Here is a 72,089-nt window from a genome sequence, read left to right as displayed (position 1 = left end):
TGGGCGTGGTCGCATCAAAAAAGGGGGCGGTTACGTCAAATTTGGCGCGTCAAAAAGGCGTAGCCGACAAAAAAAAAGATGTAGGCAACCAAAAAAGACACGGGCGACAAAAAAAATTGTGTGACAAATGCGTTTCGCACATTTTTTACCGTTTTGCAAATTTTATGGCGAAGTGAAAAGGTACAGATTCGCTCATCACTAATGATGAGCAAAAATTGGGAAAACTGCTAAAGGTGCAATAGTGGTTCACCTTCAGTATGTTATAGAATGGACTATTAGCAACTTTTCAACTGATTTTTTTTTATTTTTATTTTGTGACCATTTCTCTGTCACTCTCCTGGTATCTTCTCTGCCTGTTCCCTTTCTTCCGCCCACCTCGTTATCATCATGTGTTGCCCATCATGACCCTTTATAAGCCTGTCCCTGACCATTGCCCCTTGCTTGGTCATTGAGCTGTTCATGTGACCCTGCCTCTGATTCCCATGTTCCTTGTTTGTTATTGATCTGGTGACCCCCTTCTGGTTCCAAGCTCCAGATTCCGTGTCCTGTTCCTGCTCTCTACCTTGTTCTAGTTCTCCGGTGCCCTTCCTTGTCCTGTTCTCAGATTCCCTGTGTTCTGACTAGTGATGGGCAAAATGTTTCGCTAGGCATGGATTTGCGGCGAATTTCCGCGTTTCGCCATTGACGGATTGTTTCGCGAAACGGATGGAAAAATTCACCGCATAAAAATTTGCTGCACGTCCAAAAATTGTCTCCGGTGTCAAAAAAGAATAGCCGCGCGATGAAATAATAGCCGCGGGCGACAAAAGAATAGCCGTGCGACAAAATAATAGCCGTGGGCGACAAAATAATAGCCGCGGGCGACAAAAGAATAGTCGTGCGACAAAATAGTAGCCGCGGGTGACAAAAGAAAAGCCTTGCGACAAAATAATAGCCATGGGTGACAAAATAACAGCCGTGCGACAAAATAATAGCTGTGGGCGACAAAAGAATAGCCGTGCGACAAAATAGTAGCCGCGGGTGACAAAAGAAAAGCCTTGCGACAAAATAGTAGCCGCGGGTGACAAAAGAAAAGCCTTGCGACAAAATAGTAGCCGCGGGTGACAAAATAATAGCTGCGGGCGACAAAAGAATAGTCACGGGCGACAATTTTTTTTGCCGCACAACATTTTCAACAGATTCGCTCATCACTAGTTCTGACCCTTGGCCTGTCCTTTGTTTGCTGCCAGCCCTGACTTTCAGCCTGATTTAGGATTGTGTCTCTGCCTGCCTCCATCTAAAAGCATGCAACTTTCTTAAGAAGTCAATGGCAGCTGTCGTAGGCAAAGTCAAGCCTTATTGTCAAACTCTAATTTTTCGAGATTGTAAACTCGAAAATTCGAGATATTTGAGTTTTAAATAAGCGACCATTCGATATGTAAGTTTATTCAATTGAGAAAAACAAACTCGACAACTAATAAATAAGCCCATTAGGCCCTTCTCTATTCATATTCCTGTCTCTTTGTCAAACCGCTGCCTCTTTGCTGGGTTAAACTGGACCCTAGCAACCAGATAGCTGCTGAGATTCCAAACTGGAGAGCTGTGGGACAAAAATGAAGACCAAAACTCTTTTTTTTTTACATTTCTCAGGTTTCCCATCTCAGACATCTCTCACGAAACCACAAGAAATCGCCGAAGGAACCCTCGCGGATGTTACTTGCAGCGTAAAACATACATGTGCCTCTAGGCCCCCAAAGTTCAAGTGGAACAAGGAGACGTATTTTATCGATCCAAAGTCAACCCCACAGAGTACCGAGAATCCGGAGATAACCGCTTCTTCAGAAATCAAAATGTTTCCTAAAGATTGGGACGACGGAACGCAAATTCAGTGTCAGGTTACTTTCCCCAATGGGCAAATAAGCTGGCGCTTCCTTCCAATCCGAGTGAAATGTACGTATGGGATTAGAAATGTGCTCCGCATTCTTGGGGTATATATTTTCTTTTATTACTGAGGCACAATAAAACTGTTTATTACATAAACATAATGTAAAGGGGTGCATCCCCTTTAAAGGGGAACTAAAGCCTAACTAAAGAAGTAGGGTAGAAATGTACATGTTTTGTGCTTCTGTACCAGCCCAAGGCACCCCCAGCCCTTTAGCAGGGAAGATCTGTGCCCCCAAAGATGCCCCAGTAGCCCCCCATCTTCTTTTCTGCTGATTCCCTGCCCATTCTCTGTGCTGCTGGCACTTACCTGAGCTTAGGGGCCCACTCCCAGCCCACAATATACTGTATATATAGAATATAAATGGCCCAATATACTGTATATATAGAGTATAAATGGCACAATATACTGTATATATAGAATATAAATGGCACACTATACTGTATATATAGAGTATAAATGGCACACTATACTGTATATATAGAGTATAAATGGCACACTATACTGTATATATAGAGTATAAATGGCACACTATCCTGTATATATAGAGTATAAATGTCACACTATAAACTGTATATATAGAATATAAATGGCACACTATACTGTATATATAGAGTATAAATGTCACACTATAAACTGTATATATATAATATAAATGGCACACTATACTGTATATATAGAGTATAAATGGCACACTATACTGTATATATAGAGTATAAATGTCACACTATAAACTGTATATATAGAGTATTAATGTCACACTATAAACTGTATATATAGAATATAAATGGCACACTATACTGTATATATAGAATATAAATGGCACACTATACTGTATATATAGAATATAAATGGCACACTATACTGTATATATAGAGTATAAATGGCACACTATACTGTATATATAGAATATAAATGGCACACTATACTGTATATATAGAATATAAATGGCATACTATACTGTATATATAGAATATAAATGGCACACTATACTGTATATATAGAATATAAATGATACACTATACTGTATATATGCAATATAAATGGCACACTATACTGTATATATACAATATAAATGGCACACTATACTGTATATATACAATATAAATGGCACACTATAAACTGTATATATAGAGTATAAATGGCACACTATACTGTATATATACAATATAAATGGCACACTATAAACTGTATATATAGAATATAAATGGCACACTATACTGTATATATAGAATATAAATGGCACACTATACTGTATATATAGAATATAAATGGCACACAATACTGTATATATAGAATATAAATGGCACACTATACTTTATATATAGAGTATAAATGGCACACTATACTGTATATATAGAATATAAATGGCACACTATACTGTATATATAGAATATAAATGGCACACTATACTTTATATATAGAGTATAAATGGCACACTATAAACTGTATATATAGAGTATAAATGGCACACTATACTGTATATATATATTATAAATGTCACACTATAAACTGTATATATAGAGTATAAATGGCACACTATACTGTATATATAGAGTATAAACGGCACACTATAAACTGTATATATAGAATATAAATGGCACACTATACTGTATATATAGAGTATAAACGGCACACTATAAACTGTATATATAGAATATAAATGGCACACTATACTTTATATATAGAATATAAATGGCACACTATACTGTATATATAGAATATAAATGCCACACTATACTGTATATATAGAATATAAATTGCACACTATACTTTATATATAGAGTATAAATGGCACACTATACTGTATATATAGAATATAAATGGCACACTATACTGTATATATACAATATAAATGGCACACTATACTGTATATATAGAGTATAAATAGCACACTATACTGTATATATAGAGTATAAATGGCACACTATACTGTATATATAGAGTATAAATCGCACACTATACTGTATATATAGAATATAAATGGCATACTATACTGTATATATAGAGTATAAATGGCACACTATACTGTATATATAAAGTATAAATGGCACACTATACTGTATATATAGAGTATAAATGGCGCACTATAAACTGTATATATAGAGTATAAATGGCACACTATACTGTATATATAGAGTATAAATGGCGCACTATACTGTATATATAGAATATAAATGGCATACTATACTGTATATATAGAATATAAATGGCATACTATACTGTATATATAGAGAATAAATGTCACACTATAAACTGTATATATAGGGTATAAATGGCACACTATACTGTATATATAGAGTATAAATGGCACACTATACTGTATATATAGAGTATAAATGGCATACTATACTGTATATATAGAATATAAATGGCACACTATACTGTATATATAGAATATAAATGGCACACAATACTGTATATATAGAATATAAATGGCACACTATACTGTATATATAGAGTATAAATGGCACAATATAGAGTTGATTAGTAAATAATACAGGTGCAAGGCAGCAGAAATTAATAATCAGCCTTGTAGCATCACCCTCTATGACAGACAAACCTCATTTAATTTGCAACGACCCCTAAGCTTGATAATTTGCAACGACCCCTAAGCTCAGCTTCCCAACAACTGCTCAAAACCCACTGACCATAGAGATTCCGGTATGGTGACTCTGTTATGAACAAATTTGAAGTACTGGATCATTACTACTATAGAGATGCTGATCTTCTAGTCTGGCTCAATACATCACAATTCGGCATTTCCTGCCGTATTATTTATTAGGGTTTAGTTCTCCTTTACACTAACTCTTAGTATATTATTGAGTGGCCGATTCTATGCAACTTCTCAATTGGGGTTCATTATTTATTTTCTAAAGTTTTTAAATATTTGCCTTCTTCTTCTGACTAGTGATGAGGGAATCTGTCCCTTTTCGCTTCACCGAAAAAATTCGCCGGAAACGGAAAACGCAAAAAACCTTTTCTTTACTTCATACAGATCCACCAAAGAACACAACAGTTGCTATCGTCGGAGATCCTGATATACAAGAGGGAGATAATGTTACGCTGTCATGTATTAGCAAGGCCTACCCAGATATACGTACCTACCTTTGGTTCAAGGGAATGGGGCCTGGGGGGCCGGCAGGGGAAGGGCTGGAGATTACACTGAGGAATGTGACGTGGCCAACGGAACCCTATTTCTGCACCGCAGAGAATCCTCAAGGGAAAGGAAAATCTCCTCCTATGGACATTCCAGTAAAATGTATGTACCACAATCTAGGGTACTTTAGATGCTTATAATTTGCATCAAGGCAGTTTCTGTTGGTCTCCATTATTATTCTCTGTTCTCCACATTGAAATATTTATATATTATAGACCGGCACAAGTTATTAAATGGAATCCATGCATTTATAGCAAAAACTAAATTGTTTCCAATAAGAAGAGCCAATTAGTTGGCTCAACACCAGGAAGCAAAACCAGGAGATAAGAAGGTCCAAAAAGAAGAGCAATGGAGCAGTTATACACATAGGGGATGAGTAGCTCACCCAACTAATCTACCTATTATATAGGTCCATATATAAGGACCTAATCTACCTATTATATAGTCCATATATAAGGACTAGACCAGTGGTTCTCAACCGTCCTAATGCCCCAACCCTTTAATACAGTTCCCCATGTTGTGGTGACCCCCAAACATAAAATTATTCCCAAGACCATCGGAAATATGTGTTTCCTGATGGTCTTAGGCGACCCCTGTGAAAGGGTTCGACCCCCAAAGGGGTCCCGACCCACAGGTTGAGAACAGTTAGACTAAAGGAAGGGGTGATAGGTCCTATGCCTCCTCAGCTTTTTTGGATTGTTGAGCATGAACAAATTCTGTACATCATCCCTTTATCCATTTGGCTAGTATAAATGTCTGATGGGACCAGTTGCACTTCAATGACTGCGGATTATTGATTGAAAATGGCCACCAACAACTGGTGATGAACTACAAGACTCTCAAAATCATTTCATGTGTAGTGATAAGCAAAATTTTTCACTAAGCATGGATTTGCGGCAAAATTCCATGTTTCACCATTGGCAAAAACCATGGCAAAATTGATGTCAATTAATTTTGCATGGAAAAAAAATCTCCCCAAAGAGGCCCATTGACTTCAGTGTATGTTGTGTCAAAGAAACACCCATTGACTTTGACGCGTTTCGCAGTTTTTTTTCTCATCGCTATTCACATGGCATTGTCCTAACCTGCCATGACGTTCAGTGGAGTGTAGCATCACATACATCTCTCTGAAGATTAAAGAGAGTAGAGTGGAGGAGACCTAAAACAGGCCAACCAGCACACAAATCCAATAAACAGGGCTGGGGACAATAGGTAAGGACAATCCAGCAAAGTGTTAGGGTTAGAAGTCAGAAACAGGAGAACAAGTAGAGAATCATACTGGGACCACAGCAACCAAGTTGCCAAGTCTATTGCAAATGTTATTCATGCCAGAGTGCCATAGTGGCAAAACAAATGCAAAAACTCTTCATTATATTTTGGGCTTCTGTACCAGCCCAAGGCAATCCCAGCCATTTAGCAATCCCAGCCAAAGATGCCCCCAGTTGCCCCCATCTTCTTTTCTGCTGATTCCCAGCATATGCCTAATACCCAATATTCATACCCAAGACCTTCTTTTTAAAGACCATTATAATGTGGGCGCCACAGTTCAGTGGGCTTCATGGGAGAACATTTTGTCCGATTGTGCCAATGTGTGTGTGTTTAAAAAGACCATAAAAGATCAGAAGTGATCCTGGCTGACAATGTCCTCTGATATGTTTCTCTCACTCGTGCTCTTTTCTTTAGATGCTGCAAAGGGAGTGAAGATAATTAAATATGAAAACAGAGATGGGTCTACTGAACTCCAATGCCAAGTGTCTAGCAGCAATCCTGCAGTGACGCACTTCACATGGTTGAGGGATCAGATTCCTTTAATAACTCAGAATAACCCAAGTCTGTTGCTGAATAACTCGGAAATAAACTCTGGGGAATATGAATGTATTGCTCACAACCTGATTGGGAATGCTTCCTCCGATGGAAAGATTTCCATTGTAATGAAAGGTTTGTATGTGTCCCTCAACAGTTCTTTCTTCTTCTTTTCCTTCTTCTTTTCCTTCTTTCTTCTTCTTCCTTTTTTCTCTCCTTCTTTCTTCTTCTGCGTCTTCTTCTTTTCCTTTCTTTTTCTTCTTCTTTCCCTTCCTTGTTCTTCTTCTTCTTCATTTACTTTTTTTCTGTAATTATATATCTGTACCTTGTACTTGATCCAACTAAGATATAATTACCCCTTATTGGGGGCAGAACAGCCCTATTGGGTTTATTTCATGGTTAAATGATTCCCTTTTCTCTGTAATAATAAAACAGTACCTGTACTTGATCCCAACTAAGATATAATTACCCCTTATTGGGGGCAGAACAGCCCTATTGGGTTTATTTCATGGTTAAATGATTCCCTTTTCTCTGTAATAATAAAACTGTACCTGTACTTGATCCCAACTAAGATATAATTACCCCTTATTGGGGCAGAACAGCCCTATTGGGTTTATTTAATGGTTAAATGATTCCCTTTTCTCTGTAATAATAAAACAGTACCTGTACTTGATCCCAACTAAGATATAATTACCCCTTATTGGGGGCAGAACAGCCCTATTGGGTTTATTTAATAGTTAAATGATTCCCTTTTCTCTGTAATAATAAAACAGTACCTGTACTTGATCCCAACTAAGATATAATTACCCCTTATTGGGGGCAGAACAGCCCTATTGGGTTTATTTAATGGTTAAATGATTCCCTTTTCTCTGTAATAATAAAACAGTACCTGTACTTGATCCCAACTAAGATATAATTACCCCTTATTGGGGGCAGAACAGCCCTATTGGGTTTATTTCATGGTTAAATGATTCCCTTTTCTCTGTAATAATAAAACAGTACCTGTACTTGATCCCAACTAAGATATAATTACCCCTTATTGGGGGCAGAACAGCCCTATTGGGTTTATTTAATGGTTAAATGATTCCCTTTTCTCTGTAATAATAAAACAGTACCTGTACTTGATCCCAACTAAGATATAATTACTCCTTATTGGGGGCAAAATAATCCTTTTGGGTTTAATTAACGTTAAATTACTTTTTAGCAGACTTTAGGTATAGAGATCCAAATTAAGGAAAGACCCCTTATCTGGAAAACCCCAGGTCCAGAGCATTCTGGATCACTGGTCCTATGCCTGTAGTACAGTAGGTGTGAGCTAAAGTTTTCTGTATTCATATAGGAGAAGCAAAAAATAAATCTATGTACACTTTCTCAGCCCGGCAACTATAGACCGGTAAGCTTGACTTTTTTAAGGAGCAAAATATTTGAAGGTTTCATGAGGAAAATATTCAGGAAATTATGTTCCTTTTAGCACAAACATAGACTCATGGCAGGAGTATCTGTTTTAGGGCCTGATTATCAAATCATCCCCAGTAATTTCAGAGTGTCTTGTAAGTGGTACTCGGCTAGTACTGTCTGCAGCACCCTCAGGTAAGTGTTTATGGTGCCATTTGCATCTGCTTGGGAGAAACCTATCAGTAACTGTTATAGAGGAGCGATTGGGGAATCTCAGCACCCTCATACAAATAGACATAGGCGCCAAGTGAGTATATTGCACCCTCATACAAATACACATAGGCGCCAAGTGAGTATATTGCACCCTCATACAAATACACATAGGCGCCAAGTGAGTATATTGCACCCTCATACAAATACACATAGGCGCCAAGTGAGTATATTGCATTATATAAGGATGCAGATGGCCTATCTTTAAAATTAGGGAAATCCTCATAACTGTTGGTTTCCTTTTGCCTCCCACTAAACGGAAAAGATTAAGATTGGACGTGGGCCATGGGTCGGGCTTTATCGTCAGAAACGGTATCACTGTGTTGTTTTTTTTTTTTTTTTTTACAGTGGAGATCCCAAATGACACAGAAGGCGACTCAGAACTCCCATCGGCCACATCCTCCCTGTATGGAATCATTGCTCTCCTCCCTATTCTGCTCATTCTGTTCTTTATTTTGAGGTATAGCATTTACTTACACTTAAATACACACAAATATCTGTCTGTCTGTCTGTCTGTCTGTCTAGCCAGCTATCGACACACAAATACGCACTCACCACATTTCATGGCTGGTTCGATTCCAGCTAGGGCACTGTCTGCCTCTATGCCTTCCACATTCTGGAGAATGAATCCTCTACTTGAATATATGTTTGTAGGTGTTTAATAGTGGTGGGCAAAATGTTTTGCCAGGCATGGATTTACGGCGAATTTCCGCGCTTCACCATTGGCGGATTTCGCGAAACGGATGAAAAAATTTGCCGCGTGTCCAAAAATTGTTGCCCGCGTCAAAAGAATAGTCGCACGACAAACAAATAGCCGCCGGAGACAAAATAATAGCCACACGCCAAAATAATAGCCGCAGGTGACAAAAGAATAGCTGCACAACAAAATAATAGCCGTGGGCGACAAAAGAATAGCCGGGGGCGACGAAAGAATAGCCGCGGCCCACAAAAGAATAGCCGTGGGCGACAAAAGAATAGCCGCGGGCGACAAAAGAATAGCCGCGGGCCACAAAAGAATAGCCATGTGACAAAAGAATAGCCATGCGTCAAAAGAATAGCCATGCGACGAAAGAATAGCCGCGGGCGACGAAAGAATAGCCATGCAACGAAGGAATAGCTGCGGGTGTCAAAAGAATAGCTGCGGGCGACAAAAGAATAGCGGCGGGCGACAAAAGAATAGCCGCGAGTGACAAAAGAATAGCCGTGAGTGACAAAAGAATAGCTGCGGGCCACAAAAGAATAGCCATGCGACAAAAGAATAGCCATGCGTCGAAAGAATAGCCGTGGGCGACGAAAGAATAGCCATGCAACGAAGGAATAGCTGCGGGCGACAAAAGAATAGCTGCGGGCGACAAAAGAATAGCGGCGGGCGACAAAAGAATAGCGGCGAGCTACAAAAGAATAGCCGTGAGTGACAAAAGAATAGCCGCGAGTGACAAAAGAATAGCCGCGAGGGACAAAAGAATAGCCGCGAGTGACAAAAGAATAGCCACGGGTGACAAAAGAATAGCTGTGCGACAATTTAGACGCGCAACATTTTCGCCATTTCGCAAATTTTCTGCCGAATCTTTTTGCGAAATGGGACAGATTTGCTCATCACTAGTGTTTAATTGACATGATGGTTCTTCATTATATTTTTCAGAAATTTTATAAACTATTTCCTGTTTTTATTTTTCTGCAGAAGACTTAAAATCAAATGGTGCCCATTTAACCAAGGAAGAACCAATGAGGTAAGGAAGCCTCTCTTTCATTCAGGCATATGGACCTCAACTTCATTCATTCACTTTCTCCAGCCCCTCTGTCTAACAAGTCCCCAGTTATGCTATTAGGGGTAAATAAATGAACTATAGGGCTGTGGTATAGGTTGGAGAAATGTAATAGGAGCCAGGGCCTATGCTTTTCCATGTTGGTCCATGTTTTCAGTCTGCATTAAAGACTGCGTGACCAAACATGATGGGAGGCTGAATTATTTGCTGATCTTCAAAGAAAAGTCCCATCTTGTCTGTACCCATCATGCACCTGGTTCCGCATAGGACAAACTACAATAGGTGCAATAATGATGATTTTTTTTTTAGGGAACACAATGCTCTGAACCCATATACCTCGAGATTAAAGAGAAAGGCACCACTGCGGAATATTCCGACTTCAAGGTAATGCCAACGAGCTAAACTTTCAAAATATACATTGGGAGAGGGGCAATATTTTCAAGTGTTAGTAAGTGACCAGGAGAGATGGCCTGGGAGGCCCATTCACTATTAGGTTTAGGGAGTCTGGGCTGAAGGGGAAATATCTTTGTTTGATAGATTCCCAGTCCAATATATTAGAAGTCACTGAGGGGTTCTGTATTATAAGGGATAATGTACCCCCTACTGTAAATGATAAGGATATTAGCAGTCACTGAGGGGTTCTGTGCCCATATAAAGGCACAAGGCTGCAGGCTGAGTTATACAGGGAACTCTGAGTATCACTCATGTATTATAAGGGATAATGTACCCCCTACTGTAAATGATAAGGATATTAGCAGTCACTGAGGGGTTCTGTGCCCATATAAAGGCACAAGGCTGCAGGCTGAGTTATACAGGGAACTCTGAGTATCACTCATGTATTATAAGGGATAATGTACCCCCTACTGTAAATGATAAGGATATTAGCAGTCACTGAGGGGTTCTGTGCCCATATAAAGGCACAAGGCTGCAGGCTGAGTTATACAGGGAACTCTGAGTATCACTCATGTATTATAAGGGATAATGTACCCCCTACTGTAAATGATAAGGATATTAGCAGTCACTGAGGGGTTCTGTGCCCATATAAAGGCACAAGGCTGCAGGCTGAGTTATACAGGGAACTCTGAGTATCACTCATGTATTATAAGGGATAATGTACCCCCTACTGTAAATGATAAGGATATTAGCAGTCACTGAGGGGTTCTGTGCCCATATAAAGGCACAAGGCTGCAGGCTGAGTTATACAGGGAACTCTGAGTATCACTCATGTATTATAAGGGATCATGTACCCCCTACTGTAAATAATAAGGATATTAGCAGTCACTGAGGGGTTCTGTGCCCATATAAAGGCACAAGGCTGCAGGCTGAGTTATACAGGGAACTCTGAGTATCACTCATGTATTATAAGGGATAATGTACCCCCTACTGTAAATGATAAGGATATTAGCAGTCACTGAGGGGTTCTGTGCCCATATAAAGGCACAAGGCTGCAGGCTGAGTTATACAGGGAACTCTGAGTATCACTCATGTATTATAAGGGATCATGTACCCCCTACTGTAAATGATAAGGATGTTAAAAGTCAGGGAGAAGATGTGTTGCAGGGCTCCTTGCATCATTGACTCATTATTTTGCACTTTACACTTTATTTAGCAAGCTGTGAATAAGCTACAGGTTGGTACGTGGAACAAATATAGTGGAACTTGCACTCACACAAGTACCTTTGTGAACATTATTTCGACAGTGAATTTTTGTGCTTTGCGCTGGTGATAATATTGAGACAAAATAAAAGGGGATATAGATTTGTCAGATTTTCCACTGTATTCACAAACCTCTGTAACACTTGTTTGGCTTAGAAGGGGTTAATCCAGATTAGTTTATGGTAGAGCATGTATTACATGCGACCCCCTTTCTTAGGAGTGGGCCTTCGCTAAGTGGAAGGAGCCTGCACGATGTAGTTGTACTACAACTCCCACTGGTACTGTGTAAGGTGTTAAGTAATAGGACGCCAGGAGCTCTTGCAGATGAACTAGTTAACTCTTTATTGTCTGAGACAGATGTGGCAAATACAGGGATCAGTAAATAGAACAGCATACAGATGTACAATTGATATTATAGATGATCAATAGGTAGAATATGATACTTCCCTAGTAATCCCTTCTCATCAAGAGGTTGGGTAGGTAAAGCACCAACAGAAGGATAGGTAGAGGCAGCTCACCGGCGTAGTCCCTTCTCCTTAAGAGGTATGGCAAGGCATATTTGCTAACCTGATTCCCTAGCACTTCTGTGTCCCTACAATAAGGCAATAAAGGCCTAGTAGGAAGACTACTCCTTTCCTATTATCCTAGATGGGGCTAAAGACTGCCCTTGCTAGATAAGTCTGACTGATCTCACACCTCCTAGAGGGTGCTATTACAAATACTGCTATGCTGTCTTTTCCTCATTCACGGGGCCCTGTCCCCGACTTATCAGATGAAATGCTACTGGGGCCTTAGTGCTCCAGGCTCAGTGGACTGATGCCTGAAAGCAGAGGCAGCCAAAGAGGAAGCCACTCCCTCCTACTAGGCACTTTATCAGCCTGCAGGGGGCGTGGTCAACCTGTATAGAACTATAGGGAATAGTGTTAGAACTGTAACCTGAGTACAGGGGCTATTACCCAATAACAGTAAAGGTGAGAAGAGGTAGGGGATAAAGCCATAAGGAGCTTAACCCAATTGGTCCTTACACCTCTATCTCCACTTTTGTGAATTTGTCTTTTAAACAGTTTTCAGATTTTGCCATTTTCCCAACATTTTTTTTATGAATTTGCCTTTAGCTGTTAGCAAATCTGTTGGTGCCACAAACCCAGTCCCACAGCGACAGGAGCCTCGGGGGGAGGATTTTACCAACAGGATTTTGCATTCCATATGCCATTTGTCATTTCACTTTGGGGGCATTTCCTGAGGGGTAATTTTAGTTTGCCCAGGGAAATTATACATTATTTTTTTCAGGACAATCTGGGCTTTCTAATGTTTTCTATATTTCTGTGTAATTCCCCTTCTGTAATGAGATTTAAGGGTCTAAATACAGTCTTCTCCTACTCCCCTACTCATGACTGGGCAGCAGCAATCCGGCCCCCACACCAACATGCCCGGTGAATAGAGGTCCAACAGGACTAGGGCCCACTGGGTTTTTATCCACTGCCCTGTTGGGCCAGTCCAACCCTGTACCCCAATATCACAGTTTGGGTGCCAATGTGTATGTGCTGTTTGCTGATCCCCAAGATGGCTGCTGGGAACAGGTGGGGGTGATGCTGTCAGGCAGCTCTGTAGTTCTGGACATGCTATGGGGGCACAGATAAGTTGGGGCAAATGTCAGTGAAGTGATTAAAGAGGGGGCACTGCTGCTAAAACTAAACATTTGCCTGGGAGGCTTTACTTTTCCTTTTAATAAAAATGTTTACAATATATTCGCACAGAATATTGTTTATAAAATGTTAATGAGGCTTTTTCCACCTGTTGTTCTAGGGTGAGACAGAAACTTGTCCCCTAATAATAGTCTGCTAATCCCCATTAATATGTTACTGATCCCCAAATGGGGCCCCTACATTAGGTGTGAAATGGAGACTGGGTGAAACCAAACAAAACAGCAGAGCTTAGAATTGATCTAACAGAGAAAAAATGTTGGGGAAAAATGTCGTTAAAATGTCGTATAAATGTCGTTTAAACGACAAATTTACAAAAGTGTCTGTAAACTGTCTTTCTTCACAAAAGTGGAGGTAGCCCTTCTTTGGAGTAAAAGTGGTGGAAAAGGGGGTGGAAAACACTTTCTCCAGATTCACAGACAGAAATCCGCCTAAATTCCGAATCAACCGCCACTTTTCCATTTTTGGTGAAAGAAAGACAGTTTACAGACACTTTTGTGAATTTGTCGTTTAAACGACATTTATACGACGTTTTAACGTCATTTTTTCCCGACATTTTCAAAATGAAGTAAAGCTCAGTGTAACTCTGTTAGATCAATTCTAAGCTCTTATGTTTTGTTTCCCCCAGTCTTCATTTCACACCTAAACCTAGGGGCCCCATTGGGGGATCAGTAACATATTAATGGGGATTAGCAGCCTATTAGGGGACAAGTTTCTGTCTCACCCTAGAACAATAGGTGCAAAAAGCCTCATTAACATTTTATAAACAAGTAAAACACTGATTTAAAAAAGTTCAATTTATATCTTATATATAAAAAGTTTTTACCTCACATTTGCATTGCTATGCTAGTTTTAGCTTAATCAATGAGGCAATAACAACATTTTGAGTGAATATATTGGAAACATTTTTATTAAAAGGAAAAGTAAAGCCTCCCAGGCAAATGTTTAGTTTTAGCAGAAGTGCCCCCTATTTAATCACTTCACTGACATTTGCCCCAACTTATCTGTGCCCCCATAGCATGTCCAGAACTACAGAGCTGCTTGACAGCATCACCCCCACCTGTTCCCAGCAGCCATCTTGGGGATCAGCAAACAGCACATACACACTGGACCCAAACTGGGATATTGGGGTACAGGGTTGGACTGGCCCAACAGGGCACTGGATAAAGACCCGGGGGCCCTAGTCCTGTTGGACCTCTATTCACCGGGCATGTTGGGGTGGGGGCCGGATTGCTGCTGCCCAGTAATGAGTAGGGGCTAGAGAAGACTGTAAATCTTGTTATAGAAGGGGAATTACACAGAAATATAGAAAACATTAGAAAGCCCAGATTGTCCTGAAAAAAAATGATATATAGTTTCCCTGGGCAAACTGAAATTACCCCTCAGGAAATGCCCCAAAGTGAAATGGCAAATGAAATACAAAATCCTGCGGGTAAAATCCTCCCCCCGAGGCTCCTGTAGCTGTGGGACTGGGTTTGTGGCACCGACAGATTTACTAAGAGCTAAAGGCAAATTCATAAAAACAATGTCGGGAAAATGACAAAATCTAAAAACTGTCTGTTTAAAAGACAAATTCACAAAAGTGGAGACAGAGGTTTGTGAATACAGTGGAAAATCCGACAAATCTATCTCCACTTTTATTTTGTCTCAATATCAGCACTTTTGTGAATTCCCCCCTTAGAGTGCGGGCAGGATATTACTTGAAAGTTATTTTTCGTTTGCTAATAAAAATAAATATTCATTTCTATTCATTTTCTCAGGGTTCCCAATCCACTGACAATCCCTACACACCCCTTCACTTACAAGACAAGCAGCCGTATGGTGAAATCAAGGTAAAGCAACTGGGCCTCTGTCATATTCTCTATTACAGGTATGGGACCCGTTATCCAGAATGCTTGGGACCTGGGGTTTTATGGATAAGGGATCTTTCCGTAATTTGGATCTCCTACAAGTCTACTTAAAAAATTTAATTAAACCAAATAGGATTGTTTTGGTTCCAATAAGGGGTAATTATATCTTAGTTGGGATCAAGTACAGGTACTGTTTTATTATTACAGAGAAAAGGGAATCATTTAACCATTAAATAAACCCAATAGGGCTGTTCTGCCCCAATAAGGGGTAATTATATCTTAGTTGGGATCAAGTACAGGTACTGTTTTATTATTACAGAGAAAAGGGAATCATTTAACCATTAAATAAACCCAATAGGGCTGTTCTGCCCCAATAAGGGGTAATTATATCTTAGTTGGGATCAAGTACAGGTACTGTTTTATTATTACAGAGAAAAGGGAATCATTTTTAAAAATGTGAACTATTTTAATAAAATGGAGTATATGGGAGATGGCTTTTCTGGATAACGGGTTTCCGCATAAGGGGTCCGATGCCAGTATAATGAATATGGAAACCAATCGGCAGTGTGCGACTTCCCCCCCTAAAAAAAAACATGGCTGCATATATACCTATAGGTGCTATAGGTAACAATAAATCATATAAATGTGTGGTATAATCCCTTGCTGTTTTCAAAAAAGATTTGGTCTGATTTATTCTTCACAATGAATTCCCCTAGGATTCTAGGCCTGAAGACAACAGGAAAGAGAATCTCACATATGATGAAATCCAGGTAAAACCCATTGGGCTGATTTCATAGATAGCGTCCCAAGTGTAAATATGGATCAAGTTTGATAGATTCCAAGTCCAATAAACATTTCAAGGAGACTTTCCAATGATTTCAGGCTGATTGCTTAGCTTTATTGGGGGTATTAAACTGTATAATATGTACATTGTATACATGTAATGTCTGTTGATAGAATAATTGTGTTGAGAACCCATTAAGGTCTTTTGTGACCCATTTTATCACTCATACAATCAGAATATTGCACCCCCAAATTATAAGGATATTAGCAGTCACTGAGGGGTTCTGTGCCCATATAAAGGCACAAGGCTGCAGGCTGAGTTATACAGGGAACTCTGAGTATCACTCATGTATTATAAGGGATAATGTACCCCCTACTGTAAATGATAAGGATATTAGCAGTCACTGAGGGGTTCTGTGCCCCCCATATAAAGGCACAAGGCTGCAGGCTGAGTTATACAGGGAACTCTGAGTATCACTCATGTATTATAAGAGATAATGTACCCCCTACTGTAAATGATAAGGATATTAGCAGTCACTGAGGGGTTCTGTGCCCCCCATATAAAGGCACAAGGCTGCAGGCTGAGTTATACAGGGAACTCTGAGTATCACTCATGTATTATAAGGGATAATGTACCCCCTACTGTAAATGATAAGGATATTAGCAGTCACTGAGGGGTTCTGTGCCCATATAAAGGCACAAGGCTGCAGGCTGAGTTATACAGGGAACTCTGAGTATCACTCATGTATTATAAGGGATAATGTACCCCCTACTGTAAATGATAAGGATATTAGCAGTCACTGAGGAGATGTGGTGCAGGGCTCCTTGCATCATTAACTCATTATTTTGCACCTTACACTTTATTTATAAACCATGTATAAGCCACAGGTTGGTGTGTGGAACAAATAAGTACCTTTGTGAATAGAATTTGGACAGATGAATGTTTGTGCTTTGCGCTGTGATAGTAAATTAGTACTTACGTCACTTAGAGTCCGGGCAGGATGTTAATTTAAAGTTACTTTTCGTTGCTAATAAAAATATTCATTTCTATTCATTTTCTCAGGGTTCCCAATCCACTGACAATCCCTACACACCCCTTCACTTACAAGACAAGCAGCCGTATGGTGAAATCAAGGTAAAGCAACTGGGCCTCTGTCATATTCTCTATTACAGGTATAGGACCCATTATCCAGAATGCTTGGGGTATTATGGATAAGGGATCTTTCCATAATTTGGATCTCCTACAAGTCTACTTGAAAACATTTTTAACCATTAAATAAACCCAATAGGGCTGTTCTGCCCCCAATAAGGGGTAATTATATCTTAGTTGGGATCAAGTACAGGTACTGTTTTATTATTACAGAGAAAAGGGAATCATTTAACCATTAAATAAACCCAATAGGGCTGTTCTGCCCCAATAAGGGGTAATTATATCTTAGTTGGGATCAAGTACAGGTACTGTTTTATTATTACAGAGAAAAGGGAATCATTTAACCATTAAATAAACCCAATAGGACTGTTCTGCCCCAATAAGGGGTAATTATATCTTAGTTGGGATCAAGTACAGGTACTGTTTTATTATTACAGAGAAAAGGGAATCATTTAACCATTAAATAAACCCAATAGGGCTGTTCTGCCCCAATAAGGGGTAATTATATCTTAGTTGGGATCAAGTACAGGTACTGTTTTATTATTACAGAGAAAAGGGAATCATTTAACCATGAAATAAACCCAATAGGGCTGTTCTGCCCCCAATAAGGGGTAATTATATCTTAGTTGGGATCAAGTATGTGCGACTTCCCCCCCCTAAAAAAAAACATGGCTGCATATATACCTATAGGTGCTACAGGTAACGATAAATCATATAAATGTGTGGTATAATCCCTTGCTGTTTTCAAACAAGATTTGGTCTGATTTATTCTTCACAATGAATTCCCCTAGGATTCTAGGCCTGAAGACAACAGGAAAGAGAATCTCACATATGATGAAATCCAGGTAAAACCCATTGGGCTGGTTTCATAGATAGCGTCCCAAGTGTAAATATGGATCAAGTTTGATAGATTCCAAGTCCAATAAACATTTCAAGGAGACTTTCCAATGATTTCAGGCTGATTGCTTAGCTTTATTGGGGGTATTAAACTGTATAATATGTACATTGTATACATGTAATGTCTGTTGATAGAATAATTGTGTTGAGAACCCATTAAGGTCTTTTGTGACCCATTTTATCACTCATACAATCAGAATATTGCACCCCCAAATTATAAGGATATTAGCAGTCACTGAGGGGTTCTGTGCCCATATAAAGGCACAAGGCTGCAGGCTGAGTTATACAGGGAACTCTGAGTATCACTCATGTATTATAAGGGATAATGTACCCCCTACTGTAAATGATAAGGATATTAGCAGTCACTGAGGGGTTCTGTGCCCATATAAAGGCACAAGGCTGCAGGCTGAGTTATACAGGGAACTCTGAGTATCACTCATGTATTATAAGGGATAATGTACCCCCTACTGTAAATGATAAGGATATTAGCAGTCACTGAGGGGTTCTGTGCCCATATAAAGGCACAAGGCTGCAGGCTGAGTTATACAGGGAACTCTGAGTATCACTCATGTATTATAAGGGATAATGTACCCCCTACTGTAAATGATAAGGATATTAGCAGTCACTGAGGGGTTCTGTGCCCATATAAAGGCACAAGGCTGCAGGCTGAGTTATACAGGGAACTCTGAGTATCACTCATGTATTATAAGGGATAATGTACCCCCTACTGTAAATGATAAGGATATTAGCAGTCACTGAGGGGTTCTGTGCCCATATAAAGGCACAAGGCTGCAGGCTGAGTTATACAGGGAACTCTGAGTATCACTCATGTATTATAAGGGATAATGTACCCCCTACTGTAAATGATAAGGATATTAGCAGTCACTGAGGGGTTCTGTGCCCATATAAAGGCACAAGGCTGCAGGCTGAGTTATACAGGGAACTCTGAGTATCACTCATGTATTATAAGGGATAATGTACCCCCTACTGTAAATGATAAGGATATGAGAAGTCACTGAGGAGATGTGTTGCAGGGCTTCTTGCATCATTAACTCATTATTTTGCGCTTTACACTTTATTTAGCTAACCGTGTATAAGGCTGGTACATGGAACAAATATAGTGCAACTTGCACTCACACAAGTAACAGAATTTGGACAGATGAATGTTTGTGCTTTGCGCTGTGATAGTAAATTAGTACTTACGCCACTTAGAGTCCGGGCAGGATGTTAATTTAAAGTTACTTTTCGTTGCTAATAAAAATATTCATTTCTATTCATTTTCTCAGGGTTCCCAATCCACTGACAATCCCTACACACCCCTTCACTTACAAGACAAGCAGCCGTATGGTGAAATCAAGGTAAAGCAACTGGGCCTCTGTCATATTCTCTATTTCAATGGAAACCAATCGGCTGTGTGCGACTCCCCCCCACCTCGCCCCAAAAAAACATGGCTGTAACTATTCTGCCCTTGTGCTTTCTTAAATATGCTACCGCTTGAGAATAAAAAATCACAATTGCAGGAAGAAACATGAGTTTTGCCATGTTTTTTGCCCCCGCCATTGTGGATTTTTTTTTCTCAAGCTCAAATTTTGCTAAATCTACCCTTAAATGTTACTGTATCTTGTTTGTTTCCACAGACTGGAACCCCAGAGCAAAACGACCCTAAATAGCAGCAGCGCCCGCAAATCCTGGGAGTCCCTGGACAGATAAATTAAATAGAGATCATTTTTTTTAGCTTCAGTGTTTTACAATTCATAGAATGGGGTTTTCCGGATAAGGGATCTTTCCGTAATTTGGATCTCCATACCATAAGTCTTCTAAAAATAATTTAAACATTAAATAAACCCAATAGGGCTTTTCTGCCCCCCATTAAGGGGTAATTATATCTTAGTTGGGATCAAGTACAGGTACTGTTTTATTATTACAGAGAAAAGGGAATCATTTAACCATTAAATAAACCCAATAGGGCTGTTCTGCCCCCAATAAGGGGTAATTATATCTTAGTTGGGATCAAGTACAGGTACTGTTTTATTATTACAGAGAAAAGGGAATCATTTAACCATTAAATAAACCCAATAGGGCTGTTCTGCCCCAATAAGGGGTAATTATATCTTAGTTGGGATCAAGTACAGGTACTGTTTTATTATTACAGAGAAAAGGGAATCATTTAACCATTAAATAAACCCAATAGGGCTGTTCTGCCCCCAATAAGGGGTAATTATATCTTAGTTGGGATCAAGTACAGGTACTGTTTTATTATTACAGAGAAAAGGGAATCATTTAACCATTAAATAAACCCAATAGGGCTGTTCTGCCCCAATAAGGGGTAATTATATCTTAGTTGGGATCAAGTACAGGTACTGTTTTATTATTACAGAGAAAAGGGAATCATTTAACCATTAAATAAACCCAATAGGGCTGTTCTGCCCCAATAAGGGGTAATTATATCTTAGTTGGGATCAAGTACAGGTGCTGTTTTATTATTACAGAGAAAAGGGAATCATTTAACCATTAAATAAACCCAATAGGGCTGTTCTGCCCCAATAAGGGGTAATTATATCTTAGTTGGGATCAAGTACAGGTACTGTTTTATTATTACATTTTAATATTGGAGATAGCCTTTCCGTAATTCGGAACTTTCTTGATAACGGGTTTCCGGATAAGGGATACTCGTAATCAATATATACAGTATAGGACATTAAGACATTTTGTGCATTAAGCTACCATATAAGTATGTTGTTATATGTACAAACAATATCTGTTTTGTTTAAAGGGAAGGGGATTTCTTAGAAGTTGAATAGGCAGAATGTTGTATAATGGGGGAGGGCAGAGGATCTGTATATAGATATGTTGGGGTCACAGCCACATTACACCCCCGCCTGATGGTTTCATATTTAGTTATGAGCACAACTTTCCCTTTCTTGCTATAGTTTATACAGGAGCCATGGCCAGCTCCATGTTGTAGCTCCCACCCCTCCCAGTTACAGTCAGGTGATCCCATTGGAGCCAATAAAAGGGCAACCCAGGGCCGCCATAAGGGGGGAGAGGGGGTACAGTTGTGCCGGGCCCCCGGAAAATCTTCTTCTGTAAGGGGGCCCGGGTTGTGTTGCAAAAGTTACGCAAATTACTTAAGTTACGCCAAAATTTACGTAACTACCACAAAAACTTAAGGTAACTCCACTGCCCCCAATGAACTGACTGACTTATTAGTTAATTTTAACTATTTATAAGAACTGCTTATTATAGAGTAACATCAGCTGTTTATATTGGGACCTATCTACTATTCTTCATGAATTTTCCAACAGGGGAATGACTGGTTATTGGGCCCCACAGCAATATCATTGGGCCCCACAGCAATATCATTGGGCCCCACAGCAATACCATTGGGCCCCACAGCAATATCATTGGGTCCCACAGCAATATCATTGGGCCCCACAGCAATACCATTGGGCCCCACAGCAATATCATTGGGCCCCACAGCAATATCATTGGGCCCCACAGCAATATCATTGGGCCCCACAGCAATATCATTGGGCCCCACAGCATTATCATTGGGCCCCACAGCAATATCATTGGGCCCCACAGCAATATCATTGGGCCCCACAGCAATATCATTGGGCCCCACAGCAATATCATTGAGCCCCACAGCAATACCATTGGGCCCCACAGCAATATCATTGAGCCCCACAGCAATACCATTGGGCCCCACAGCAATATCATTGGGCCCCACAGCAATACCATTGGGCCCCACATCAATACCATTGGGCCCCACAGCAATACCATTGGGCCCCACATCAATACCATTGGGCCCCACAGCAATACCATTGGGCCCCACAGCAATACCATTGGGCCCCACAGCAATATCATTGGGCCCCACAGCAATATCATTGGGCCCCACAGCATTATCATTGGGCCCCACAGCAATATCATTGGGCCCCACAGCAATATCATTGGGCCCCACAGCAATATCATTGGGCCCCACAGCAATATCATTGAGCCCCACAGCAATACCATTGGGCCCCACAGCAATATCATTGAGCCCCACAGCAATACCATTGGGCCCCACAGCAATATCATTGGGCCCCACAGCAATACCATTGGGCCCCACATCAATACCATTGGGCCCCACAGCAATACCATTGGGCCCCACATCAATACCATTGGGCCCCACAGCAATACCATTGGGCCCCACAGCAATACCATTGGGCCCCACAGCAATACCATTGGGCCCCACAGCAATATCATTGGGCCCCACAGCAATATCATTGGGCCCCACAGCATTATCATTGGGCCCCACAGCAATATCATTGGGCCCCACAGCAATATCATTGGGCCCCACATCAATACCATTGGGCCCCACAGCAATACCATTGGGCCCCACAGCAATACCATTGGGCCCCACAGCAATACCATTGGGCCCCACAGCAATACCATTGGGCCCCACAGCAATACCATTGGGCCCCACAGCAATATCATTGGGCCCCACAGCAATATCATTGGGCCCCACAGCATTATCATTGGGCCCCACAGCAATATCATTGGGCCCCACAGCAATATCATTGGGCCCCACAGCAATATCATTGGGCCCCACAGCAATATCATTGGGCCCCACAGCATTATCATTGGGCCCCACAGCAATATCATTGGGCCCCACAGCAATACCATTGGGCCCCACAGCAATACCATTGGGCCCCACAGCAATATCATTGGGCCCCTACACTTACGCAGTTTACGTAACTTGTGCAAAAACTTACGGAACTTTCATATCAAGCGATGACAGCGCAGAGCAGGGGCAGGTAGGTGGGAAGGGGTTGAACTTGGGGCAAACTCCACTGACCCCCAATAAACTGAATGACTTCTTGGAACTCTTTATATAAATAGCTGTTTATATTGCACACACAAGGGCCGTGGCCATAATGTTGGTACTGTGCGTTTGTGTTCATGGGGGACCCCATATAAATAACTTGTGTGGGGCCGTGGGGCAGCTATTGGGGGGTTTAACCTTGAACGCAAGTAAGTTGCAGGTTAAGCTCAGCCCCTGTGTAAAATAAATAATATATTTAATATATATATATATTGATAATGTATGAATTTTGTGGTCACGCCCTCATTAGAGTTCAGCACAACTTTACCTTTTTTGTTACTTTTTTTGTGTCATCCTTTGTTTTTAACACTTACCTGTCACAAAACTGAAAAAAATCTATATAGTTATAGTGTCAAGTTAAAAAAAAAAAAAATTCTTACTTTTTCTTTACTGTATTTTGTTTAGCAATTTATTAAAGCATTTGCCCTCATCATTTCTTTACCAATACAGTATGTGTTATCCTCCTATAAAATGATGTCTCAAGGGCTTCAATTTATGTTTTCATGTTATTTAGTATTGTATAAAAGTATTAATTACAATCAATTCTGAACGGTGATGGTCTACCCATAATTCGGAGCTTTCTGGATAACGTGTTTCCGGATAATGGGTCCCATACTTGCATTGCTTTGATAAAGTCAGCCATTTTCTTCTGTGCTCTTGATTTTTATTGTGTTATATAAAAATATAAAATAAACTAACAAAATATACATATATCATAAGGGATACAGTTCCTTCCGTGTCAGTCTAATACAGGTTTGATGGGCCTGGTACTACAGGTATAGGACCCGTTATCCAGAATGCTTGGGACCAAGAGTATTCCAGATAAGTGGTCTTTCCGTAATTTGGATCTCCATACCTTAAGTCTGCTAAAAAATCAATAAAACATTAATTAAACCCAATAGGGCTGTTCTTCCCCAATAAGGGGTAATTATATCTTAGTTGGGATCAAGTACAGGTACTGTTTTATTATTACAGAGAAAAGGGAATCATTTAACCATTAAATAAACCCAATAGGGCTGTTCTGCCCCAATAAGGGGTAATTATATCTTAGTTGGGATCAAGTACAGGTACTGTTTTATTATTACAGAGAAAAGGGAATCATTTAACCATTAAATAAACCCAATAGGGCTGTTCTGCCCCCAATAAGGGGTAATTATATCTTAGTTGGGATCAAGTACAGGTACTGTTTTATTATTACAGAGAAAAGGGAATCATTTAACCATTAAATAAACCCAACAGGGCTGTTCTGCCCCCAATAAGGGGTAATTATATCTTAGTTGGGATCAAGTACAGGTACTGTTTTATTATTACAGAGAAAAGGGAATCATTTAACCATTAAATAAACCCAATAGGGCTGTTCTGCCCCCAATAAGGGGTAATTATATCTTAGTTGGGATCAAGTACAGGTACTGTTTTATTATTACAGAGAAAATGGAATCATTTAACCATTAAATAAACCCAATAAAACTGTTCTGCCCCCAATAAGGGGTAATTATATCTTAGTTGGGATCAAGTACAGGTACTGTTTTATTATTACAGAGAAAAGGGAATCATTTAACCATTAAATAAACCCAATAGGGCTGTTCTGCCCCCAATAAGGGGTAATTATATCTTAGTTGGGATCAAGTACAAGGTACTGTTTTATTATTACAGAGAAAAGGGAATCATTTAACCATTAAATAAACCCAATAGGGCTGTTCTGCCCCCAATAAGGGGTAATTATATCTTAGTTGGGATCAAGTACAGGTACTGTTTTATTATTACAGAGAAAAGGGAATCATTTAACCATGAAATAAACCCAATAGGGCTGTTCTGCCCCCAATAAGGGGTAATTATATCTTAGTTGGGATCAAGTACAGGTACTGTTTTATTATTACAGAGAAAAAGGAAATCAGTTTTAAAATTCTGAATTATTTGATTAAAATGGAGTCTATGGGAGACGGGCTTTCCGTAATTCGGAGCTTTCTGGATAACGGGTTTCCGGATAAGTGGTCCAATACCTGTAATATGAAATCTTGGATAATGGTCAGTAACGTTTCCCTTCTATTGTATAGGCCAGTGGCTCTCAACCTTCCTAATACCGCGACCCTTTAATACAGTTCCTCATGTTGTGGTGACCCCCAACCATAAAATTATTCCTAAGTCCATCGGAAATATGTGTTTTCCAATGGTCTTAGGTGACACCAAAGGGGTCCCGACCCACAGGTTGAGAACTACTGGTCTATAATGAATGAAATCCAGGAGACTAAAGGTGGCCATACATTGGAAGATCTGCTTGTTTCATGAACTCGCTACCTTTCTTGGATGACATTGCTGGGATACAGGCCTTCAGGGTGAGGACCAGGAGGCCACATCGGCCTCCTGGTCCTCACCCTGAAGGCCTGCATCCCAGCAATGTCATCCGAGAAAGGAGCTCTTCATAAACCTGCCCAGTCAACTTTTGCCGGATTATTGGCTAGCTATTAGTCGTGTAGGCCTGTCTGAGCCCCGATACACAGGCCAATAACTGTCGACTCAGACCTTCATCAGCCTGGGTATGGCCACCTTAAATGTGACCTCTTTTTATTCTGCTAGGGAAAACTCTTGACATTCCATCTCCACCAACCACAAGGTCTACTACTTGATGGACTTCTACACCTCCCACCTAACATAACCCACAATCCAGCCCTGGTACTAAGGCTGTTAGGTAAATACGAACTGCTAGTAACAAGGGAACTTTGCTGCACGTACATCTTACTAACAGTTCATTTTTCAGATGACTCTTCCATTTAATGCTTGGTAGGGTCTCATTTGCTTCAAGCGTTCAACCCACAGGGGATAAGAATGCAAAATATTACATACACATTTCTTGTAAAAAGTAAGTATTTCCTCTTATTTCTGTTTAAAGCATGGCTGCCCCCAGCCTTATGTTATTTCTGATAAGCTGCTCAAGAGACGCAGCATGTTGGTAATTAATATTTTATAATCCTTCTGACAGCATAGGATCCACATGGGTTATGTGCAACAGCACCAGTGCCAACGACACACTAACAGACTATAAATAATGGGTCATTTCACTTTGCATCTGGTGGTTTAAAACAATAGATAATAGATAATTACCCAGTTTCATTTCTACACTGAACTCTTCCTTTACGCGCCTCTTCTCCAGTGTAAACAAACCCAACTTGGCCAGTCTTTCCCCATAACTGAGACTTTCCATTGCCCTTCTCTGGACCCTCTCTAACTCAATAATGTCCCGTTTGAGCACTGGAGACCAAAACTGAACAGCATATTCTAGATGGGGCCTTACCAGCGCTCTGTAAAGGGGAAGAAAATCTATGCCCCTATAAATGTATAATAGACTGGCATTGCTTGGTACAGCTAAATTTATTATCCACAAGGGCTCCAGGTCCTTCTCCATCAAGGGACTAAAGCATTAAGGGTAAGTGGGGGCATATTTTTAAATCACATTTATCCACATTGAATCCCATCTGCCACTTAGCCACCCAGACTAAAGGTCCCCTTGGACCAATTCGGCAGCTTATCTGCCCATGTAGGGGCAGAAACAAGGAGCCTGCCGACCGATATTTGCCTGAAATTGGCCAGATATCGATCGGCCAGGTTAAAAGATTCAGTCGGATCGGGGACCGTATCAGCTCGTTGGTATGGTCCCTGAACCGACTGCCCCATTGCCACCAATTTAATTCAATCATTTGGCCCCAGGGCCTACAAGTTCCCCAATATCGCCCACCCCGTAGGTGGGGATATCGGGTGAAGATCTGCTTACTTGGAGAGCTTGGGGACCTTAACTATATTGGTAAAAGCAAGAACAGGTAAGGCTCAATTGCTCAATAACAAAGGGAAAGTATTTCCTTACATTATTATCTTGAAATCATTGTGTCCTTTTCCAGCACCAATAAATAGCAGAGAGACTAGTAACAAAGTTACTGCCGCTATTTATTCAGTCACTTCCTTCTCTATCTGCTTGGCAAGAAATCTTGCAACACAGGAATCTCCCCATTTTTACACCAAAACATCAAAAGTATATATTTTATATACAGTCCTTATACAGTACTTCTATCCTGCATCAGAAGCTCTGGTTTTTGTAGCAATGGGGCCACTGAGGTTCAGTAAGACTGCAGAGTCCTGTCTGGCCATGCTACTAATGAAATCATAATATAATATGGAGTAAATAGGTGCAGGAAGGCTATGGGAGGAGAGCCAGCCTATGACAAAAGCTGATATAAGGACTAAATGCCTCATTTAATAAGCCAGGGGCAAAGTGCAAAACATGAGCGCAGAGCACTTTGCACAGAGTGCAGAGTATGGGGTCTTCTGCCTGCACAATGCAACATTTACCGTATTTTTCGGACCATAAGACGCACCGGACCATAAGACGCACCAGTTTTTAGAGAAGGGAAATGAAGAAAAAAAGATTCTGAAACAAATACTGTCCTAAAATATTTTATGTGCATTAAAAGCGAACCTGTACCAGCAGCACCCAACATATTGCCCCCCACCTGTACCAGCAGCACCCAACATATTGCCCCCATCTGTACCAGCATATAGCCTACAGATATACTTTAAGAAAATGTTTTTACTTGCCCGTGTGGTCTCCGTGCAGGGCCCTCCTCTATTTACCGGCGCTTAGCTGTGGCGCTGTGCGCATGCACAATGACGCGCATGTGTATGGGCATGCACGTCATTGTGCATGCGCACAGCGCCACAGCTAAGCGCCGGTGAATAGAGGAGGGCCCTGCACGGAGACCACACGGGCAAGTAAAAACATTTTTTTAAAGTATATTCGGACCATAAGACGCAGGGACTTTTTCCCCCCACTTCTGGGGGAAAAAAAGTGCGTCTTATGGTCCGAAAAATACGGTAAGTGATACTTAGGCATCCCCTTTTAGACATGTCATCTCAGGGAGTCAAGCTGATTTGCTCACCCTCTATCATATATTCACCCTAATTTTTTCTGATCTCATTAAAAAACATTGAAATGCACCCTAACCTAAACCTCCAAACTGGCAAAGCAGGGCACGTGGTCTATGGTGTGGTCTGGGCAGAATCAGGGTTTGTCTGTGGGTGGAACAGACAAAAAAGGTGTGTGTCTAACACAGTGATCCCCAACCAGTGGCTCAGGGGTAACATGTTGCTCCCCAACCCCTTGGATGTTGCTCTCAGTGCCCCCAAACCAGGGAGTTCTTTTTGAATTCCTGACTTGGGGGCAAGTTTAGGTTGATTAAAAACAAGATTTCCTACCAAATAAAGCCCCTGTAAGCTGATAGGGTGCATAGAGACTGCCTAATAGCCAATCACAGCCCTTATTTGGCTCCTCCATGGACTTTTATGGTGCTTGTGTTGCTCCCCAAGTCTTTTTACATTTGGCTGAAGCTCCCGAGTAACAAAGGTTGGGGCCCCTGGTAAAAGATGTACCTGTTTTTTTTAATAAAACCAGGTTGGCATCCTTGCCCATAGCTTGGGCATCAGATGCTAAGGAGCTGCAAGGCACTGGAGACCTCTCTACTTACCTTTTGCCTACGGAAGGCTTTAGGAACAGGGCTGCCTTGCAGTGCTTGGTAGCGCTAGGGCTGAGGACATTGCACTGAGGACTGGAGCACTAGAGGAATTCCAGGTGTGGCATCAGTGCCCCAGTGGAACAAAATGTAGATTAAAACGATGTTGTCAATAAGTTACTCTACCGTTCTGCTGGTCATTCTTTCCATGGAAGGTGCTCCAGTTATTACCCTGCCTGTACTCCGCCTGCTCTGACCTATTGCCCGAACTTTGGAATTTGTAACCCTTGCCATTCCATGCCTTGGACCAGCACTCCTCAAAGTATGGCCCCTCAGGGGAATTTACCCGGCGCCCTGCTGCGTCCTTACCTGGGGGACGGGAGAGCTGAGAGGGAAGACGGACGGCAGACCATGGGGAACTGTAACAGGTAGGACTCAGCAGGAACGAACGGAGCTCCGGGGGGAGGGGTTGGGGGGGGAATGCGACCAGTTTGGGCCACAGCTTGCCGCCGCCGACGGGGGGGCATTTCTCACTACAGATGTCCGAAACCTGCTCGTCACGCTTTGCCGAAATATTTACAAAAATGGCATCAATTTGCCGCAGTGCATTGGAAAGTTGAAATCACAATGCAGTTACGGTGTTTTCAGCTTTTTAGTAGCATATAGATTGTTGGAGAAGCTCATTCCGCTATGGTTCAACTGTTCTACATAGAAATAAATGACTCCCATGTTGCCAGTTGCCTCCTGGATGGCTTCCTAGCCAGTCATAGCTTGGTAAATACATTCATTGGCACAAAGATGCACCGACCAGGTAAGACTTCTTTAAAGCTACAAACTACCTCCATCATCAATCATTTCAATTTATTTTTGGTGTAGTCTTTTCCATCCTTTGCAGGGTTCTTGGTTAGATCTCAGGATCCATCCACTGATATCTCTCATTTTTCAAATGGGATAGGAAATAGGAGGGTACTGAAGACCGGTGGCAAATCAGAGTTCAGCCCAATGATCTTAATTCAAATATCGGGCCACTGATGAAAAGGTTATTTATTACAGATGGACGATGGATGAATGGAGTAGAGAGTGTGCCTTCCCCAGCATCCAAGGTTGCCTTACCCTTTGCTCCTCAATATGGGTTCCTTGCTGTAATCAGCTATGGCGCTATATTGCCTGTTTCGTTTTTATTGCTTTTTTTGGCACCATTTTCATGCAAAGAGGGGGAAAGATCTGTCAGGAAGTTCAGAAAGGAAGAAAGGTTTTCTGTTCTGCTTTGTGCACAGCAGAGAGGGTTTGGTGGTTGAAGGAGATGAATCACTTGATTGAGCCACTAATGTGTGAAGCCAACGGAGTTTGAGAAGAAGAAATCCCTGTAAATGACGGTAATGTGACTTCTTTCAGTGTTGGGATATGCACGGAAAGCCATTGGGGAACAAGATGTATTTGTGTTTTGTGTATTTGTGTTTGTGGGTAGAGAATGCTCGGAGGGTATCCGTAGGAACAGATTTATTCCTGTTCTTAAAGAAACATCTGTAATTTAAAGAAAGCATATAAGTTCATTTGGGGAGGAGAGAACTTTATGAAGACATTTGGCTCAGATGCCTTACTGTGTTCCCATATCATTTCAGATCATCGTTACTGGAACTTTCCCAGTTCAAATTTATATTGTTACGGTTACCAAATGCACTTTTTCAGATTCAGCCGAACCTCCGAATCCTTTGTAAAGGATTTGGTCGAATACAGAACCGAATCCGAATTAGGTTTTGGAAGGGTGAAATGTCGCAAGGCGCAAGGTGCAAAATTTTCAACTTCCGTGACAAAAAGTCACGTGATTTTTCAGATTTGGATCGGCCAGGACCACAGATTCGGCTGAATCTTGGCCAAATACTGGACTGAATTCTGGATCCCTAGTTACAGTATGTTCAATAAGTAGGAGTTTATATGCAACATTTCCTTTGTCCTTTGGGAGATATAGCCAGAGTAATAATCTGTACACGTATGGGCCCTGTTATCCACAATGCTCAGGACCTGGGGTTTCCCAGATAAGGGGCCTTCCTATAATTTGCCTAATTCTTCATACAGTACCTTAAGTTTACTAATAAATCATTTGAAAATTAAGTAAATGCAATAGGGCTGTTCTGCCCTCAATAAGGGGTAATTATATCTTAGTTGGGATCAAGTACAGGTACTGTTTTATTATTACAGAGAAAAGGGAATCATTTAACCATTAAATAAACCCAATAGGGCTGTTCTGCCCCCAATAAGGGGTAATTATATCTTAGTTGGGATCAAGTACAGGTACTGTTTTATTATTACAGAGAAAAGGGAATCATTTAACCATTAAATAAACCCAATAGGGCTGTTCTGCCCCCAATAAGGGGTAATTAAATCTTAGTTGGGATCAAGTACAGGTACTGTTTTATTATTGCAGAGAAAAGGGAATCATTTAACCATGAAATAAACCCAATAGGGCTGTTCTGCCCCCAATAAGGGGTAATTATATCTTAGTTGGGATCAAGTACAGGTACTGTTTTATTATTACAGAGAAAAGGGAATCATTTAACCATTAAATAAACCCAAAAGGGCTGTTCTGCCCCCAATAAGGGGTAATTATATCTTAGTTGGGATCAAGTACAGGTACTGTTTTATTATTACAGAGAAAAGGGAATCATTTAACCATTAAATAAACCCAATAGGGCTGTTCTGCCCCCAATAAGGGGTAATTAAATCTTAGTTGGGATCAAGTACAGGTACTGTTTTATTATTGCAGAGAAAAGGGAATCATTTAACCATGAAATAAACCCAATAGGGCTGTTCTGCCCCAATAAGGGGTAATTAAATCTTAGTTGGGATCAAGTACAGGTACTGTTTTATTATTACAGAGAAAAGGGAATCATTTAACCATGAAATAAACCCAATAGGACTGTTCTGCCCCCAATAAGGGGTAATTATGTCTACGGGAGATGGCCTTTCCATAATTTGGAGCTGTTGTCCGGAAACAGATCCTATACCTGTACTACATTATATATTTATTTCTAGAGAATGTTAATGCACCTTTTCTACATAACCCATCTGGCTGAGCTCATGTCAAAAAGGGGGTCTATTTTCCCTATTCCTGGCACCTATTGAGTCATGGCTGCTGCAGCAATAACATCGGACTTGGGGGCGGTGCTTAGACCTAATAGGCTACTGTAATGCTCATAATAACAGCTTTTTCTCTATAAACACTATGTTGCACCTATATGTGACACATCTGGGGATAGTGAGTCTTATTAGTGTAAGAAGCCTGGGGTTATGAGTGACTAAAATGGGTGCTATTCTGTAAAGTGTGCTGGATAAGGCTTTGCAGATAAATAAGACTGACTGTTCCGACCAACCTATGTCAGTATGTTTAATAAAGTGATTTCACAGTCTGCCTATAAACAGGGTGTATTTTCCCTCTGTGCTTGGAAATGAGGGAAGGCTGGGGGCTATATAATACCAGGGAGCAGAATTGGCCTCCGCTGCACGGCACACAGATACAGTACAGAGGAAATCTCGCTCATGCATGAAGAGCTGGGCTCCGTGTTGCTCTTTTTTGCATTAACTCCTATTTATAACTGCACGAGCCAAGCCAACCATGGCAGCACCTTTTATTTTTCCTCTTCTCTTTTAGAACACAGTTGGGTGACTTCCCCCTGTTATTGACATCATCACAAGTGTCAATCAAGATAAATGGGCAATATACTCTAATCGGTTTATTACTATATTACTATGACTGATTTCAGCCCAACATGTGTGTATCATGTCTAGTAATAGATTAATTTCAACCTAACCCCCTACCTGTCATCATAAGTAAAGGTGGCCATACAGGTTAAGATCCAATTGGGTGGGCGATATCGGGTGGATTTAGGCTAACTCGATCGTTTGGCTCTGGGGACAAACGATCGAATTAGAACGCTGGTAATAGGCAAAGTCGGTTCGGGGACCGCATCAATGAGCCAATTCGGTTGCTGGTCTGACTACATTTTTTAACCTGCCCAATCGAGATCTGCCCGATTTGAGGCCAGATGTTGGTCGGGCAGGCCCGTCGGTAGTGCCCATACACGGGCCAATTAGCTGCCGAATCTGTCTAAGGGACCCATATAATCAGGCTACTTTCAGATCCACCCATAACCCCACCCAGCACAAATAGGTCCCACCTCCCCATGACTAGAAACTTGAGCCTGTCCTAAAGAAAATCAGGAAAGTTGGCAGTTATACAGTATCTTGGTCAGCAAAATGAAGTCCAGGCTATAAAACGACTACTATACTGTATTCTTACAAATTTTAGAAGGGGTACATAATCCATGGGTGATTTCCCTACTTTAGGATAACATTATAATGTTACAATTCATAGAGGATTTTTTAGGAACCATGAAGGCATGAGACTAAAGGCCAAGTGCTTTTAGATCATTGTTCTTGTATTATTGTAATACAGGGGGTCAAACTGGGGGAGGTGCAGGGCCCACCGGGGCTACCACTCCAGGGGCCCCACACCCTCCAAGGTGCCCCTGCCGTGATCTGTCCCCGCTGCACCATCCTAACCCCCCAGCGCTCCCTAGTGATGTCCTTTCCTGAGCGCACATAAGTGAAACGTGTCAGGAGAGGACTACTGCATATTCTGAGCGCACATAAGTGAAACATGTCAGGAGAGGACTACTGCATATTCTGAGCGCACATAAGTGAAACGCGTCAGGAGAGGACTACTGCATATTCTGAGCGCACATAAGTGAAACGCGTCAGGAGAGGACTACTGCATATTCTGAGCGCACATAAGTGAAACGCGTCAGGAGAGGACTACTGCATATTCTGAGCGCACATAAGTGAAACGCGTCAGGAGAGGACTACTGCATATTCTGAGCGCACATAAGTGAAACGCGTCAGGAGAGGACTACTGCATATTGTGCGTGCTATGCATCTCTAAACTAATAAACAACACAGAACGCATTTGGCTCTCCAGTGGATTTTTTTTATTTTTACATGCTACTGCATATTCCTACTACTATATATTACTACAAATTTTAGAAGGGGTACATAATCCATGGGTGATTTCCCTACTTTAGGATAACATTATAGTGTTACAATTCATAGAGGATTTTTTAGGAACCATAAAGGCATGAGACTAAAGGCCAAGTGCTTTTAGATCATTATTGTAATACAGGGGGTCGAACTGGGGGGTGCAGGGCCCACCGGGGCTACTGCCTCAGGGACCCTACATGCTCCAAGGTGCCCCTGCCGCGATCTGTCTCCGCTGCACCATCCTAACCCCCCCAGCGCCCCCTAGCGATGTCCTTTCCTGAGTGCACATAAGTGAAACGCGTCAGGAGAGGACTACTACATATTCTTACTACTATATATTCCTACTACTATATATGACTACACATTTTAGAAGCGTAGATAATCCACGAATCATTTCCCTACTTTAAGATAACATTATAATGTTACAACATGAAGGCATGAGACTAAAGGCCAAGTGCTTTTAGATCATTGTTCTTGTATTATTATTATTATATAGGGGGTCAAACTGGGGGGTGCAGGGCCCACCTGGGCTACCACCCCAGGGGCCCCACACCTCTAAGGTGCCGACCACGTCCCCCGCCCCATCATCCTAACCCCCCAGGGGCCCCCTCCCGATGTCCTCCCCTGAGCGTGCATAAGTGAAACGCGTCAGGGGAGGACAACGGCAGCCGGGGGAGGGCAACACTTGGGCTGGGGCCCACCGGGTTTTTCCCCGGTGTCCCAGCAGCCCAGTCCCACGCTGTTGTTATGTTTTTAATTGGAAGAAATATTAATTCTTATAATTTTATTACCAGGGCTATTATTGCTCTTATACACTGGTGATTAAACCTCTGTTTTAATACTTTAGGATCATGGATAAAGACCTGTTTCAGAATGTGCTGATTAAGGTATTGATCCTGGTGCTAATGGTGCTAAATGCAGGCAAGTACAATTATGTAACAATTACACATCCCGGAGCATAACCGCTATACAGTAATATGTCTTTGTGACCTCTATGTTACTATAATAAGCTTCATTTGTAGGTTTAGGACTATAAGGGATGAATCAGTTTCAGAAAAGGTTTCAAATTCTTTTCCTAAAGCAAATTCTTACCTTAAAAAAGTCCCAAGTTTGGGTTTCTATTCCAAAATGTTTTTGATATATTGTTCCTTATAGGAGAAGGAAAGGTAAAAGCTGAGTAAGCTTTATAACTGTAAATAAATCCTAGATTGCCCGCATCTCCCAAGTTGGGATATTCCATAATATCTGCCACACATTCCTATATTCAGCCAATTCCACTTAAACAACCAATATCTGGGCAATTCAAAATTTTCCATCAAATATATATTACCCCCTGCAAAAAAATAGGGGGCAATCCTGGTGCCATATGTAGTAAATGTGGGACTGGGGGGGGGGCCTTCTTTCACCATATGATTTGGACCTGCTCGCAAATTAGTATGTATTGTAAAGGTGTGGTGGAATCCAGCCAATCAGCAGAACAATGGGAAGGGAGCAAGATAGCAGCTCCCAGTAGGTATCAGAATAGCACTCAATAGTAAGAAATCCAAGTCCGGCTTGGGACTCCTCCAGTTACATGGGAGTAGGAGAAACAATAGGTTAGCTGAAAGCAGTTCTAATGTGTAGCGCTGGCTCCTTCTGAAAGCTCAGACTCAGGCACACTTTACTGCTGCGCTGCAAGTTGGAGTGATATCCCCCCCCTCCCCCCAGCAGCCGATCAGCAGAACAATGGGAAGGGAGCAAGATAGCAGCTCCCAGTAGGTATCAGAATAGCACTCAATAGTAAGAAATCCAAGTCCGGCTTGGGACTCCTCCAGTTACATGGGAGTAGGAGAAACAATAGGTTAGCTGAAAGCAGTTCTAATGTGTAGCGCTGGCTGAAAGCTCAGACTCAGGCACACTTTACTGCTGCGCTGCAAGTTGGAGTGATATCCCCCCCTCACCCCCAGCAGCCGATCAGCAGAACAATGGGAAGGGAGCAAGATAGCAGCTCCCAGTAGGTATCAGAATAGCACTCAATAGTAAGAAATCCAAGTCCGGCTTGGGACTCCTCCAGTTACATGGGAGTAATAGAAACAATAGGTTAGCTGAAAGCAGTTCTAGTGTGTACATTACAGGGAGCACAATTGGGTACAATTATGTATATGTATAAAAATTATTGTTGCTTCTGGTGTAAAAGTCATAGCTGCTTTATATTTCCTTGCAGGTTTCTGTTATTCAGTACGGACTGATGATCACGTGAATTTCCCAGAACAGATTTCAGCCTGGACAGGTTCATGTGTGCTGATACCGTGCTATGAGAAAGATAACCGACGTATCAATAACTTTTTATGGTATCAAAATCCTGAGTATGATGATGACAAAAAGCAATGGACCCGGACAGTTGTTTATGATAATAAAAATACAAAAAAGGTGGACAGTCACTTTGAAGGCCGAGTGAAACCGTATGTGGGTCAGGGAAATGGAGCCTGCGGAATTGTACTGCACAATGTACAGGAAGGGGACAGCGGGTATTACAGGCTGAGGACAATAGATGGTAACGATCAATGGATGACAAAAAAGAATGTGTCTCTGACTGTCTCTGGTAAGTACCTTGTACCTTATACTCAGTGTAGCAGAACGGGATACTATAGGGGGGACATACACAGTCCAGTCATAATGTCATCTGTCTGATTGGGTTACAGGTAATAGTCCTGCCCCTGTAGCGCCCCTAACTTTCACACCTTGTCATGTCCCACCCACCTACAGAGAAGGGGCACAGGCAGGAGGAATTCTCCTTTTATTCTGCCCCCAATAAGGGGTAATTATATCTTAGTTGGGATCAAGTACAGGTACTGTTTTATTATTACAGAGAAAAGGGAATCATTTAACCATGAAATAAACCCAATAGGGCTGTTCTGCCCCCAATAAGGGGTAATTATATCTTAGTTGGGATCAAGTACAGATACTGTTTTATTATTACAGAGAAAAGGGAATCATTTAACCATTAAATAAACCCAATAGGGCTGTTCTGCCCCAATAAGGGGTAATTATATCTTAGTTGGGATCAAGTACAGGTACTGTTTTATTATTACAGAGAAAAGGGAATCATTTAACCATGAAATAAACCCAATAGGGCTGTTCTGCCCCCAATAAGGGGTAATTATATCTTAGTTGGGATCAAGTACAGGTACTGTTTTATTATTACAGAGAAAAGGGAATCATTTAACCATTAAATAAACCCAATAGGGCTGTTCTGCCCCCAATAAGGGGTAATTATATCTTAGTTGGGATCAAGTACAGGTACTGTTTTATTATTACAGAGAAAGGAAAATACATTTTAAAAATTAGAATTATTTGCTTATATTGGAGTCTATGGTAGCTGGCCTTTACTTCCATAATTTGGAACTTTCTGGATAACGGGTTTCTGGATAAGGGATCCCATACCTGTGTGTGTGTGTATATATATATATATATATATATAATATATCATTTGAAAAATTGCTAATGCACACCAGGAATTTATACCAAAATATTGTTTAGCTTTACAGAGAGACATTAATGGCATTTGACCCCATTCTTTCACACCTTACTGAATATAAAATGGAACCATTGTGATTGGATGTTAGTGACTTTATCCTGGGGGGAGCTTTTAAAATCCTGGGGGATTCCCTATCACTCAGTTGAACAGAATAAGCTGCTCAAATGAGTAGTGAAACATTTTCAAGAATACACAAGTCCGGTTGTCGGTCTGGATAAATGAAAACCTTCAAAGACACATTTGATTCCTGTTGACCTTACTGTGTAAGAACTAAACCCACTGTATGCAACGCAGTGTATCTCTAATCTGCTGTGTAAACATGTGCCTTTTTGCCCTATTCGTCTTGCATGGCTGCCCCCATAGCTACAAAGCAGCTTATTATGTAAAGTGATTATGTGGTGTTACTTGCCCTTTAATGCCAATTTGCACTTTTTATGTGGAGCTGCCTCAGGAAATACATCCTTTGTCTCAATAATGATTTGTTCCTATAGATTCTGGGCCGGAGTTAATGATCAGACCTGTGGGAGTGGGGAGAGAATACCAGAAGCTCACATTGTCCTGTTATGTTCATTATTATTGCCCTGATTATGACATTAAACTGTCCTGGGATGGAGATGTGAGAGGGGAGACAAAGACAACTGTTCCACGGCTTGAGTGGTCAGTGAGAAATAAGAAACCAATAATGACTGAGGCGGAATTCACCTTTACCCCGACCTGGGAAGATCACAATAAAACAATACAATGTGCCCTTACCAAAGGGGATAGTGAAGTTACCAAGACCGGACCTGTTGTGCTGAACATACAGTGTAAGTACATTCACATATACAAGATAAGGGGTAACAAGTAATAAGGGTACTAAGAGTAATAGGGATATACAGTGGCTTGCAAAAGTATTCGGCCCCCTTGAACCTTTCCACATTTTGTCACATTACAGCCACAAACATGAATCAATTTTATTGGAATTCCACGTGAAAGACCAATACAAAGTGGTGTACACGTGAGAAGTGGAACGAAAATCATACATGATTCCAAACATTTTTTACAAATAAATAACTGCAAAGTGGGGTGTGCGTAATTATTCAGCCCCCTGAGTCAATACTTTGTAGAACCCCCTTTTGCTGCAATTCCAGCTGCCAGCCTTTTAGGGTATGTCTCTACCAGCTTTGCACATCTACAGACTGAAATCCTTGCCCATTCTTCTTTGCAAAACAGCTCCAGCTCAGTCAGATTAGATGGACAGCGTTTGGGAACAGCAGTTTTCAGATCTTGCCACAGATTCTCCATTGGATTTAGATCTGGACTGTGACTGGGCCATTCTAACACATGGATATGTTTTGTTTTAAACCATTCCATTGTTGCCCTGGCTTTATGTTTAGGGTCGTTGTCCTGCTGGAAGGTGAACCTCCGCCCCAGTCTCAAGTCTTTTGCAGACTCCAAGAGGTTTTCTTCCAAGATTGCCCTGTATTTGGCTCCATCCATCTTCCCATCAACTCTGAGCAGCTTCCCTGTCCCTGCTGAAGAGAAGCCCCCCCAGAGCATGATGGTGCCCCCCCATATGTGACAGTGGGGATGGTGTGTTCAGAGTGATGTGCAGAGTTAGTTTTCCGCCACACATAGCGTTTTGCATTTTGGCCAAAAAGTTCCATTTTGGTCTCATCTGACCAGAGCACCTTCTTCCACATGTTTGCTGTGTCCCCCACATGGCTTGTGGCAAACTGCAAACGGGACTTCTTATGGTTTTCTGTTAACAATGGCTTTCTTCTTGCCACTCTTCCATAAAGGCCAACTTTGTGCAGTGCACGACTAATAGTTGTCCTATGGACAGATTCCCCCACCTGAGCTGTAGATCTCTGCAGCTCCCCCAGAGTCACCATGGGCCTCTTGGCTGCATTTCTGATCAGCGCTCTCCTTGTTCGGCCTGTGAGTTTAGGGGGACGGCCGTGCCTTGGTAGGGTTACAGTTGTGCCATACTCCTTCCATTTCTGAATGATCGGTGGAACAGTGCTCCGTGGGATGTTCAAGGCTTTGGAAATTTTTGTAGCCTAAGCTTGCTTTAAATTTCTCAATAACTTTATCCCTGACCTGTCTGGTGTGTTCTTTGGACTTCATGGTGTTGTTGCTCCCAATATTCTCTTAGACAACCTCTGAGGCCGTCACAGAGCAGCTGTATTTGTACTGACATTAGATTACACACAGGGGCACTCTATTTAGTCATTAGCACTCATCAGGCAATGTCTATGGGCAACTGACTGCACTCAGACCAAAGGGGGCTGAATAATTACGCACACCCCACTTTGCAGTTATTTATTTGTAAAAAAATGTTTGGAATCATGTATGATTTTCGTTCCACTTCTCACGTGTACACCACTTTGTATTGGGCTTTCACGTGGAATTCCAATAAAATTGATTCATGTTTGTGGCTGTAATGTGACAAAATGTGGAAAAGTTCAAGGGGGCCGAATACTTTTGCAAGCCACTGTACATCTACAACCACAACATGCAATTTTAAGCGCAGTAGCCATGTTTTCTTAGCTCTTAGTACAAGTTGATCCAGGGACTGGTCCGATTGCCATCTTGGAGTCAGGAAGGAATTATTTCCCCTCTGGGGCAAATTAGAGAGGCTTCACATGGGGTTTTTGCCTTCCTCTGTATCAACTAGCAGTTAGGCAGGTTATATATAGGCATTATGGTTGAACGAGATGGACATGTCTTTTTTCAACCTGACTTACTATGTAACTATGTTACTATTATCCCCGTTGAGTGTAATTTTGGCATCAGCAGCAACTGACGCCAGGTACTCTGGGAACCATGGAGCTGCCGTCTGGTTCCGAGGTTCTGTTCAGAACAGGAGGCAGAAGGACTAACCGGCACCCATGCAGCTATACGGGACTGCAAAGAGCGCCTTTTGATGGAAGTACCATTAACAAATGGGATTTTTGGCACTGAGAAAATTTGCTGGAGCGCAACCATGATAGCCGTGATAAATGATCTGTTATATTTTAATTAAATGAAACAGTGGTTGTTTTTTGTTTTTATTTGAAAGTACTGTATATGGTTATGGGTAATTCATTAGGTTTACTAGGGCTGACTGTCCAAGTTCCCTTTCAGATTCCCCCAAAGGAGTCCGTATCCGGCCTGAAACATCTCCTGTAACAATAAGCAAAGGGGAAGAAGTAGCCTTGGAATGCACTGCAGAAAGCAGTAACCCTCCCATAGACACATACCGGTGGTACAAATCTGCTAATAACATTGTAGGTTCTAATTCTCATTACTCAGCCCGCGAATCAGGAACTTACTATTGTGAGGCTGAGAATACGATTGGCAGAACTCGATCTAAAGGCGTGGCTATAAATGTGCTCTGTAAGTACCAGTACAGTATATGAACTGTGTATAGCTAATATAGTTCTGATCTATAGCTAAAACCAAGTGTTCCTAATGTATCTGTTCATATCTAGAGATTAGAGAATGGGAAGGAAACATTTCATTGGCTGTTATGGGTTACTAGATCTAAGCCAAATGCTATGATAGAGCACAAAAATCAGAATAGTGATGGTCCATTCAAGTATTGAATGGCCGGGGTGGGCAGGAGAGACCCAGAAAGGGGGTTCTAGGCAGGTACCTCTTCTGCCCATCCCTAGTCCAGTTTATTCTACCCCCGCTGTCCCTTGTCACTGCGCTGTTTACCCAGGAGCAGTAACCCATAGCAACCAATAAGATGTTTGCTTTTAAACAGGTGACCAGTCAGTTCTTCCTGCTGATTGGTTGCTGCTCCTGGGTAAACTTATTGCCAAATATTATATAACGCCCTAAGTCTCGAACAGGGGGTGCTGGGTTGGGGTGCCTCTCACCATAACAACTAGTGATCATTATATTTTGTAGAACATAATCCCATTGTATACTGCACACTTAATTTCAACATCTAACCTACCCGTGGCATTTTGTAACAAATTCAATTCATAAGCACCACCTGATTTGGCAAACCTACCAAGACTGGTCAATAGCAACTGGGGGGGGGGGCACACTGTGATACTGGGGGAGCAGTTGAGTGGGAACAGATACAGTTCATGTAAAATGGGGGAGTTAGTGCCACAATTCTTATTGTTGCTTTATCACATTATTTCTATAACCTCTCCATTATTATTTACCTGCTGTAGAACAGGCATTTGGCATTACTGGTGGAGGTTGAAGTTATATTCTATTTTATATTAAAGTGTGGCTCTTATGGTATTACTAGTGATGAGCGAATCTGTTCCGTTTCGCTTCGCCAAAAAATTCGCGAATCTTTCAAAAGATCCACGAAACGGCGGAAAGTTTGCGAAATGGCGAAAATGACGTGTGGCAAAAAAAATTGTCGTCCGCAGCTATTATTTTGTCCCACAGCTATTCTTTTGTCGCCCGCGGCTATTATTTTGTCCCACAGCTATTCTTTTGTCGCCCGCGGCTATTATTTTGTCCCACAGCTATTATTTTGTCGCCCGCGGCTATTATTTTGTCCCACAGCTATTCTTTTGTCGCCCGTGATTATTATTTCATCGCGTGGCTATTCTTTTGACACCCGCGACTATTCTTTTGTCGCCCGCTGCTATTATTTTGTCCCACAGCTATTCTTTTGTCGCCCGTGGCTATTATTTCATCGCGTGGCTATTCTTTTGACACCCGCGACTATTCTTTAGTCGCCTGCCGCTATTATTTTGTCGCACAGCTATTCTTTTGTCGCCCGCGGCTATTATTTCGTCGCGTGGCTATTCTTTTGACGCCCGCGACTATTCTTTTTTGACGCCGCCGACAATTTTTGGACGTGCGGGGAATTTTTCCGCAGCATATTTTTTCATCCGTTTCGCAAAACAATCCGCCAATGGCGCAACGCGGAAATTCACCGCAAATCCATGCCTGCCAAAACATTTTTCGCCCATCACTAGGTATTACTGCTGGATAAGGCTGACAGCTTAGCAACTGCCATCATAGAAGGAATAGACCATGACAAGAATACACAAAAATAACAGTAGCATTAATAATATATATTAATATCAAAAACTGTATCTGAGAGCTTTTAACATTTTGCAGATGCTCCAACGGTAACCCTTAAAATCCCAAGCCGAGAAATAAGAGAAGGTTCCCAGTATACACTGACGTGCTCCGTTGATGCAAACCCTCAACTAGTAAACATTACCTGGTATAAAGACTATGAAAAGATTTTAAATAAAAACCGTGACACCCTGACATTCCCTTATATAAGAGAGCAGGAATCTGGATCATATCACTGTGAAGCGCAGAATATTATTGGATCAGAGAGCTCAGCAGATGTGTATGTGGATGTTGTATGTAAGTATCCATGTTGTCTATCAATGTTGTACTTTGTGCTCAAAGCAGTCTTTCGAGCCATATATGGGCCAATAAAAGCTGCTGACGGTCTGAGACGGCAGCTTATCGGCCTGTGTATGGGGCCCTCGGATAGGCCTACCCGACATATCAGCATATTCCGATCGGGCAGGTTTTACAATCCCATTTGGGCGATGAGCACATTGCTGCATTGATGCGTTCCTCATCCCAATGGCCTACACCCCATCAATGTGATCCAATGGTTTGGCCCACACATATAACCTTCTATAGGAAAGAACTGTCAACAGCGACACCTCAGTTCGGATCAGTTGGGATCATGGCAATAAGATTGCTAAGAGACTGAGGGACTAAGCAACATGTTTTGGGTTATACATTGGGTTACTTTACTGGAATAAAGTTGAAAAACTCTAGATCTGAGGGACACAGCTATAGACAGTAACCAACATACTGTACTGGTTATTTATATTGAACATTTAATTAATATAAGGGAGAGTTCTGATAAACTTCAGTCACACTTTACTGCTGCGCTGCAAGTTGGAGTGATATCCCCCCCCCCCCCAGCAGCCGATCAGCAGAACAATGGGAAGGGAGCAAGATAGCAGCTCCCAGTAGGTATCAGAATAGCACTCAATAGTAAGAAATCCAAGTCCGGCTTGGGACTCCTCCAGTTCCATGGGAGTAGGAGAAACAATAGGTTAGCTGAAAGCAGTTCTAATGTGTAGCGCTGGCTGAAAGCTCAGACTCAGGCACAAGGCACTGAGATGGCGCCTACACACCAATATTACAGCTACAAATACATTTGTTGGTTCAAGAATAAAACGTTAAATGGCAGAGGGAATTACTTGCTGTGTGACAGTGTCATTTAGAGATAGTCTGGTTTGCAGGACTGATTCTCTCATTTCCGACCTCAATGCTTCGTTGATTTCTTTTGTTTGCAAAGGAAAGTAAACCCCTTGGATAAACTTTAAGCAAACGTCTTGTGATCTGAAACGCTGACTAAAACAGAGGAGAATTTCATATTGGTTCTTTTAGCTGAACCTTCACTAGCAGGACAGACCTCACTTTACTATCACAAAAGCTGCTGATAAGGGATAAGGGGTAACAATTTGTTTATTTTTCCAGATGCTCCAAAGAACCCTGAAGTTGTTGTTGAGCCAAAAAAGCCGTCATTCGTGGAAGGGAGTAGCCTGCGATTCAGCTGCAATGTCAACAGCAGTAACCCAGGAGTATCACAGATCACATGGTATAAGAATGAGAAAGTAATGGCCTCCGAGCGTAAGAATTATATTATTATTGATACAATCAAAGAAGAGCATCATGGGAACTACATGTGTAAAGCTGGAAATAAAATAGGTGCTACTTCTTCCCAGGCTGTTTCCATAAATGTTCTCTGTAAGTATATTGGTACTGATATCATATCTTGTCTGAACTGCTGGGGCTTATACACAAGCACTATACAAAGTGAGAGGGCAAGTCTATTACAGGCCTGGATTCCCAGAGCCAAATGATGATGGTCTGGTGAAACTGGCTTCCCTCTGTAGGTCCCTTACCCCAAACCTGGATAGAGGTGGTGATGGTGAACATCAAGATGGAGCCCCTGAACCCCCTGAAAAAAAGTTAATGCAGACCCCCCCCCCCCATCCCATATGCTTCAGCTTAGAGAAAGGACCAGGGGAGCTCTTGATATTCCTCCACCCTCATCCCCGTCTCTTTTTTAGATCCTCCATTGTCTGTGTGCCAGAAGGGTTTATTACAATAACAGTAAGATATTGGCACAGGCAATACATGTCTATTTCATATCCACAGAGAATGCGTTCCCAGTATTTAAGAGGGCCAACTGGGTTCCTGGGCAGTTGCACAGTTTCAATAAATAATTGCAAAAAAAAAGATTGTCACAAAGTTTTGGGGTTCCAATGGCCCAAACTGAAGACCATTGCCTAAAGGTGGCCATACACGGGCCAATTCTGGCTGCTGATATGGGTCCCTTAGACCGATTCAGCTGCTTATCGGCCCGTGTATGGGCACTACCGACGGGCCTGCCCGACCGATATCTGGCCTGAAATCGACCAGATATCAACCGGGAAGGTTAAAAACTCTAGTCAGATCGGGGACCGCATCGTCTCGTTGATGCAGTCCCCGGACCAACTTTGCCTATACCCGTCATTATAATTCAATCGTTTGGCCCCAGGGACAAATGATTGAATTAGCCTGGATTCTCCTGATATCGCCCACCCGTAGGTGGGGATATCGGGAGAAGATCCGCTTGCTTGGCAACATCGCCAAGCGAGCGGATCTGAAGGGGTATGGTCACCTTAATACAATTGTCAGATATACCAAAAGCAACAGTAGAGAAAAAACAACAGATAAATGAGTAACTCTCCTACTAAATCACATTGCATTTCCCTACACACAGATCCCCCCAAGGGTGTAAGAGTCACACCCCAAGCACAAATAATAACAGAAGGGGATAGGATACGGTTGGCCTGCTCAGTAGACAAGAGTAACCCCACAGTCACTGAATTCCGCTGGTACAAGGACTCGGCCCTACAGCCCCACAGAAATAAAGAGATTACCTTCCCAGGAATAAAAAGGACGGATTCTGGCAAGTACACATGTGAGGCAAGGAATGGCATCGGGAATGTCACATCTCAGCCAATAACCCTTAATGTTCAATGTAAGTATAAACTCCGATTTATCCCACAGAGATTGAGCACTGACTTATGAGTTTTTATGGAGAAGTATTACTTGTTATTATAATACAGACAGTAAACTGTATCTGTATATGTTCCATAAGGGGCACATTTATCAACTTTTATCACATTTTTGACTTTCCTTGGGCCAGGTTGGAGCTGCAGAGTGCCATTGAGCCCTATGGGAGACTTTCCTTGGGCCGGGTTGGAGCTGCAGAGTGCCATTGAGCTCTATGGGAGACTTTCCTTGGGCCGGGTTGGAGCTGCAGAGTGCCATTGAGCCCTATGGGAGACTTTCCTTGGGCCGGGTTGGAGCTGCAGAGTGCCATTGAGCCCTATGGGAGACTTTCCTTGGGCCGGGTTGGAGCTGCAGAGTGCCATTGAGCCCTATGGGAGACTTTCCTTTGGCCGGGTTGGAGCTGCAGAGCGTCATTGAGCCCTATGGGAGACTTTCCTTGGGCCGGGTTGGAGCTGCAGAGTGCCATTGAGACCTATGGGAGACTTTCCTTGGGCCGGGTTGGAGCTGCAGAGTGCCATTGAGCCCTATGGGAGACTTTCCTTGGGCCGGGTTGGAGCTGCAGAGTGCCATTGAGCCCTATGGGAGGCTTTCCTTGGGCCGGGTTGGAGCTGCAGAGTGCTATTGAGCCCTATGGGAGGCTTTCCTTGGGCCGGGTTGGAGCTGCAGAGCGTCATTGAGCCCTATGGGAGGCTTTCCTTGGGCCGGGTTGGAGCTACAGAGTGCAATTGAGCCCTATGGGAGACTTTCCTTGGGCCGGGTTGGAGCTGCGGAGCTGCAGAGTGCTATTGAGCCCTATGGGAGACTTTCCTTGGGCCGGGTTGGAGCTGCAGAGTGCCATTGAGCCCTATGGGAGACTTTCCTTGGGCCGGGTTGGAGCTGCAGAGTGCCATTGAGCCCTATGGGAGACTTTCCTTGGGCCGGGTTGGAGCTACAGAGTGCCATTGAGCCCTATGGGAGACTTTCCTTGGGCCGGGTTGGAGCTGCAGAGTGCCATTGAGCCCTATGGGAGACTTTCCTTGGGCCGGGTTGGAGCTGCAGAGTGCCATTGAGCCCTATGGGAGACTTTCCTTGGGCCGGGTTGGAGCTGCAGAGTGCCATTGAGCCCTATGGGAGACTTTCCTTGGGCCGGGTTGGAGCTGCAGAGTGCCATTGAGCCCTATGGGAGGCTTTCCTTTGGCCGGGTTGGAGCTGCAGAGCGTCATTGAGCCCTATGGGAGACTTTCCTTGGGCCGGGTTGGAGCTGCAGAGTGCCATTGAGACCTATGGGAGACTTTCCTTGGGCCGGGTTGGAGCTGCAGAGTGCCATTGAGCCCTATGGGAGACTTTCCTTGGGCCGGGTTGGAGCTGCAGAGTGCCATTGAGCCCTATGGGAGGCTTTCCTTGGGCCGGGTTGGAGCTGCAGAGTGCTATTGAGCCCTATGGGAGGCTTTCCTTGGGCCGGGTTGGAGCTGCAGAGCGTCATTGAGCCCTATGGGAGGCTTTCCTTGGGCCGGGTTGGAGCTACAGAGTGCAATTGAGCCCTATGGAGACTTTCCTTGGGCCAGGTTGGAGCTACAGAGTGCAATTGAGCCCTATGGGAGACTTTCCTTGGGCCGGGTTGGAGCTGCGGAGCTGCAGGAGTGCTATTGAGCCCTATGGGAGACTTTCCTTGGGCCGGGTTGGAGCTGCAGAGTGCCATTGAGCCCTATGGGAGACTTTCCTTGGGCCGGGTTGGAGCTGCAGAGTGCCATTGAGCCCTATGGGAGACTTTCCTTGGGCCGGGTTGGAGCTACAGAGTGCCATTGAGCCCTATGGGAGACTTTCCTTGGGCCGGGTTGGAGCTGCAGAGTGCCATTGAGCCCTATGGGAGACTTTCCTTGGGCCGGGTTGGAGCTGCAGAGTGCCATTGAGCCCTATGGGAGACTTAACTTGGGCCGGGTTGGAGCTGCAGAGTGCCATTGAGCCCTATGGGAGACTTTCCTTGGGCCGGGTTGGAGCTGCAGAGTGCCATTGAGCCCTATGGAGACTTCCCTTGGGCCAGGTTGGAGCTGCAGAGTGCCATTGAGCCCTATGGGAGACTTTCCTTGGGCCGGGTTGGAGCTGCAGAGTGCCATTGAGCCCTATGGGAGATTTTCCTTGGGCCGGGTTGGAGCTGCAGAGTGCCATTGAGCCCTATGGGAGACTTCCCTTGGGCCGGGTTGGAGCTGCAGAGTGCCATTGAGCCCTATGGGAGGCTTTCCTTGGGCCGGGTTGGAGCTGCAGAGTGCCATTGAGCCCTATGGGAGACTTTCCTTGGGCCGGGTTGGAGCTGCAGAGTGCCATTGAGCCCTATGGGAGACTTTCCTTGGGCCGGGTTGGAGCTGCAGAGTGCCATTGAGCCCTATGGGAGACTTTCCTTGGGCCGGGTTGGAGCTGCAGAGTGCCATTGAGCCCTATGGGAGACTTTCCTTGGGCCGGGTTGGAGCTGCAGAGTGCCATTGAGCCCTATGGGAGACTTTCCTTGGGCCGGGTTGGAGCTGCAGAGTGCCATTAATTAACCCCTTGAGTTATTGCCATGTTGGGTCGGCCAATGAAACAGGTATGAATTGTGCTCAGTACCCCTAGATGTGAGTAGGCCACAATTATAACAGCGCTAGGAATCCTTGTAGAGCTCCAACAATTTCAGACCGACAATCCCCAGGTGTCATTTTGAAATAAACTAATGACTAACTAATTAAAGTAACTGACCCCATTGAGAATTCCATTACAACTTGCTATACAGCCATTTTTTATTGACTTGCTATAATCTTTCAAGTCTTTCTACTATGGGTTTCTCTTCCAGACGCCCCCGTGGGTGTAATGGTTTCCAGCATTCCATCCAACCTGGTGACTGAACACACTAAGGTGACATTGACTTGTACGGCCCAAGCCTACCCCAATACCATTTCTTACGCCATTTACAAAGATGGAGTCCTTCTCAAGTATTCCCAAAGTTTGGTCTTGGATTACATTCAGTTAAGTGATGGGGGAGAATACTATTGCATGGCAACCAATTCTATTGGGAGTGGAACTTCACGTACTATCGACATACATGTGTCATGTAAGTTACTTCTAGATGTACTTTATCCATGTGTCTATCAGTTTGCTAGGAAGACAATCCATGTATTGCAGTCTTTGATAACAAATATACGTTCAGATATTAAATACTTTCCGTTTTAAGTTCATTTAGTCATGTCTGAAAGGTTCTTTGTCCCACAGGGATAGAGGTTTGATGTTTATAACTTTAAAGTATTAGAAGTCGCATCTTCATCTACATAACTGGGGTCATAATAAAGGGTGACTCAAACCATACTAGAGTTTTGGGTGTAAGACAGATCACTTTTAGTTCTATTAGCCAGCCATTTTCACCGGGCCAAACATCTAGGTTTCCCCTAGGTTCTACCTGGTTTCCCCTAGGTTCTACCTGGTGTCCCCTAGATTCTACCTGGTGTCCCCTAGGTTCTACCTGGTTTCCCCTAGGTTCCACCTGGTGTCCCCTAGGTTCCACCTGGTGTCCCCTAGGTTCTACCTGGTTTCCCCTTGGTACTACCTGGTTTCCCCTAGGTTCTACCTGGTGTCCCCTAGGTTCTACCTGGTTTCCCCTAAGTTCTACCTGGTTTCCCCTAGGTTCTACCTGGTGTCCCCTAGGTTCTACCTGGTGTCCCCTAGGTTCTACCTGGTTTCCCCTAGGTTCTACCTGGTGTCCCCTAGGTTCTACCTGGTGTCCCCTAGGTTCTACCTGGTGTCCCCTAGGTTCTACCTGGTTTCCCCTAGGTTCTACCTGGTGTCCCCTAGGTTCTACCTGGTGTCCCCTAGGTTCTACCTGGTGTCTCCTAGGTTCTACCTGGATTCCCCTAGGTTCTACTTGGTTTCCCCTAGGTTCTACTTGGTTTCCCCTAGGTTCTACTTGGTTTCCCCTAGGTTCTACCTGGTTTCCCCTAGGTTCTACCTGGTGTCCCCCTAGGTTCTACCTGGTTTCCCCTAGGTTCTACCTGGTTTCCCCTAGGTTCTATCTGGTGTCCCCTAGGTTCTACCTGGCTTCCCCTAGGTTCTGCCTGGTGTCCCCTAGGTTCTACCTGGTTTCCCCTATGGTACTGCACGGCAAGCTGAATTCCTAAGCACCCATTTTGGCGTGACCGTGACTTTTTTTGACATGCAATTAATTTTTCCCTAGCAAATTTTCACTGAAGTTTCGCAAAACAATTTGCCAATGGTGAAATGCAGAAATTTGCAGAGAATCCATGTCTGGTGAAAAAATTTGTTCATCACCATCACTAAAAGTAATCCTTTAATCTGAATGGCAAATTGGATCAAACAGGTGAAACCTCTACCAATAGGGAATCCCTGCTAACCCTCTAGAATGCCCGGCCAATCACTGCTGAGTTGTTTGATTTGCTCACACATATTACATCAAACAGGTACAACCTTTACCAGCAGGGAACCCCTGCACTTATATACTGCCCGGCCAATCACTGCTAAGCTGTTTGATTTGCTCACACATATTACATCAAACAGGAGAAACCTTCGCAGGATGTATGGGTTTTAATCTGATTATAAAATGAATATAAGGAATGTAAATGGATCCTAAGCCAAGTTAAATTCAATTCAGTATATACATATATAGATTGAATTGAATTAAACCTAGCTTTTATAAATAGGACCCAATTACACTCTTTTATTATTATACCCACGAGGGTTTGTTGCTGGTTGAGCCACTAACAGGTGAGATTGGATCCTTAATTAGTTGAAAAAAGGCATTGGGAATTGGATATATTTATTTGTTTTAATTTGAGCCTATGGGTAAGCACTGTAATACATGAACTGTATATGGATAGATTGTGGATAGGTTGGGCATTTATATGCATTTAATCTGTGACATATTTTCTTAAAGATGGTTTGACCTCAATAGGCAAATATATAGGAATTGCCGTTGGAATCTTCACTCTTCTCGTCCTTCTCATTGTGGCGATTCACTTTAAAATCTGGTAAGTCGGTAGCTTGATTCTAGATTCTACCTGGTGTCCCCTAGATTCTACCTGGTTTCCCCTAGGTTCTACCTGGTTTTCCCTAGATTCTACCTGGTTTCCCCTAGGTTCTACCTGGTGTCCCCTAGATTCTACCTGGTGTCCCCTAGGTTCTACCTGGTTTCCCCTAGGTTCTACCTGGTTTCCCCTAGATTCTACCTGGTTTCCCCTAGGTTCTACCTGGTGTCCCCTAGATTCTACCTGGTGTCCCCTAGGTTCTACCTGGTGTCTCCTAGGTTCTACCTGGTGTCCCCTAGATTCTACCTGGTGTCCCCTAGATTCTACCTGGTGTCCCCTAGGTTCTACCTGGTGTCTCCTAGGTTCTACCTGGTGTCCCCTAGATTCTACCTGGTGTCCCCTAGATTCTACCTGGTGTCCCCTAGATTCTACCTGGTTTTCCCTAGGTTCTACCTGGTTTCCCCTAGATTCTACCTGGTGTCCCCTAGATTCTACCTGGTTTCCCCTAGATTCTACCTGGTGTCCCCTAGATTCTACCTGGTGTCCCCTAGATTCTACCTGGTTTCCCCTAGGTTCTACCTGGTTTCCCCTAGATTCTACCTGGTGTCCCCTAGGTTCTACCTGGTGTCCCCTAGATTCTACCTGGCTTCCCCTAGGTTCTACCTGGTGTCCCCTAGGTTCTACCTGGTGTCCCCTAGGTTCTACCTGGTTTCCCCTAGGTTCTACCTGGTGTCCCCTAGGTTCTACCTGGTTTCCCCTAGGTTCTACCTGGTTTCCCCTAGGTTCTACCTGGTTTCCCCTAGATTCTACCTGGTTTCCCCTAGGTTCCACCTGGTGTCCTCTAGGTTTTACCTGGTTTCCCCTAGGTTCTACCTGGTTTCCCCTAGGTTCTACCTGGTGTCCCCTAGGTTCTACCTGGTGTCTCCTAGATGGTTTGACCTCAATAGGCAAATATATAGGAATTGCTGTTGTAATCTTCACTCTTCTTGTCCTTCTCATTGTGGCAAATCTGGTAAGTCGGTAGCTTCACTAAATCTATTAGCCGGTGACTAGCCGGTGAGGGGGTCTAGTCTAGTTCAGGTGTTACTGTGCGGAGCCTCAGATTTAGTTTCCCTTTAGTTAGACAGTCAGGTGGAGTCTTGGAAAGGTAAGTAGGCCTTAATCAGGAGTGGGTGCCTAAGGTGTTTGTGTGGGAAATACGTCCGTATTCCATATTGGCCCTTTACCTTTTTAACCAGGAGAATATGGCATAGCTAAAGCAAGTTTCTGGGACCCACAACCACCTCCGTCTTCCCACTTCAATGAATGCTGCATTGCATTACACTTAGGGGCATATTTATTATGCGGTGTAAGAAACGGCGAGAAAATTCGCCACACATCGCCAGGCTTCACCGTGTAAAAATGGCGTAAAATCGGCGTAATTGTTTTACGCATTTTTTCTTCCACCGGAACTTATTGAAAATAATGGGGTAATATCCGGCGTTCAGATGGCGATCTTTTCCATTTATTTTACACAGCTTTTTAATCCGTTTTTTCGGCAAATTAGTTTTACACAGCATTATAAATACGCCCTTTAGACTGTAAGCTCTATGGGGCAGGGACCTCCTTCCTACTGTGTCTCATACCACATGGCACTTACTCCCTGTGTATTTATACTTATTTATTGTATTTATTATAACAGTTGCCCTCCCTGTGTGTAATTGTGTATATTGTAAGATTGTACAGCGCTGCGTACCCTTGTGGCGCTTTATAAATTATTATTATTATTATTATTATTAACATTTATTTATAAAGCGCCAACATATCCCGCAGCGCTGTACAATAAGTGGGTAACATACATGGGACATACAGAGTAACATATAAAGCAATCAATAACCGATACAGGAGGGGAAGGGAGCCCTGCCCAAAAGAGCTTACACTCTACAAGGATAAGTTATACATACATACATTAATAGTGCTCCATCTGTATGTTTCACTCTATGTTATTAAAATGACCTTTTGTTATTCCAGGAAGATGGTGTTTCGGTTTAAAGCCGATGACAGCGAGTCCCATTTTATTGTGATGAAGAAGGTAATGGAAATAAAGCAGAGTGTGATATTCTATTGGTTAGTGTGCTCTGTACAGTACGTGGCTCATTTAATATGGGTAATATGGGCCAAGGGGTTGTTCACCTCTGTGTTGACGTTTAGCGTGATGTCATATTCTGAGAAAATTCCCAACCGGTCTTCTATTTTTAGTATTTGTTTTGTTTTTTTTTTTAATTATTTCAGCAGCTCTGCAGTTCGGAATTTCCAGTTATCTGGTTGCTAGGGTTTAATGAGAGGCTGGAATATGAATAGGAAAGGCCCTTAATGAAAAAAAAGTAATAAAAAGTAACAATAACAATAAAACTGGAGCTTCGCTGAGCAATAGTCTTTTGGCTGCTGGGGTCAGTGACCCCCTTTTTGAAAGTTGGATGAGTCAGAAGAAGAAGGGAAATAATTAAAAATCTATAATAAATAATGAAGACCAACTGAAAAGATGCTTTCAATTAGCCATTCTATATCATATACTAAAAGTTAAGGTAAAGGTTTCCCACCTTAATTCCAGACTCTGGTGAGTTTGATATTAGATATAACTGAGTGCAGTTGTAGTCAACATGTTACAGTACAGATCTAAATTAGTGCCGATTTATCCATTTGCCGCACTACTAAGCAGGGTCGGATGGGATGGTGGGATTCTGGGTTTAAACCAGGTGGGACCCTCCTGCCCTCCCCCGTTGCTCCCATGTTGCCCTCCTCCCCTGATTGAGGCAGAAGTAAGTATACATTGTGCACGGGAGGGGGGAGGGGCTGGTGGGGGGCCCCAGATGGGGTGTGGGGGCCCCTGAGTTAGCAGCCCAAGTGGGCCCCTCCTGCCCTCCCCTATTGCTACCATGTTGCCCTCCTCCCCTGATTGAGGCAGAAGTAAGTATAATTTGTGCATGGGGGAGGGTCTGGTGGTGGGCCCCAGATGGGGTGTGGGGGCCCCTAAGTTAGCAGTCCAAGTGGGCCCCTCCTGCCCTCCCCCGTTGCTCCCATGTTGCCCTCCTCCCCTGATTGAGGCAGAAGTAAGTATACATTGTGCACGGGGGGAGGGGCTGGTGGGGGGCCCCAGATGGAGCATGGGGGCCCCTGAGTTAGCAGCCCAGGTGGGCCCCTCCTGCCCTCCCCCGTTGCTCCCATGTTGCCCTCCTCCCCTGATTGAGGCAAAAGTAAGTATAAATTGTGCACGGGGGGAGGGGCTGGTGGGGGGCCCCAGATGGGGCATGGGGGCCCCTGAGTTAGCAGCCCAGGTGGGCCTCGCCCACACCCCAGTCTATTGAAATAAACCTGCGCCATGAAAGCCGTGACATCAAAATAAACGTTGTCCCCTCCAATCCATGTTCTTCATTAAACCTCATCTATGAGCAGATACCCTGGCTACTGGGGCAATGGTGGCTATATCTGTATCTGTACTATCTGCGATTAGGAGTCCATAGACACTGTGCTCTATGTTTATCATCAGTAGTATCATCTCAAATTTATAAAATACACCTCATACATTTTATGAACGATTTGTAATATTTGCCTTTTTCTTTATCCTTATTTTCTCTCCATAAAAGACCCACCCGGAGTTACCGGACAATGCGGCGAGACAATCCCCACCAGTGGGCAGTCACCTGGATCAGCTGAACTATTCTATTATCCAGTTCCCTCCACAACCAGAAGGGGGAGCAGCATCAAGGTCTGGTTGGCTTATTGTTCTGTATAAAACATAGCTGTCCTATAAGGGGAACCCATTCTAAAACATGTTTTCTCAAAGTACAGCTATGGAACCTGTTATCCAGAATGCTCAGGACCTGAGGCTTTCCAGATAAGGGATCTTTCAGTAATTTGGATCACCGTACTTTAAATGTACTAAAAAATCATTTAAACATGAAATAAACCCAATAGGGCTGTTCTGCCCCCAATAAGGGGTAATTATATCTTAGTTGGGATCAAGTACAGGTACTGTTTTATTATTACAGAGAAAAGGGAATCATTTAACCATTAAATAAACCCAATAGGACTGTTCTGCCCCAATAAGGGGTAATTATATCTTAGTTGGGATCAAGTACAGGTACTGTTTTATTATTACAGAGAAAAGGGAATCATTTAACCATTAAATAAACCCAATAGGACTATTCTGCCCCCAATAAGGGGTAATTATATCTTAGTTGGGATCAAGTACAGGTACTGTTTTATTATTACAGAGAAAAGGGAATCATTTAACCATTAAATAAACCCAATAGGGCTGTTCTGCCCCCAATAAGGGGTAATTATATCTTAGTTGGGATCAAGTACAGGTACTGTTTTATTATTACAGAGAAAAGGGGATCATTTAACCATTAAATAAACCCAATAGGGCTGTTCTGCCCCCAATAAGGGGTAATTATATCTTAGTTGGGATCAAGTACAGGTACTGTTTTATTATTACAGAGAAAAGGGAATCATTTAACCATTAAATAAACCCAATAGGGCTGTTCTGCCCCCAATAAGGGGTAATTATATCTTAGTTGGGATCAAGTACAGGCACTGTTTTATTATTACAGAGAAAAGGGAATCATTTAACCATTAAATAAACCCAATAGGGCTGTTCTGCCCCCAATAAGGGGTAATTATATCTTAGTTGGGATCTACAGAGGAAAAGGAAAGAAATTAAAAAAAACTGTATTATATGATTAAAATGGAGTTTATGGACGATGGTCTTCCTGTAATTCAGATGTCTCTGGATAACGGATTCTATATCTGTATTAGGAAGGATGTTATACAATTACATGTACTGTATGTGATGCTGTAAAGGAAAGGTTCCACAAACAACATCAATTAAGGGCTCATTTAATATCTCTAGGGAAATTTGTTCCATGGCAACCAGTTAGCTTTATATAATTAACAATAAATGAAATATCACAGTGTACTGTCTGTGTTGTCTTGTGTTGCCTAGTTTAATGTACCTACAATTATAAAAAATCCATGGTCTTTTTCTTTGGCAGGACCAACCCTAATGATCAAGGTGTCATATACAGTGTGCTACAGAAAACTTCCAAGGTAACTTAGACATAAAACAATGTATAAGTGTTTGCATTTTTGTATTTGGCCCTTGTTGGGGACATGGGCAAAAGCCTTTAATGCCCTGCTGAAAAACTAATTGGCACTAGATTAATTACAACAACAAAAAATAAAACAATCTGAGAGTGGTTTGCAACATTCCAGTTGTTGCAACAAGTAGCAGGATAACAGGACACATGAGATAGAGGCATAATTGCTGAAAGCCCTCAGATATAGGTTAGGAGAAGTTTGGGTAGTATAACGTGTACGGTTCCTGGAGGCTTTGGTGAGGAAGATCATGGGGTTGATTCACTAAAGTGCGGTAAAATACACGTGATAATTAGTTTTAACGCATGCGTTAATTTTCGTGCTGAAAAGAATACGATCGCATGATTCACAAACACTTAGGCGCGCATTAGTCTGTGCAAAAATTAACACCTACTACAGGCAGGCGATAATTATACAAAAGTACAGTAAATGAGCTTTTGCCAATAAAATATGGACTTACAGTGTTATTTATTCAAGTCTGTGTTTCCCCTAGAGTGACGCAGCCGCCAGTTTGCAGGGAAATGGGCATTTTTAATACAGTAATTTTCCGCAAGTATTGGCGTGTATGGCTAACATGGCGTGCGTTTATTCGCACGACTATTTATATTCGGCTACAAGTGATGAAATGTTTCGCCAGGCATGGATTCGCAACAAATTTTTGGGCATGGGGCAAATATTTCCGCGGCAAATTTTTTCATGTGTTTCGCAAAGCAATCCGCCAATGGCAAAACGCATGGAAAAATTTGCCACGCAAAAATTCACCGCACGTCCAAAAATTGACACAGGCATCAAAGAATAATAGTCGCAGGCAACAATTTTTTTGGCCGCACAACATTTTTACCATTTCGTGGATCTTTCGAAAGATTTGCGAATTTTTCCCTAAAGAAACCAGAACACATTTGCTCATCACTAGTGGCTACTATTTATAAGCATCTACTATTTATATGCTACCATTTATATGCTACTATTTATATGCTACCATTTATATGCTACTATTTATATGTGGCTACTATTTATATGCTACTATTTATATGTGGCTACTATTTATATGCTACTATTTATATGTGGCTACTATTTATATGCTACCATTTATATGCTACTATTTATATGTGGCTACTATTTATATGCTACTATTTATATGTGGCTACTATTTATATGCTACCATTTATATGCTACTATTTATATGTGGCTACTATTTATATGCTACTATTTATATGTGGCTACTATTTATATGCTACCATTTATATGTGGCTACTATTTATAAGCATCTGCTATTTATATGCTACTATTTATATGTGGCTACTATTTATATGCTACCATTTATATGTGGCTACTATTTATAAGCATCTGCTATTTATATGCTACCATTTATATGTGGCTACTATTTATAAGCATCTGCTATTTATATGCTACTATTTATATGCTACCATTTATATGAGGCTACTATTTATAAGCATCTACTATTTATATGCTACTATTTATATGCTACTATTTATATGCAGCGACAATTTATATACACTATTTATATGCACTAAATAGTCTTCGTGAGTTAAATAACGCATGCAATATCGCGTGTAAAATAGCGCAAGTATACTTATAGTGAATCGTGCAATAAGTCGCAAAAATTTAGACGCGATAACATTTTTACCGCACGCTATAAATAGCGCACGTTATTCCGCACTTTAGTGAATCAGCCCTCATGTGTTTGTGAGAAGACAAGGGAGAACGTGGTGAGAGTGCTAGAGTTCTGAAGAGAACTGAAGAGAAGTCCACACTGAGATATTTGTGCAACTGTGGGAATTGTGCCGGTCAGTTGGCTCTGGTCTTCCCCTGTACTAACTGTGAGAAGCCTCCAATAAAGTCTGCTGTGGCCCAACCCATTTATTGTGGCCTCCTTCTCATAGTATAGTCCTCCTTTGCTCCCAGACTGAGAGTATGCCAGTCACGGGCACCAACTGTACAAGCTGATCCAATCAGGGGACTTGAAGAGATCTGAAAGAGTTGTGCTTTCATTTCCTAGTAGGAACCTTATATTAATACAACGGTTTCCATATATTTCCAGGCACATGAATATGAGAACACAACCAGCGGAACCCAGGAAGAGAATTCTGATGAGATTCACTATTCAACGATTGCCAACCTGCCTAGAGGAGGCATGGTGCCCTCCAGGACTTCAGAGGTGGAATATGCAATGCTCAGCACCCAACAGAACATCAATAGCACCCAACAGAACATCTATAGTTAGTTGCAAAGGTCCCACAAGCTACAGGCAGCTATGGCTGTAATGATCCCAAATGTTCTGCTGTTATGTTTGTGTTGCTTTCCCCCCCAAACAATCCCTTTATACGGTATGTTTATGGTATATAAGGACTGTATTACGTTTATATACATTGAGTAAAGACTTTGTATTAGTTTGTACACTGTGGTTGATTTGTTGTGTGCTAGAAATACATTGTATAATTCTGAATGAGGCAGTTCCCATGTCTATCAGTAGGTAGGTCCATCTTCCGATGAGCTCTGCTCATGGAATCACAGGCAAAATGCATTTCAAAACCAAGGCTAGAGATAAATAATAGGCTAATCCAGAAACCACCCCACATCTACCAACATTTCTGGTAGTTTCTCATGAATCACTTCAATGTTGGTAATACAATATAAGAGCAAAGCAGAGGCTTTCTACATTGCACCAACCTTCTTTGTATGGAAAGTTGGCAACTATGTTCATGGCAAATGGCCACGGCTGGGGTTGGCCAAGAAGACCATAACTGGAGGTCTTACTTAAGCAGAGGGCAGGACTATAACACTTAAGGCAGTGGTTCTCAACCTTCCTAATGCCGCGTCCCTTTAATACAGTTCCTCATGTTGTGGTGACCCCCAACCATAAAATTATTCCTAAGACCATCGCAAATATGTGTTTTCCGATGGTCTTAGGTGATCCCTGTGAAAGGGTCGTTCGACCCCCAAAGGGGTCCCGACCCACAGGTTGAGAACCGCCAACTTAGGGGGTAATGTAATAAAAGGCACTAAGTTTGCCCAGGAGCAGTAACCCATAGCAAACAATCAGCAGGAAGCATTTACTAGTCACCTGATTAAAACCAACCATTATTGGTTACTGCTCCTGGCAAGCCTAGTGCCTTGTATTAAATACAGGGGTTACTTGGCTGCCTGAAGAAGGCAGAATTAAAATCTCTTTTGGTCAACAAGTTGGAGGGCCAAATCAATCTCCATGAATTGTTTGGCTCCCAGGTTAATAATCAGATGATAGTTGGGCCTATCTAGTACCATAGCAAAAGCATAGCATCTACTAACATACATTCTTTGCCCTATGGGATTTTCTAACCTTCAACAGTTTGGAATTTATTAATTATTTTATTAATTAAGATGAATAAGATTTGGCCTCTTTAGAAAGAAACAATTAGGGTGAAGACACACTGAGCTACCAGTAGCAGCTACTTTTTTCAGGGCTACTAAACTCCAGAAAATACCTTGCCATAGACAATACTGGGAATTGCCTCTGCTAAAACACACGTAGAGACAATTATCAGTAAATGATCAGCATTGTCTGTTTTAGTAGCCACAACAAGTAGCTGCTACTAGTAGCTCCGTGTGTCTTCACCCTAAAACTAATGTAGCCTTACAGAGAATAGGTGTTGGCTGCTGTAGTGGCTGGCTGTAGAAACATGGTGCAAAAGGGTCTATAGGGTTGGAAATGGACTTCTTTATGGTAAATTGCTATGATATTCCGTCTTTAAATAGGCCTTTAGATATATCTCTACTTTAATGGTTCAGGGACAGGTGCTTTTTTTGTCCATAAGTTTCCCATGAATCACGTATCCAAGCTTCATTGATCATGAGGTGCATATTCTCATTTGGCACCATGGAATGGTAGCAGTGAAGGCTATCTCTTGAGTATTTACAAACACTGTTGGGTTCAAAGTCCAAGCCCTTCTACTGATAACTATTAAATATCCATAGTTACGTCAAGGAACCAGTCCTGAGAAGCTTAAATTTGTTTCCGTTTGGTTATTGTTTTATGGCCGCGCAATCCTTGTTATCCTGTTACTCCGCTATTCAATTGATAGTCGTGACATAAGGGATACAATAATTAATGGTACAATAAGAGATCGTTATGATGAGGTTGAAATGCCTATTCGGTCTATGCCAGCATTTTATAAAGATAAAGATTAATAGTGATCCAGTGACAAACTAACTGTTTATTTAGTCCCCAGCCATCTGTCTTGTATCTCTGCAATAAAAGATTACGTCCATCTTAATGGTAAAATCCCATTGATAATGCAGGAAGAGTGACGAATAGAATAGAATGTCCCAAAAGTGAGTAAGGGCTTCTGGACAGATCTTGGCAAGCTAAATAACAAGCCTTCAGATGCATCTCTAAGCCTTGCTTGTGTTTATTTCTTAGCAAAGTCCAAAGGGTGGCCTTACACTATCAGAATCATTCATTTGGCAAGGTCACCAAAGAAACGGAGCATGCCCCTGACATGCCCACCCAAGGGGACAACGATAGGAGCCAATGGAGTGAGGGAAACATCAATGAGCCAATGCAGTCCCCAATCCAACAGGGAAATCAAGCCTGTCCCATCAGCATCTGCCCGATATTTGGCCAGATATCGGTCAGGGAGGCCTGTCAGAAGGCCTCGTAAAGTTTGAAGGACCTAAATCAGCAGCTTAAATCTGCCTGTTTGTGGCCACCTTTACACCCTTGGTGTTTGAAGTTTAGATGTTGCATAGTTACATAGGGTTGAAAAAAGACCAGAGTCCATCAAGTTCAACCCAATGATGTAGCCAGGGCCCAGGGCATCCCAACCTGATAGCTCAAGATTTTACAAAATCTTTGCAACCTTATGATCAATTCCATTATTTCTTAATGCAATGGAATGATTTAATTGTCTTCTATTGCTCATCCTGAGTTTTTCCTACTTCTATTTACTTCTCCCTGTCTTTGGTGGTATGGTATCTTTATATGTCATAAAATTGTATGTCTTTCAGCACATTCCATGACACAAGGCCAGTAATTACATTTCTGTTTAATTTTTTAAATTTGGACACACATTGGTTTATATTCTAGGTTTCTGAGACCCTTCTCAAGGGCTATTTCGAATAGTAAGGAGAAAAGTGGGCAACCCTGTCTAGTATCCTATGAAGACAGACTGGGAATGAGCATGAATGTCCCAGATTGTAGAGACAAAATAATGATGATATATACCTGACAAAATATATAAATATATATATAAAATTACTTGGTTAAATATTCTTAATGTGTAAAGGTGCCCATACACGTTAAGAGGTCGCCAAGCGAGCAGATCTTCTCCCGATATCCCCACCTACGGGTGGGCGATATCGGACAAATGTAGGCCCTGGGGCCAAACGATCAAATTCTCACGGCAGCAATGGCACAGTCGGTTCGGGGGCCACATGAACGAGCCAATGCGGTCCCCGATCCGACTAAATCTTTTAACCTGCCCGATCGATATCTGCCCAATTCCAGGCCAGATATCGGTCGGGCATGGTGGTCGTTTCTTCCACTACATGGGCCGAATCAGTCCAAGGGACCCATATCGGCAGCTTCAATCGGCCCATGTATGGCCACCTTAAGACTATGAAAATGTCATCATAGGAAAAGCGGAACACCCTCTCCACCCACCATTATCAAATCATTGTGACATTGACCCAGAAGCTATAAAGTCTATTCCTTCTATAATAAATGACCCATATAGCCTAAGTTACTAGCTAAAGATATTCTCTCCTCTGGAGAGTTGCTGATCTGCTTATGTTCCTATACCACCATTTAATGATCCTGATTGATTCTGACCAGGTTGGTTATGTCCCAAAGTGTCAAGCAGTGGATAATGTTAGGAAGTTATTGCAATTAATCCAACTCACACATGTTATTATCCATTGATTTGAAGAAGGCCTTTGATTCTAATTCCTGGGATGTTTTGTTCTATAGATTGCAGAGATGGGGTTTTGATGATAGGTTTCCATAATGTGTTTGTATAACTCCACACCAACATACATACAATGGGGATCATTTAGACCCTGTTCTTTTAATATGGATAGAGGAACAAATCAGGCTGCCCCTATCCATAATCCTATTTATACTAACTGTCAAACCCTGATAGCTGGATTGTAGTTGGGTTCTATACTGTACATCATAAACAATACTTGTTTCCATTAAATAACATGGTGCTAATTATAAACAACTTATTAAGCCTTATAACTGGCAACCTACTTATCCGAAACATTTACTTCTTCCATCTTGGATACATCCAAATGTAGCTATTATGCTTATTCACTTATTTCTAAATGGACTAAAATATGATCTGTCCTGGTTCAGACATATTCATGCAGTGTGAATGACTTTGCTCCCTAAATTATTTTATTATTTTTGCACTTTTGATCCCTCTAATGTACCTTCAAAGCATGTAGAAGGAGATATTCAAATGTATTTGTTAAAATAAACCCCTGAGAATCTCCCGTGTAATAATAAGTACACCAAGAAGTAGAGAGTGTTTAGGGTGGTCTACACACATAGCTCCCTTACTCCAGTTATCTGCTCAGCCTCCTCCTAACTGGGTCTCTGTTGATGCAGTCTATCTTCATCTTATTGACCCACAAGCAATACTTATTTCACAATGGTGCACAGACCAAATTCTATCAATGACCTTGTAGCCCTATCATTACATATCTGTAATAGGCATAAATATAAAGCATATACCAGAAGCCCTGTTGATGGGTAATCCACTGTTTACTCTGAACCTCCAAATAACAACTTTTTGTTGGTGGAACCTATACTTGGTCTTTTTTATCCCCAAAACACAATATTCCGAATGCTGAAATTTACAGATATTACTTACCATATATACTCAAGTATAAGCCAATCCAAATATAAGCCGAGGTACCTAATTTTACCTAAGAAAACTGGAAAAACGTATTGACTCGAGTATAAGCCTAGGGTGGGAAATGCAGCAGCTACTGCTAAGTTTTTTTTTTTAACTGTCTATACTGTCTAATAACTTCTATTTGTGAGAGTGCATCAGGGTAGACAGTTTGTGCGGGTTCACAGGGGCCTTATGCAGCCATGGAGAAGCCATCAATCGCATTTGTGCAGTGTGCACTCGCATCTTATCAACCCATGTTGTGTGTGCTCCCAGCACATGAATCTAGCCATCCCTGAATGAAGCCAATTGCAGTTACAGTGCCATGTAGTTTCTAAATACCAGTATTTTGATTTATCTGGTTATTAAGCTGCATCATATATTAGGCTAAAGTACAGATTTATATGAGGCTGTGCATATGGTCCTTTAGAGAGCCTCAACATTCCCCAACTATTGTGAATATAAAAATGAAAGAATCAGATGATAAAAACAGCAGAACACAGTATTCATTATAAATTGCCTAATAAAATGAGCCTTCATATGGAATCATGACACGAGCACAAAACAGGGAGAGGTGCGAGCGCGCGTTCAGAAGCACACAAATGTACGGCCGCGGGGGGGGGGTGCAAGCGCGCACGGGTGTGTTTGTGCAATAAATGAATGACATCTTCAGTACCATATATACTCGAGTATAAGCCGAGGGAGACTTTTTCAGCACATTTTTGGTGCTGAAAAACTCGGCTTATACTCGAGTATATACAGTAAAAAAATATCAGGGGGCTTGATACCTCGAATAGTTCATGTTTATTGTGTCTTAAATATATAGAAATGTCTTTGACATTCACTATTTGACCCACTTGAGACTATATATAATCAGTTCAATGTACAACCCAGTGCAGAAGGTCTGATGGAAAAATTAATACAATGTTAATTCTTACTCAAGACCCATTGCAATCCATTCAACAAATCAAAGCTCAATTAAATGGGATTTGTATAAATGAAAAATTAACTAGTATAAGTAGATAAACTGTGCAAATACTGAAAGGTTTGGGATCCATCGTTTAGATGTACAGGTATGGAACCCACTCTCCAGAATGCTCGGGACCTGGAGTTTTCCGAATAAGAGGTTTTTCCGTAATTTGGATTTCCTACCTTAAGTCTGCTAATAAAATTATTCAAACAGTAATTAACCTAATAAGATTGTTTTGTCTCCAATAAGGATTAATTATATCTTAGTTGGGATCAAGTACAGGTACTGTTTTATTATTACAGAGAAAAGGGAATCATTTAACCATGAAATAAACCCAATAGGGCTGTTCTGCCCCAATAAGGGGTAATTATATCTTAGTTGGGATCAAGTACAGGTACTGTTTTATTATTACAGAGAAAAGGGAATCATTTAACCATGAAATAAACCCAATAGGGCTGTTCTGCCCCAATAAGGGGTAATTATATCTTAGTTGGGATCAAGTACAGGTACTGTTTTATTATTACAGAGAAAAGGGAATCATTTAACCATTAAATAAACCCAATAGGGCTGTTCTGCCCCAATAAGGGGTAATTATATCTTAGTTGGGATCAAGTACAGGTACTGTTTTATTATTACAGAGAAAAGGGAATCATTTAACCATTAAATAAACCCAATAGGGCTGTTCTGCCCCAATAAGGGGTAATTATATCTTAGTTGGGATCAAGTACAGGTACTGTTTTATTATTACAGAGAAAAAGGAAATAATTTTTAAATATGTGAATTATTTGGTTAAAATGGAGTCTATTGGACTTTCGCAATTCGGAACTTTCTGGATAATGGGTTTCCGGATAAGGGGTCCGATACCTGTATATCTGAATGTGGTAGACTTGAGCCTTACCACCTTATGACATATTGGGGGTTATGTAATAAAAGGCACTAAGTTTGCCCAGGAGCAGTAACCCATAGCAACCAATTAGCAGGTAGACTTTTCTGGTTGCCTGTTTAAAAGCCAACATCTTATTGGTTGCTATGGGTTACTGCTACCGGTCAAACTTGGTTCCTTTTATTACATATGGGGATTGTATTTAATTTCCTTCCGATCCTGTTTTGTGAAAGGTATCTTGCAGATCCATAACTTTACACTTTGTACCTTTGCTCTATATGCTGCTGTAATCTTACAAAACCCAATAAAAATGTTTGCAAAAACAAGTATGTCATATAGTTTTAGGCCATGGCATACAAGAAATACATAATCCACCCAGAAAGTCTTCATAGACATCACAGAGTTTATTAGGAGGATACAAGTCTTAATAAGGGGGTCTATCTAGATATTGTAATCACGATGCTACTCTATAGCAAGGACTTGAAATACTCCACTCTTATACTGTTTTCTTTTTTGGGGAGAAGGGGAATTCTGCAACAACTTAGTGTAGGACCAATAGGACAGATGATAATTCAAGTTCTCAAGGGAAAACAAATTCTCTCAAGGTGAAAACAATCTCCATAACAGAAAACCAAAATGTCCCCCTGATAGATAAATCATAATTATGATATGCCTTTTTCTACTTTATGCCTGTATAAGAAGCAATGCAGAGAATCACTCAGTACCACGTTTGCTGATAGAAAACCCCATAACCTGATTTTCATTACAGTAAAGCCCACCCTTCATATGGTAATGGTGAATTTTCTTTCCTCCGGTCTCAGCATTTGTCCTTGTCTTCTGGATAGAAAGAAGAAAAGTTTGACAGTTTTTAATACTGAATGTATATATGTTTGCGCAAGTTGACCATATAGCCTCTTTTATGGGGTGAATAGCCTAGTTTAACCAACTTGACTGTAAGTTAACTGTGTACTCTGTGGTGTCATCCAATAATACAACCATGGGTTCCAGATTGGGAAAAAAAATACTAAAACAGATAATTGGGAAGAAATATATAGAATAAATTCCAACTCATAGGGGCTGATTTACTAACCCACGAATCCGACCCGAATTGGAAAAGTTCCGACTTGAAAACGAACATTTTGCGACTTTTTCGTATGTTTTGCGATTTTTTCGGATTCTGTACGAATTTTTCGTTACCAATACGATTTTTGCGTAAAAACGCGAGTTTTTCGTATCCATTACGAAAGTTGCGTAAAAAGTTGCGCATTTTGCGTAGCGTTAAAACTTACGCGAAAAATGCGCAACTTTTCGCGTAAGTTTTAACGCTACGCAAAATGCGCAACTTTTTACGCAACTTTCGTAAAGGATAGGAAAACTCGCGTTTTTACGCAAAAATCGTATTGGATCCGAAAAATTCGTAAAGAATCCGAAAAAATCGCAAAACATCCGAAAAAATCGCAAAGTACCGATCATTACGAAAAAAACGCAATCGGACTCCATTCGACCCGTTCGTGGGTAAGTAAATCAGCCCCATATACTCATTAGTGCTACCAAGCTCAAATTTGTGCCTATCTTACTAAAAAACTGAGTGCACTGTAACCTCCCCGACTTGCACAATAATTAGTGATGAGCGAATCTGTTCCGTTTCGCCGAAAAATTCGCGAATCTTTGAAAAGATCCGCGAAACGGCGAAAAATTCGCGAAACGCCGAAAATGTCGTGCGACAAAAAAAATTGTTGCCCGCGGCTATTATTTTGTCGCGCGGCTATTGTTTTGTCGCGCGGCTCTTGTTTCGTCGCGCGGCTCTTGTTTCGTCGCCCGCGGCTATTGTTTTGTCGCGCGGCTATTATTTCGTCGCCCGCAGCTATTATTTTGTCGCACGGCTATTGTTTCGTCGCGCGCGGCTATTGTTTCGTCGCGCGCGGCTCTTGTTTCGTCGCCCGCGGCTCTTGTTTCGTCGCGCGGCTCTTGTTTCGTCGCCCGTGGCTCTTGTTTCGTCGCGCGGCTCTTGTTTCGTCGCCCGCGGCTATTATTTTGTCGCGCGCTATTGTTTCGTCGCCCGCGGCTATTATTTTGTCGCCCGCGACTATTCTTTTTTGACGCCGGCGGCAATTTTTGGACGTGCGGCGAATTTTTCCGCGGCGAAATTTTTCATCTGTTTCGCGAAACAATCCGCCAATGGCGAAACGCGGAAATTCGCCGCGAATCCATGCCTGGCGAAACTTTTCGCCCATCACTAACAATAATCATAGATTCCTCCCATGGGAATATATTGGTAATATCGCTGTCTGTTCCAATTATATCTTGTGTTACACAATGCAGTCTTTAACACAATATCTTTCAGCTTGTGAGAAAGGTCCCTCACCATCCCTGTGCCTCCCATTAATAATGTACCACCAAACATTGAACTGACTGTCAATTACTCCTGCCACTTTTCAACGGAAGGAATCAGTGGCATTGTAGGACCTTCTAGACTCTTCCTCTGGATTTTGCTTTGTCCGCTTGATTCATCCTTGGCTAGTTCCCTAGCAGCTGGCCAAATTAAACCTTGATGGACCAACTAGAAGTCTCAACGTGGGCACCCATCATCAGCTACCTGGGAATAAAACAAATGAGAAGTGAGTGTGCCATTTGTTTCACCACCTCCTGCACAAATACATGCCATCAGGGCCATTAGTAAAGAAAACTTGTTTGCCAAAACAATACAAGTGTCACCGATCCCTTTATGAGGGGAGAAGAGCAGATTCTATTGGCAGCCAATGAAGATTTCTTACCCCTTCTTTGCGACTAAACTGGCTGATGTCTTATCCTCACAACCTGATGGAGTTGTCTATGTTCTATTCATCTAATCCAGCGGTTCTCAGCCTGTGGGTCAGGACCCCTTTGGGCAGGGATCCCCAACTTTTTATACCTATGAGCCACATTCAAATGGAACTGAGGAGCTGAAGAGCAACACAACCATGGAAAAAGTTCCTGGGGGTGCCAATAAGAGCTATAATTGTCTATTTGATAGCCCCTATGTGGACTGGCAGCCTACAGAAGGCTCTGTTTGGCATTATACTGGGTTTTATGCAACCAAAACTTGACCCAAAGGCAGAAATTCAAAAATGGGCACCGAATTTGAGGCCACTGGAAGCAACATCCAAGGGGTTGGGGAGCAACATGTTGCTCCTCAACCACTGCTTGGGGATCACTGCCTTTGGGGGTCGAAAACACCATCGGAAAACACATATTTCTTATGGTCTTGGGAATCATTTTATGGTTGTGGGTCACCACAACATGAGGAACTGTATTAAAGGGTTGGGGCATTAGGAAGGTTGAGAACCACTGGTCTAATCTATTACTAATTATGTTTAATCCATCATTATAGACTAATTTTGCTGCCTACTGGTTACTGGCTATTCCTCCAGCCTTTACTGTCTTTTCTGTTCTATTAAATCTGTACTGTACTGTAACTGTAGAACGTTCCAGTTCTTCATGAAGGGATGCTGATAAAATAATACACTTAGCAACCACAGTCTAGTTGCCCCGAATCCTGGTCACGTGCCACCCGTGCCAGCATGTACATGTTTTTTGGTACCAGCCAACACTCTCTCCATTTGGCCCCCGTTGAGTAGATTATTTGTCACATGACTAAATAAAACTCCGGCACTGGCAGAATTACAATGCTCCTGTTAGGGCACATTATGGAATCACTTAAGAATTTATTGCTTTATAGAGCGGTAGTTAATGCCGACTTGTTAAGTGGGCCTGTTAGAGAAATTGTTGGAGATGATCAGCAATCTTTCTGGGCCATTTCCCTTGCACTTAGTACTACAAAATAAGGCATGGATTGGCTAAACGCCATGTGTTTAATGCTTAGTCTGTAAATCACAGGGAGGGCTTTAGTCGGTGTAGAGTACAAGAGACTTGACGGTCTATCTGCAAAGTGGAAATTCTTGTTGTAGGAACCACAGACCCAATTGGGAAGACTTACTTTGAATGGAATTGAAGTTGGAGGGTCTTATCTGGACTGAATTGGCTTTGATGGCAAAAATGCATTCACCTACTTATTGCCTGAGTAGAAGCGGCTGTGAGAAGTAAAATGCTTGTTGACAACCTGTTGCTTGCTGTATACGTGCTAACCATTTTCCTTGGATTGCCCTCGAATATAATGGTACTTTATCTTTTCTTCAAGGAAGCCAGAAGCAGACTGACCCCCAACCTCATCTACATGATCAACCTTTGCGTCTCCGACTTGGTTTTCATCATGGTTTTACCAATAAAAATCATAGAGATCTTTTCGAGTACATGGACCCTTCCTCAGATCCTGTGTCCGCTCTACAACCTCATCCACTTCAGCACCATTTACGCCAGTGTTTGCTTCCTGAGCGCCGTCAGCGTTGGCCGCTACTTGAGCACGGCTTTTCCAATCAAATACAATATTTACAAGAAGCCGAGGTATTCGTGCCTTGTGTGTGTTATTCTCTGGGTAATTGTCATTTTTCACATGGCGTTTGTGTTCCTAGTGGAGACGTCCCAAAATGGAAGCATAGCGCTATTTCTGACCAACCACGACAACACGTGGTTGTGCTATGAAAATTTCACCTCTGAACAACTGGCGTTGGTGGTTCCAGTAAGATTCGAGATCTCGATCGTCTTGTATTTCTTTCCTTTGGCCATAACCCTTTTCTGCTACGTGTCTTGTATCCGGATCCTCATGAGATCCCGAATGCATGTCAATCTAAAAAGGAAAGCCATGCGCGTAGCAGTCACCACTCTGGTGGTATTTATTGTATGTTTTGCCCCCTATAACATTTCTCACGTGGTGGGCTTTGTCATTCATGAGAGCGTTTGGTGGCGGAAATGGGCTCTTCTGCCCAGTACGTGCAACGCCTTTCTGGATCCCCTCATCTTCTATTTCATTTCATCATCAATGGACCAGGGTTTCTACCACATGTGGAAGTCTCTGCAGCTGAAATACAGCGTTTCAAGGAGAAAGTTTTCATCTATGTTCTCGAGGGAGCAACAGGGGAGTTCCAGAACACTGGGGGTGGCGGCAATCTCAGCCACGGTGTAGAAAGGCAACTTTTGGAAATACCTTCATCCGTAGGTCTTTGGGGGTTGCTCACTTCATTGTTGTATAGCGACAAATTCAATACAGTTGGACGTTTTTTTAATTGGATACTCAACTTTTAGAGACAGATTTATATATTAAAAAGTGATGGCAATGTATTCACATATGGTGAGTAAAAGCATTTCTACTGCAGAAAACAAGGGAGCCTCAACAATATACTAAGGCTGGGCCCCCAAAATGACAACGTTTAGCCCTTCAGATTTTGTTGGGGAAGCTTTCTGTTGCCTTCAGCAAATGTACTAATGATGGGAAATGAAGGACAGTGTTCAGGGTCGGACTGGGCCGCCAGGACACCGGGAAAAATCCCGGTGGGCCCCAGCGGCCCAGTCCGACCTTTGCCGGCGCTCCCCGCTACTGACTGTTCCTCCCCTGACGCGTTCAATTTATACGCGCTCGGGGAGGACGTCAGGCGGGGGCCCTTCGGGGGGGGTTAGGGGGGCCCCTGGGGGGGTTAGGGGACGCGGCTGGGGCACCTGCAGGGCCCCTGGGGCGGGAGCCCCGGTGGGCCCTGCACCCCCCAGTCCGACCCTGACAGTGTTAAATTTAATGTTTAAGCTGATTCCCAGGCTGTCTTAAGGTGCCCATACATGGGCCGATTCTAGCTGCCAATGTCGGTGCCTAATTGGCTCATGTAGGGGCACTAACAACGGGCCTGGCCAACCAATATCTGAAATCGGCCAGATATCGATAAGACAGGTTAAGAAATTTAGTCGGATCGGGGACCGTATTGGCTCATTGATGTGGTCCCCGAACCAACTTTGCCTATACCCGTCGTTATAATTCGATCGAATTAGCTTGGATTCTCCCTATATCGCCCACGCGTAGGTGGGGATATCGGGAGAAGATCCGCTCGCTTGGTGACACCGCCAAGGGAGCGGATCTGAAGGTGTATGGCCATCTTTAAATGCTACAATACAAAATACAATAGCATTTAATTTGTGCTGTAGCCAAGCATTTAAGAATATTACGAGGAACTATCATGCCATAGTAAGGAAACTGAGAAGATTACAGATACAGATGTATTCTGAATAAACACACGGAATTCTGGGAACTAGTCCCAAAGAGCTCCAAGACAATCCCATTTCCATGGGTTTATCCTATAGGCTAAAGCTCAGCCACTGGGTGTTTAAAGCAGAAGGCAGGATAATAGCTGACCGCTAGGTAGAGCCAGGAGTGTAGATCCACAGAATTCCTTGTTTTATCTGTGGTTCCACGTCCCTAGCCCTACCTAAGCTGATCAGAAAACCCTGTGCTACACTGATGAGCCCCAAGAAGGGCGAAACCGGTCTGTAGTTGTGAATCTGATCAGCTATTATCCTGCCTTCTGCTTTAAACACCCAGTGGGGGAGCTTTAGCCTATAGGATAAACCCATGTGAATGCGATTTTCTTTGAGCACTTTGGGGCTAGTTCCCAGAATTCCTTGTGTTTATTTGCATTGGCAAGAGGTGGTCTCTTCAACCTTTTTGCTGTATAGATGTATTCTGCCAATACTTGTCCCTGACACAGTTCCTCCATTCTCCTTTTTCACCTTGTATGAAGCTTTCAGTGAAGGTGGAACATTATAAGTATTTGTTTATTTGTGTAAATACCAGAAAATAAAGACATATCTTGTATAGCATAATACAGTGATGATGGTCCTTATTGTGCAAAGTGTAAGATCTGCAATGAGAAAACCATCTAGTGCTTTGGTTTATTATGTTTAATATTTGTCATCATGGAGTTCAGTGACCATATAAAGGTTCAACATGCTTCTATAAAGGCCACCAAGCTTCAACATGACTTCTAATATCCGTTTATGGCCATTTCCAGTAGCAATGTGTGAGCCGGCCCAAAGCCCATGGGACCTGCAGGATAGGGCTGAAAATTTGGCCATTACTTTGGGTTGGGGTGGCCTACATCTCCCAGAATGCTCTGCAAGATTCAGCAGATGAGGAGAATACCAGAAGCTGTGAGTAATGAGACTGAAGGAACCCATAAAGGTGATAATGAGTCTACGTTTGGGGAAAAGGGGAGATTAGGGTTGTGATTAGGGTTGACACTTGTCCAGTTATGACCTAAACAGCCCAGTTGTTTTTGTTTTTTTAAAGGGGACCTGTCACCCTAATAAATATTTCCAAATCCTTTTGTATCAGGTTAGTAGAGCAAAACAAACTTTACTTACACTGTATAAATGATTGAATTTCTTTTTCCTTCACTCTTGGAAGTTACAGTCACAGCCAGCAGGCCGGCGCCATTTTGTATACACTGTTATTAAGGCAAAGCTTTGTTTCACCCCAAAATCTTATGCATTTGCCATCAGGGTGATATCTAGGAAGGGCTGAATGGAAAGTTAAAATGATTGTAATTAAAAATCTGAGCTGTCAATCATATATTGCCTGCCCCGCCTCTATGAATCAGGCATAGAGGCGGGGCAGGCAATGTATGATTGACAGCTCAGATTTTTAAATACATTTATAACAGGTATGGGTAATTTAAATAAAAAAATAATTTGGGGTTCATGTTTAATTTTTAAAGGACTTTAATTATAAAGCGTTTTATGTCTGGGTGACAGGTCCCCTTTAAGAACTGTCCAGGTCAAAACCTTCTGTCTGGGTTTCAGCATTTTGAAAACCAGGCAGAAATCCTGCAAACTGCATCTGGCAGACGCAATAACCCCGCCCCGATGTCATTACACGTCCAGAAAGTCATCAAATGATGACATCATGTGATGAGGTCAGCGGCTTGCATGATGATGTTGGCAATGTCCCACAAATCACTCCATTCTTTCCTAGCCCTGACATGGCCATGTTGTTCCT

The 72,089-nt window shown here is 42.3% G+C and overlaps 2 protein-coding genes across 2 annotated transcripts; both read left to right on the top strand.

Moving 5' to 3' along the window:
• The first annotated feature begins 30,004 nt into the window (after positions 1–30,004).
• cd22 (CD22 molecule) lies at positions 30,005–57,846 on the top strand. Its single transcript, XM_018089646.2, has 14 exons — positions 30,005–30,089; positions 34,595–34,668; positions 35,951–36,328; positions 37,756–38,070; positions 40,373–40,624; positions 42,329–42,586; positions 43,727–43,996; positions 45,018–45,278; positions 48,114–48,371; positions 50,202–50,295; positions 52,303–52,363; positions 53,916–54,037; positions 55,326–55,380; positions 57,491–57,846. The coding sequence occupies exons 2-14, from the start codon at positions 34,599–34,601 to the stop codon at positions 57,671–57,673; spliced, it is 2,577 nt and encodes an 858-aa protein (XP_017945135.2). The 5' UTR covers positions 30,005–30,089; positions 34,595–34,598; the 3' UTR covers positions 57,674–57,846.
• Positions 57,847–68,261: 10,415 nt separating this feature from the next.
• On the top strand, positions 68,262–69,236 carry LOC101733670 (free fatty acid receptor 2). The gene has a single exon (XM_004916610.2). It carries the CDS (start codon positions 68,262–68,264, stop codon positions 69,234–69,236), a length of 975 nt encoding a protein of 324 aa, XP_004916667.2.
• The last annotated feature ends 2,853 nt before the right edge of the window (positions 69,237–72,089 follow it).

The sequence above is a fragment of the Xenopus tropicalis genome, chromosome 7 (genome assembly GCF_000004195.4).
Source record: "Xenopus tropicalis strain Nigerian chromosome 7, UCB_Xtro_10.0, whole genome shotgun sequence".
In the NCBI taxonomy this organism is placed as follows: Eukaryota; Metazoa; Chordata; class Amphibia; order Anura; family Pipidae; genus Xenopus; species Xenopus tropicalis.
Note: the sequence above shows the minus strand (reverse complement) of the source record. Positions and strands in the feature narration are given on the sequence as shown.

What these genes read in the sequence shown, in the direction of transcription:
- LOC101733670 (XM_004916610.2), top strand. Translation starts at nt 68,262, where the DNA reads ATGCTTGTTGACAACCTGTTGCTTGCTGTATACGTGCTAACCATTTTC.
- cd22 (XM_018089646.2), top strand. Translation starts at nt 34,599, where the DNA reads ATGGATAAAGACCTGTTTCAGAATGTGCTGATTAAGGTATTGATCCTG. An exon ending in GCTAATGGTGCTAAATGCAG is followed by an intron (nt 34,669 to 35,950) that starts GCAAGTACAATT and finishes ATTTCCTTGCAG; the next exon opens with GTTTCTGTTATTCAGTACGG. An exon ending in TGTTTCCATAAATGTTCTCT is followed by an intron (nt 43,997 to 45,017) that starts GTAAGTATATTG and finishes CCCTACACACAG; the next exon opens with ATCCCCCCAAGGGTGTAAGA.